At 43.3% G+C, this 72,089-nt stretch overlaps 2 protein-coding genes across 3 annotated transcripts; one reads left to right on the forward strand and one right to left on the reverse strand.

Annotated features, from left to right (window-relative positions):
- Positions 1-9,547: 9,547 nt before the first annotated feature.
- Positions 9,548-34,172, forward strand: LOC130107270 (protein phosphatase 1 regulatory subunit 12B-like). 2 transcript variants are annotated; one of them, XM_056273792.1, is made up of 8 exons: positions 9,548-10,278; positions 22,573-22,589; positions 22,734-22,866; positions 23,961-24,065; positions 24,278-24,328; positions 24,573-24,623; positions 27,637-27,725; positions 32,912-34,172. In XM_056273792.1, the coding sequence occupies exons 1-7, from the start codon at positions 10,177-10,179 to the stop codon at positions 27,676-27,678; spliced, it is 501 nt and encodes a 166-aa protein (XP_056129767.1). In that variant the 5' UTR covers positions 9,548-10,176; the 3' UTR covers positions 27,679-27,725; positions 32,912-34,172. The 2 variants fall into 2 exon arrangements, with proteins under 2 accessions (XP_056129767.1, XP_056129766.1); XM_056273791.1 differs by lacking the exon at positions 27,637-27,725 and having other exon boundaries at positions 32,912-34,171.
- A 7,083-nt stretch (positions 34,173-41,255) lies between these two features.
- On the reverse strand, positions 41,256-53,755 carry LOC130107428 (synaptotagmin-2-like). Its single transcript, XM_056274033.1, has 9 exons — positions 53,732-53,755; positions 52,701-52,869; positions 52,141-52,301; positions 46,053-46,190; positions 45,522-45,689; positions 44,048-44,215; positions 42,977-43,094; positions 42,286-42,419; positions 41,256-42,193 (listed from the first exon to the last, which is right to left on the reverse strand). Exons 1-9 carry the CDS (start codon positions 53,753-53,755, stop codon positions 41,978-41,980), a joined length of 1,296 nt encoding a protein of 431 aa, XP_056130008.1. The 3' UTR covers positions 41,256-41,977.
- Between the last annotated feature and the right edge of the window lie 18,334 nt (positions 53,756-72,089).

The following is a 72,089-nucleotide window of genomic DNA, read 5'->3' on the forward strand; positions in this document are numbered from 1 at the left end:
TGTTATATGGTTTGGAGATGGTGGCACTGATGAAAAGACAGGAGGTGGATCTGGAAGTGGCAGAGTTGAAGATGCTAAGATTTTCATGGGGAGTGACAAAGGAGGACAGGATTAGGAACAATTATATTAGAGGGACAGCTCAGGTTGCACAGTTTGGAGACAAACCAAGAGAGGCAAGACTGAGATGGTTTGGACATGTGTGGCGGAGAGCTGCTGGGTATATTGGAAGAAGGGTTCTGAATATGGAGCTGCCAGGGAAGAGGAAAAAAGGAAGGCCAAAGAGGTTTATGGACGTGGTGAGAGAAGACATGCAGGTGGCTGGTGTGACAGAGGAAGATGGAGAGGACAGGAAGAGATGGAAGATGGTCCGCTGTGGCAACTCCTAACAGGAGTAGCCGAAAGTAGTGGTAGTAGAGATGTGTATACTCAACAATGTCTTTTTTAATTTGGCAAAACATATTGTGCTGAGTTGGTGTCTACAACCATCAACATACATACAATGTTCTGCGGGACATGGGAGACACTGGGCACAAAGAGACAGACAAAGACTTTCCAGGTGGTATTTTGTTGGCAGAGAGGATGAAATTCCTGTCAAGTTGCCATCATTAGTTTTTATGTTGAGTGTGTGTTTATGGGTTATGTCTGTTGTTATGAATTGCTTTATCTTCTTTGCTCAGCAGGGGAACATCGAAACCAAACTGGAAACCCTCGCCAAGTCTCCAAAAGGTCCCGGTGCCGGTGGATTCAGTGTCCTGACACACCTCTCCATCATTGCTGACAACTCATTTGAAGGTTAGAAAACTATTATAAAAAGGATCAGCAATCATCGAACTTCATTAAACTTTAATTAATATAGCACATTTTGTACATTAAATTGCAATGCAATGTGCTTTATGTTAAATGAAAGTGCAAAAGTAATAATAAAAAGTCAAAAAGTTGAAAAATGTTATATAACTTAAAGAAGATTATACAGAATACGTTATTAATCCCTGTGGGGAAATTGGGTCCTATTACAGACACTCATGCACTAGTAAAGAAAAAATAACAAGATACAAGATAAGAAAATAGAAATAAATGGAAATAAGAAAATAGAAATAAATAGAAATAGAAGATAAAATAAGAAATAGAAATAAGAATAAAATATGTAAACATATGTGCACGATGCTGCAGCAAATAACACCCTATCTATACTGTATTACTGCAGCATGAAACAAACAGCACAAACAAACACCCGACAGGGTAAAATAAGTCGAAGGGCCAGTCTAATGACTATTGACTCACAGTGTCTGACACTCTGAGGGAGGAGTTGTAAATTTTGATGGCCACAGGCAGGAATGATCTCCAGTGGCGCTCTGTAGTGCATTTCGGTAGAATGAGTCTATCACTAAAAGTACTCCTGTGCCCGACCAGCACGTCATCAAGTGGGTGGGAGACATTGTCCATGATGGCACCTAACTTCAACAGCATCCTCCTCTCAGAAACGACAGCCAGAGTCTAGCTCCAGCCCCACAACGTCACCAGCCTTGCAGATCAATTTATTGAGCCTGTTTGCATCCGCTACCCTCAACCTGCTGCCCCAACACTCAACAGCAAACAGGAGAGCACTGGCCACTAGACTCATACCACATCCTAAGCATTGTCTGGCAGATGCTGAAAGCACCTCAGCCTCCTCAAAAAGTAGAGACGGCTCTGTCCCTTCTTGTAGAAGGCATCAGTGTTCTTAGCCCAGTCTGGTTTATTGTCTATATACACCCCCAGGTACTTGTAATATTCCGCAGTGTCCACACTGACCCCTAGAAGGAAACAGGGGTCACTAGTGTCATGTCCCTCCTCAGATCAACAACCAGCTCCTTTGTCTTAGTCACGCTGAGCTGCAGATGGTTCCACTCACACCATATGATAAAGTTACCCAACACAGCCCTGTACTCAGCCTCTTCGCCCTTGCTGATGCATCCGACTATAGCAGTCATCAGAGAACTTCTGAAGATGGCAGGACTCTGTGTGGTAGTTGAAGTCTGTGGTGTAGACAGTGCAAAGGGAGGGAGACAGGACTGTCCCCTGCGGAGCCCCAGTGTTGCTGACCACTCTGTCCAACACGCAGTGTTGCAAGCACACATACCGTGGTACAGCAATAAGGTAGTCAACAATCCAGAACACAAGGGGGGCATCTACCTGCATTGTTACCAGCTTCTCACTCAGTAGAACTGGCCAGATGGTGTTGAGGGCACTAGAGAAGTCAAAGAACATGGCCCTCACAGTGCTCGCTGGCTTTCCAGGTGAGCATAGGCATGGTTAAGCAGGTAAATGATGGCCTCCTCAAATCCCAGTCGGGGCTTGTAGGTGAACTGGAGGGGGTCTAAGTGTGGCTTGACCGTGGGCCGAAGCTGCTCGAGGGTAAGTCTTTCCAGGGTTTTCATAATGTGGGAGGTCAATGCTACCGGTCTGTAGTCCTTGGCATCATTGGGACACAGTGTTTTAGCCACAGGAATAAAGCAGGACGTCTTCCACAGCATGGGGACTCTTTGAAGTCTAAGGCTCATGTTGAAGACATGGTGAAGCACTCCACATAACTGGGAGGTCACAGGCTTTGAGCACCCTGGGGCTAACACCATCCGGGCCTGCCGCCTTGCTTGTGTGAAGTCTCGTCAACTGTCTTCTGACATGGTTAACTCTGAAGCACACTGAAGGTGTTACAGGTAGGCGGGAAGGGGGGGAATCATCAGGTTGGAAGGGGCCATTAGTCCGGAAACCCAGGGAGGGGGTGGGGTGGGGAGTAGGGCTCCCACTGGAGGATGGAGAGCTATAAGGAGGAGGAGGAGTAGGAGTGGGGGGGCAGTGAAGTTGACGGTTGATGAAGACAGGCGACAGATGAGACTGGAGGGGATGGGGAGGGGTCATTGTGTCAAATCTATTAAAGAACACATTAAGTTTGTTGGCCCTGTCCAAGCTGCCCTCAACTCCTCTGCTGCCAGTCAGCCTGAAACCAGTGATGGTCTCCATACCACTCCAGGCCCCTTTCATGTTGTTCTGCTGGAGTTTCTGCTCCAACTTCCTCCTGTAATTATCTTTAGCTTCCCTGATTCTCACTTTAAGGCCCCCTTAGATTCTTCTCACCTCCTTATTGCCAGCTCTAAAGGCCCTCTTCTTTGCATTCAGGATGGCTTTGATGTCCTTTGTTACCCATGGCTTGTTATATGAATAACAATGGACAGTCTTATCAGGGACAATGCAGTGCACACAGAAGTTTATATAATCAGTGACACACCCTGTGACCCCATCCTTGTCAGCCCCATGCTGCGCACAGAGAGCCTGCCAGTCTGTTAACGTCAAAACAGCCCTGAAGTTTCACACAGACTTCCCTCAACAATGTCCTCACTTTTTGTGGTCACAGACTGCCGTTTCACAAGAGGCACATAGTAGGGTTTCAGATATACTAGGTTGTGATCTGATCTACCCAGGAGAGGGAGGGGAGAAGAGCTGTAAGCTTCTTTCACATTAGCATACATCAAGCCCAGTGTCCTCTCCTCTCTGGTTGTACAGTTCACATATTGGGTGAGGTTGGGCAGGGTTTTCACCATGGAGACATGGTTGAAGTCACCTGAGATTATGATAAGGGCACTTGGGTGTTGTGTCTGTAGATGAGCTATGGCAGTGTGAATGACGTCACACACACGGACGAAGGGTTGGCGGGGGGGGGGGGGGGTAAACAGCAACCACAACAGCATGTGAGATTTCCCTGGGCAAATAATATGGCCTGAGTCCCACGGCTAACAGTTCAATGTCTGGGCAACAAATGCGTTCCTTGATGGTAATGTGAACAGGATTACACCTTCTGTTGTTAACAAGAATAGCAACTCCTCCATCCTTGCTCTTACCACTTCCTGAGCAAACCCTGTCAGCCCGAACAGTCTGAAAGACGTCGATGGAAACGTTGTGGTCGGGGATGTCCCAGTGCAGCCATGTTTCAGTGAAACACATGAGGCTACACTCACCAAACTCTCGCTGATTCCTGACTAGCACCGTTAGCTCGTCCATCTTATTAGCCAGCGATCTCACGTTGCCCATGACGAGAGAGGGGACATACATGGCTTATATCTCCTTTTCTCTCTCCGTGCATCTGCCTTCCGCTTTCTTGATATAATTCCTTTACCCCGTCGTCCCCAAAAAGATCGCCTAACCGTCCTCCTAAGCTCCTCGGGGATTTGGTGAGTTTGGTCCGTAAAGCCAGCCAGTCGAAGCCCCAACAACCGATCTCTGCTGTAAACAATGGAGCCGCGGTTCTGTTGAGCACTGTCGACGACGCTCGGAAAGTAGTATTCCAAACATCAGAAAAGTGATTAAAACTCCTCTGACCGCATGGCTACAGAAGGGCACAACTTAGAAAAACCTAACTAGTTACTGAGCTAAGCAATAAGAACAAGATAGAAGAGTTATTTAAAAAGAGCGAGATCGACTGCAAAAAGCGGCCATCCTGACCGATGCCTACTCACCATAAGTAAGTATTTTTACATAGCACCTTTTAAAACAAAGTTACACAGTGCTGCACAAGACACAGATACAGAAAAATATATGGGAAATGATTCAAAATAAGCTCCTTACCCTACCTCTGGGCTCAGCCTTAGAGATAGGGTCATCCAGAAGGAGCTCGGAGTAGAGCCACTGTTCCTTTGCGTCGAAAGGAGCCAGTGGAGGTGGTTAGGGCATCTGATTAGGATGCCTCCTGGGTGCCTTCCTTTGGAGGAGAGCTCATGGGAGGAGACCAAGAACTCGCTGGAGAGACTACATGTCCAATCTGGCCTGGGAATCCCCCAGGAGGAGCTGGAGGGCGTTGCTAGGGAGAGGGACGTCTGGAGTGCCCTACTTAGCTTTCTGCCACCGCGACCCGACCCTGGAGAAGCGGCTGATGATGAGATGAGATGAGATTCAGAATAAAACTGATTAAATTAAAACTCATAGAACCCTTGACTAACTAGCTGTAGATCAACAGCCAATGAATAAAAGTGGAAAAGGTCCCTCGAGGTGAAAGCACCATTAAAAAGGTATGTTTCAAGTAAAGGGTTAAAAGTCGCTATTGAAGTGTCTGTTCTGTTTTTTAAAATGTTCTCCCAAATTAGTGGCCAATCGATCCCTATTTTAATTCAAACACCCCCCCCCCTCGTACTGCATGCGTTCGCCAATTGCATCTCTCCGGCCGGCAGTCTCGAAGGAGACCGCCTCCCCACTTTCGTGACAAGGCGACTCCAGGCTGAACCACTGTTTTTTCCGACACACAGAGACGCATTCATGTGACGAACACAAGCCGACTCCGCCCCCTCCCGAAGACAGCGCTGCCAATTGTTGCTGCTTCATCGAGTCCGGCCATAGTCGAATCTGACGAGACCGGGGCGCGAACCCCAATCCCCAGTGGGCAACTGCATCGACACAAAGCCGATGCTTAGACCGCTACACCACCGCGGACTTTTGTCTGTTCTGTTTTAATGGGAAACTGATCCACATATTAGTCTGTTTAGTCTTACTTTGGCTTCCTGCAATAGGAAAAGAGTGTCTGTGGATCTGAGGGCTCTACCTCAGCATGTTTTTACAGCACATCATTAATATAGAAAGAACCAAGTCTATTTAAAGACTGGTAAATACGTAGAAGATTCCTAAAATATATTCTAGCACTGATTGACAGCCAGTGAAGAGATTTCAGAATAGGAGTGCTGTGACATATTTTCTGTGTTCCTCTTAGTAGTCTAGCTGCAGTAATGCATTGCAATAGTCACTCCTACTTGTAACAAGGGCACGGACTAATTTCTCAGTGGTCGGGTGGGGAGAGAAAGACTTAACTTTTGCAATATGTTTTTTAGATGATAAAATGTTGTTTGAATTAACAAACCGATACAAAGGCAATTTAAATGCTTCCCAGAGCTTTCTCCTTGCAATAGGAGAGAAATGGCGGAGAGATGAGAATCAGAATCCCATTGAGGAAGCAGCGCCGTTGGCCCCTGCTAAGAAACAACAGCAGGCTGGAGAGAGTTTAGACTACAAGATGACAGAGGTGTGTTGGGAGCATCCACTTGCAAAAAATTTGCTTAACAACAAACATATATCAACATCAGAAAAGGATGACTGGAATTACTAATGCATTATTTACATGTAATTTCCCTTAATCACCACTAGATGGGGCCAAGCTGTTTTCAGGATTTTTTTCCCATCTGAGGGACAATATTATATTATATTATATTAATAATAACAATAATAGTAATACTAAATTAATATAATCTATACATAGTACACTACACCTTTGTAATTCAGTCAGTGTAAGCTATTCAAATACCATGTGACAAATATTAAAAATGTGAAAATATCCATCATTGAAAGTCTTTCAGGTTTTTTTCTTTTAGAAACGTAAACAAAGGAAATTATTTACCTTACCTATACTTAATATTTGACTTACTGAAATTCAAATAATGTGTAGAATAGATACTGATATTAGTCCTTCTTTTTTCCTTTCATTTCTGTCTTTACCTGGTATCATCATAGTTCCAGGTGCTTTTCCTCAAGCCAAAAGCAATGCAGACGGGCTTCAAAGTGAGCTGCGCTGTGATGCAATGTTTACAGATGCACTGCAATCACTGTCACTGTAACTGCAAAGCATGTCGCGGGAGACATTTTTTCCCTTCACACTCACATGTACGCACACAAATACACAAACACGCACACGCACACACACACACCCACCCCTTTGTCTCCTACCCTCTACTACCACATCACATGGCTGAGGTATCGCAGCATTCCATACCATATTGGGGCAAACTGAGGGGCTCTCTTCTTTAGTCTTAGCCTTGAATTGAGAGGGTGGCTTGATTTTTCCTTTTGCTCCTCTAAACTGATACTGTGCTGCCTCCACCTGTGTTGTCAGCTAGCCACGTGCACAGCCTGTCCCTGGCACTCGTCACGAATTCCTCATAGCCCAAATGGTCTATGAGCTGGGTTATCCAATAAGAGTCCCCCCCCACACACACACACACACACACACACACACTTAATTCTCAGTTAAAACATTACTAAGCTAATGTAAAGCCAAGTTTTTTGGTTTGTTTTTAGTCTGGAGTGGCTCGGAGATGGGACAGAAATTGACCGTGGTTATGCCGAGCCTGTTGTGTGATAGAAAGAACTGATGCTGCAGGCAGTGCAAAGCAAAGGGTTTTTTTCCTGTAGCAGGGCTGGCTGTCTGCAACTGCTTCAGCTGTCCTCTGTGATGGAATCTGAGACATGGATCTGCTCGTAACATGAGAGTCTCTCAGCATTACCGAGGGCTAAATCGGTCTGTGATAAGCATCGAGAGCAGTGTGGTCTGAGACTTTTGCTCGCCGCCAACACTGACCCCTGCTTAACCCCCATAGTGATCAAAACAAATTCCCCTCATTGCTTTTCAAGAACAGAGAGGCGGGTGCAACTTCTCACTTCTCTCAAAACGGATGATTAAAATTGACAGATACTTTACTTTTGCAACTGTTATTTCTGTCTCTCGACGGTGAGATTCAGCTGTTTGACAGTGCACTCTGTTTCCCTGCTGCTCTTCCTCACGTAGACAAAAACAAGCGGGGGGGGGGCAGTCAAAGACAGCTTTGGGAGACACGGGCACCGCTGTCCAAGAGATGGTTGAGAATAATATTCCATATGGAGAGTCATAAACGGGGGAGCTGCTTCGTTACGACCGGACCGAGCTCCGGCTCAGATCCTCTCTCTTTATACGAGTCTTTACGGGCCTGTCTCCAACAGCTCTGCCAGCAGTTCACTGCCACAGAGAGAGCCAGTGGATTTCCTGATAAGGGTTATGGAACTCGAATTCTCCGAGTGGGGGGTGGTGGGGGGGTGAGGGGGTGGATTCTTGCAGGAATTAAATAGACAAGCCCACTGGAATAACCCATGTCAGAGATTGCAACCTATGTGGGACTTATCTGAACTGTATCTGAGTCATATACGTCTGAGGGTTATGTGGGACTTATGTACACTTATCTGGGTCTTATAGCCCATAAAGTGTATCAATGATGTTACAGTAGCACGAGGAAAGGAAAAAAGCCCAGCAAACACGTTATTTCTACATCATGCCTTACATACTTATTTATTTGTATTTGTATGTATCACGTACAGTCTTGTAGATTGTGTGTGTTTGCCTATATGTGTGTGTATGTCCTTATTTGTATGTATATCTGAGTATCTGTGTGTGTCTATCTGTGTGCGTGTGTGTATATATGATGGACTTGTGGGGGGGGGGGGGGCTAGAAACTCTAAAAGACTCTTCCTCCACTTGCAGATGTGTCACTTTTTATTTTGGCTTTTGACGAGTAAATTGTAAAATGCTGAAAACTGACACGTTCCCGTGTGGGCAAGTCGATATAGCATGAAACTATTCCAACTGAAAACTAGTTTTCCTTTCTCAGTCACTGCCTCCCTTAGTGAATAGCTCCAAAATGTTTGGATGAGTGGTTGCTGATCTTCCCTGGACAGGAATTGGCGTTTGGGATTTAAGTTATCCCAGATTCAGGAAGAGAGAGACGGCATTTCAGTTTTTCTTTCTTTAAATTATTTACTCTTTTGGTGAATCATGCCTACACTCTTTTTTCCTCATCTCTTTGTATATTTGTTTCTCTTTCTTGCCATCTCTCTGCCTGCCTTTCTGTCTGTTTTGTTCTTTTTGTCTTCCTTCGCTGTTTTGTTCTTTGTCTGCCTGTGTGTCTGCCTCTCTCTGCTCTCGGTAGAGGAGTGAGGATAAGGGAGCCAGAAAACAGCGACAGTGCTGCAAACCTCACTATAAAAGGAAGGCAGCAATGCGCTGGCTTATGAGGATGATGAGAAGATTGTGTGTGTGTGTGTGGGGGGGGGTTGTTGGGGGGGGGCATGGTTGTGTAAGATGAAGACTTTGGCAAGAGATAAAAAAAAAACAACGGCTTAATATCTAGACTAGCTCTAGATATTTAGATCCCCGGAGGCTGCTGGTTAAGCATGAGCAAGCGCAGTATCAGGACGGGATAATTCAGTTATCTCAATCAAATGAATTAGCGAGTGATCATTTTTGATCTTTTGAGAGAGGACAAAATGTGAAGTAGATGAGACAAATGTCCTGATGGAGAGAGATCTTGATACCCTGTGTTTGCCCTCTATCATAACGCGCGCACACACACACACACACACACACACACACACACACACACACACACACACACACACACAGCCCAGTTTCCCCCCTTCTAAGCATCTGGAGATGGGATTACTTGGCCGCTCATTGTCTATTATGGCTCCTGGAGTGGTGGAGCTGACCTTACCAAGACACGAGCTACAACCTCCTGACTCCAGTTCTCTGCTCCTCCTCCTCCACCTCTTATCCCTGTCCACATCAGTGGACAATTTTAGCCCTCGGTGCTGAGCCCGTTCATAGCAGAGCCGCTGGCCGGCTGCCAGATAGAGAACTGCCAAAGCTGGAGAGAGAAGAGGGAAAGAAAGGAGGGGGTGTGGGGGGAGTCGGGGGAGTTGGGGGGGTGAGAGAGGAGTGGACTGGCAGGGTGACCAAGCAGTGAAAGGAGAGAGAGAGGGAGGGAGATGGAGAGTTTGTGTGTATATCTTGAAGAGACATAGAAAGACAGGAGGGAGCATCTGGAGCAAACTCTCCTTCTCTCAGACGGCTTCCTTTGGACGTCAATTCCCCCCCCCCCCCCCAAGTCCCATCAAAAGGGCCGCCGTGTGGACGGGTTGGAAGCAAGGCCAACAATTTGTTTGCTTTTTTTTCTGAAAGATCTACTTCTCTTTCCTGTTTGTGTGATTTGGAAGATTTGTACTTTTTTTTTTCCTTCCTTGTATTTCTACCCCTTGTTTTATCTGATGGTCAATCCACTGGCTGAGCTTTCGGTAGCAGCGTCGACTGTCCCTGCGTGCGGTCCCCCCTCCGAAACGTAGCCCCGCATCCAGCCGATGGGACCCTGAAGCCGGACTCAAACACTCACACACCTGTTGGGTCAGCGACCGCAGCCCACCTCCTTCAATTAAACGCAGTCATGAGCATCTGCATCGCTGCTGCTGTTGTTGTCTGAGTGTGCGTGGATCGTTGCAGCTGTTGTCGGGACACTTTGCTGAATGTTATAGTAAAAAGTTTCGGAGAGAGGGCCTTTTCACTTTTCATAGAGAGAGGGAGAGATGTCATCCTACTACCCGCGCACCAAGGATCTGGCTCGCACCAGGAAGTCGGTGTCGGATTCACCACCCTCCTCACCTTCGCCCACCGCCAAAAACTTCAGAGTAAGATCACAACCTTTTCCTCTGCAGAACCAAGGCGTGAGACGGGCGCTTAGCTGTGACTCCAAACTAACTGTTTGACTGATTTTTCCAGGATGCTTTGCTTCAGATGGAGTAGTTGTTCATGTCAATTGCAATGTGTGTGTGTGTGTATACATGTTTAGCTATCCTTGTGCGGACATTGGTCCGCACAAGGATAGCAAAACCTGACAGGATATACCTTGTGCGGACTTTTCAGAGGTCTGCACAAGGAAAAGGGTCTATTTTAGGGTTACAGTTAGTTTTAGGGGTACAGTTAGAATTAGGGTTAGGTTAAGGTTAGGGATTAGGCATGTAGTTTGCATGGGTAAGGTTAGGGTTAAGGGCTAGGAAATGAATGTAGTCAATGAGGGGTCCTCATAAGGATAGAGAAACACGACTGTGTGTGTGTGTGTGTGTGTGTGTGTGTGTGTGTGTGTGTGTGTGTGCAACTGTGCAATATATCGATGTAATATCAGTATCGTGATACGAGGCCCTGTAGATATCGTCTGGGATTGTGGCTGTCATAATATCATGATGAAATGTTGTCATGCCTGGTCTTAAAGGCTGAATTACAGTAAAGTGATGCAATTTTCTGAACTTATTCGACTGTTTTAGCTGAGTGAAATGAACAACGAATGTCTCTACCTGCTTGGCCATCATATCCACCTGACTGATGATCATTTCTCAACATCTTCTCGTGTGTAAAATATCTTCTGAAAGCACCAATAGTTATCCCCAAAACGCTTTCAGATTATTAATGTTGATCAATTCAGTCAAAAACATTGTGATGTTTAATTCTGTCGGTATCGCTCAGCTGTGTGTGTGTGTGTATGTGTGTGTGTGTGTGTGTGTGCGTGTGTGTGTGTGCGCACGCGCTATCAGACTCACTCAGACGTGGTAATGTTTTGCTTGTTTACTCACCGCTGTGCGTTCACTGCCTCCCCATCCAATCTGACTCCTCATTAAACCGCCGCAAAGCGTATTATGCGGTTGTTAATGGTTGATTTATGAACTAAACTGATAAAAGTGGGGGACTTGATAAGTACATTTGGACTAAATGTCCCACTTCTGAACACACCATTGGAGATGCACGTAAAGTGAAGTTGAGTTTTTTTTTTTCTCCTCAGGACGTCCGCTGATTTGCAGCACGTTTCGTTGAAGTTGTGTCTCGATTAATTTGATTCAGCGAACTGATGGTGACCTGTCATTCAGGGGGGAGGGTCTCAATAATACATCATTTGTCGTTCCGGATTTACTAAAATAGCTTATTCAAACTGATATATAACCTGTAAATCACTTAACAACCATCTTCAAGGAAAGGGAAGGATGTGCTTCACACCTCAGGGGACTTGACCACAAAGTCTAGAAAAGACTTTCGGAGCGAAACATTATATCTGTAATTTCCTGTTTTGTTATGTTTTCCCTTCTTCCTGAGGTTATTCTCATGGGTGTTGTTGCATTTCTGCACTCTTGCTGTTTATGTCCCTACTTCAGACTGAGTCCAAATTGTGTTTTGCATGATGAACTAATGCCCAAAAAGAGAAGCAAGGGGATTCTGTCCTTTTCTAGACACCCCTACACTGTCGGCTGCTTATGTAATGCTATATGATAATGCAGACAGCCTCCCTCATAGCATAGCTACCAGCAGTAAAATGCAAAGCAGTAAATACTGTGAAATGTTTTCATTGAATGTTTTCATTTTCTATTTCCACTGTACTCCGGCCCACGCTGGAAATCAAGCATGAATTTTCCATGATGTCAACTACCCCCCCCCCCAAGCACCATTGGCAGTGTTTTCCTGTGAGAAACGAAACCAAAAAGAAAAAAAAGAAAAATGAGGAGGAGGAGGAGAACGACACAAAGGAGCACGCTGATGTGATGATTTCTGCACTCTATTTCTATCATGAGAATGTGTCCGCTTAAACAAAATTCAGACATCTGTTACCCAGCTGTGGAAGAGACACAGGCAAAACTGTAAACAGAGACACAGCTGCCTTGCTTCTTATGACACCACTGTTCATTTGGCAATCACACAGCATATTAACAATGTGGCCTGTCTGGTGTTTCATTACAAAAAATAAAAAGGGGGGGTGCCTTAAAAGTAGCTGTTGGTAGCCAGAAGAGGTCAATCAGAGAGTTCATAAAATAGAGAGGTGGCAGATGTGAAGGAAGTCATGTTGTGAGCACTTGTTGTGAGCGCTTGATTTCAAGTGATTGGGTGGGAGTTGAGGGGGGTGGTGTGTGTGTGTGTGTGTGTGTGTGTGTGTGTATTCTTGTACTTATGTGTGAAGACCAACTTGAGGTTTTTAACCACCAGAGTGAAGAATTTTTTGCCAAGTGAGGACATTTTGGCTGGGCCTCACTTATTCAGGGGTCTATTTTAGTGTTAGGACTCGGTTAAAGTTAGTGTAAGGGTTAAGGTTAGGCATGTAGTTATGACGGTTAAGGTTAAGGGCTAGAGAATGAATGTAGTCAATGAGGGGTCCTCAAAGATATAAGTAAAAAATGTGTGTGTCTATGTATAAGCGTATGTGTGGTTGTGGGGGATATGCTCAGATTTTCCTATACTGCAGGAATAAGCTCTGAAGGGGCGACGATCTGACAAGAGAAGAGGAGAAGCTAAACGTTGAGAAGAAAATGCAGAAGTAGTAATGTAATACTTTAAAGAGAAGCAAAGCTCTTTTTTGGGGGGGCGGGCTGACAACCTCTGGACTGGTTTCAAGAGATGTGATTTGTTCAGAGTGGTTTGCGGTGTTGTTGACTCTTGCAAACCGCTGTTAGCACTATTGTTTATCTACACTAGCAGTGAGCTCATGGCAAAGTGCTGTGGGTCAGCTGGCAGGCGTACGGCTGACCCCTGCCGTGGGTGCGCTTGGGTCTTGGTGGTGGTGGGGGGCAGAATATATTTACAAAGACCCCATGGTTCAAGCATGCACATGATCACCGACTGTTTCCATTGCTCTTAAACCCAATTCTCTTCTCCCCCTGGTGGATTTCCCTCCTGGTGTCTTTCATGTTGCCTGCACATTTATTGAGCCATATCTGCCACTAACGGTTCTCTTTATAGATAGCAGCCTTTTCTAGCAGGTGGACCAGTTTACAGGGTGATTGTAATTTATTGACGAGATCATTAAAAAAAGACCACTTTGTTCTCAATAGTATTATTTTGTGATTCATAGTTTGGTTCACAAAGGAGGTAAAATACAACTGCGATGCTTGCATTCGTGGTATCATAAAATACCTCTATTACAGCACGGCAGTACACAGATGTCTGTCTCACTATATAGGATTCATGCTCTATCTGGTGTAAATAACCCTAGTACTCATTTGAGATTTACTTTAAAGCAGCTAAGCGGTCTCTCCACATGACCGACATTCAAATGAGACCATAAGCGAGAGGATTAGACATTTATTTATGATTCCTAATATTTGTCTCAGGATCGGATCGAAACAAACAATTTTCGGCACACAGACGGGATACTACAAAGTCGCCATTAGAAATACATGTCCTAATCGCTGTACATCTTACAAACATCTGTGCTTTCCACAAAAAAACGACAAGAAAAAACAAAAAACACCACGTCTCTCACTTTTCTCTTTAAAACAAATGCACGGGCAAACAGAGCGTGAATGTGGCTCTTAAACCTGTTGTTAACTTCAACTTTCCCCCTAGCGTTTACAAGTGGTTTTATAGTTTGCGCCACTGTCGCAAAGACAGCCGGATCGCTTTCCGTTTAATAGCAGCTTGGCTACGGTCCAGATCAAGAAACAACCGTAAGAATCCCAATTTGAACTAGAAACCCCAATCTCAGTGCTATGGTAAAGGCAGAATAAAACATCCAGTAGTATTAATAAGTAGGCAGATTGTGTTACTTACTAATCAAGTCGAAATAATGCCAACTGAGAGTCGGCGTGAAACCCTCTCAAGTCCCGGTGTGGGTTCCATTTCTGCTCGGGTACAATAAGTCAAACGCTAGATCCAACGGGGTGTAGGCACGGAAGTAGCCGTGATTGGCTGTTGCGTCGGCCAATAGACAACGCGGAAACTCGAAGCGCACTGACTTGAAACAAACGATGCGCACTGAAACATCGTCTCGGGGTCCTTCGACTACATGTGACGTCACGGATTATGTTGCTAGCTAGCGTTGTTGCTAGCTTTATGTTATTTAGCTGTGTTTTTCACAATCCACATTGACATAGAGTTGGTTAGTAAAGGCGCGAGGGCCGAAGGCCCGAGCTGCGTCTAAGGAGCGAGGCCGCAGGTTTAGGACACCCCCACCCCCACCCCAGAACGAACCAACGCGCGCGAGGGCCGAACGTCAATCTACTGTTTCCCGCTGTTCCTAAACTGAATTAGCCCCTACCCAATCATAATGCGTGAAGCAGTGATGTCATCTGTAGTCGCAGGACCCCGAGTGTTATGTATGCACACATCGACAGTGCTGCATTTGATTTGGTGCTGTTCTATTGTGCTGGGATCGATTGGTGATGCCTGCGGGCTCTGGGTTGTTTGATCGGGTCTGCCTTTGATGCTGTGTCAGTCTAAATAAAGAATGCCACGGAGAGGTTGTGTCGAGCGACAGCGCTGTGTCCTGACGTGATTTCTAAACTTAATATTGGCGACGAGGATGGCTGATATCTCCCTCCCACCACCTGCCCCCTTCCTGGCATTACCTGGCGAGCCTCCGGTACCATGGACTCGCTGGCTACATAGTTTTGAAAATTACATCATCGCCTCAGGGCTCGACGACGTGAGCCAGGCTAGGAAGACGGCTCTGTTGATACACTGCTTGGGAGCAGAGGGTCATCGTGTGCTCGGGTCTCTGGGGAACGTCACAAGCTTTGCCGAAGCTGTGGGACTTATGAGCACCCATTTCGCTGCTCCACAGAGTGCCCTCCTTCGGCGATTTATATTCCGTCAGCGACACCAACTGCCTGGTGAGTCTGTGCAGCAGTACGTAGCTAATTTGCGAGGGCTAGCTAGCTCATGCAAGTTTGGCGCGCTTCAGGACGAGATGGTTCGCGACCAGCTAATCGAACACACCAACAACGCAAAGGTGCGTGAGACTCTCCTGCTGGAAAAAGACGGTCTGCTGCTGTCCACAGCAATTACCATCGCACTACAGGTTGAGGTAGCAGCTGAGTGTGCTGCTATGCTAAATACACAGCAAGTGGCCACCTCCAGTCAAGCTGCCAACGACTCCTCCCTCTACTCACGGCTGCCCCTCGGGACGCAACCCAGCCAGAGCGAGGCGGGCGCCGACTCCACTGGGGACGTCTTGCAACTGCAACGACGGCGTTCTCGGCTCCGCCCTCAACAGTCCTGTGGTAACTGTGGATCTCGGTCTCATGTTTCAAGGGCTCAGAACTGCCCTGCCCGTGGCCAGACATGCCGTAGCTGCGGTAAGCACAATCACTTTGCCAACGTCTGTCGATCTTCCCCGGCTGGGTCAGAGGGCCACATCCCCCAGTCTTCAACCGCCGTCATTCACAAGGTGAGCTCTGCGCCAGTGTCATTCAAATCATGCACAGTCAACATTAATGATGTGTGCATTCCCCTGCTGTTGGACACCGGTGCAAGTGTGTCTCTCCTGAATGTTGATACCTACAGTCAATTTTTCGGTTCACTGCCACTGTCCGCACCCTCAGCTGTCCTCTGTGGGTATGGTGACTCCAAAATCGATCTGGTTGGCTCTCTCCAACTGACTGTCCGCTATGGAACCAAGCTGGTGCCTAATGCAGTTTTTCATGTGGCACGCCGTGGGGCCAACCTGATGGGCCTGGACCTGTTCTCCGCTCTGGGGTTCTCCCTCTTAGACACAAGGGGGGCAGCAATCCTGACTGTCGCCACACCTTGGCAGCAGAAGTGGCCATCGCTGTTTATGGGGCTGGGCTGCCTCTCCGCCTTCACCCATCAACCTCTCCTCAACCCTGCTGTGAAATCTGTCATCCAACCACTGCGCCGCATCCCGTTGGCTCTCCGTGATGGGGTCTCCGCCGAGCTGCAACAACTGCTGGAAGCTGGCATCATTGAACCGGTGGACGCGTCACCTTGGGTCTCAAACCTCGTGGTGGCTAAGAAGAAGTCGGGGGGCCTGCGTGTCTGCGTCGATCTACGTGCAGTAAATAAGGCAGTGGTCCCTGATAAGTATCCACTGCCCACCTCAGAAGAACTCACTGCTCAGTTCTATGGCTCTGAGGTGTTCTCCAAGCTCGACCTCAGACAGGGGTACTTACAGGTGCCCCTCCACCCCAGCAGCCGAAACCTCACAGCCTTTGTGACACATGCAGGAGTGTTTCGCTACACCAGGATGCCTTTCGGTCTCAGCTCCGCCCCTAGCTGCTTCCAGAAAATCATGGTCTCCGTGCTGGTTGGCATACTGGGCGTGGCCATTTATCTGGACGATATAGTGGTACACGGGCCCACCAGTGAAATCCACGACAAGCGCCTTAACATCGTCTTCGCAGCCCTGTCCAAGCACAAGCTAACTCTCAATGCTGAGAAATGTGTCCTCTCTGTGCCAGCCATCGACTTCGTGGGGTTCCGGCTGTCAGCGAGCGGTGTAACTCCACTACAATCCAACGTGGATGCCATTCAGGCCATCCCTGAGCCCAGCTCGGCCGCCCAGGTCGCCTCCTTCCTGGGTATGACAAGTTACTACCTGAGGTTTCTTCCCCAGTACTCTGCGACCACAGCCCCCCTGCGCCAGCTGCTGCGTACGGACGAGCCATGGGTGTGGTCAAAGGCATGCAGTGACGCTGTGCGTGATCTCAAGACTCAACTGACTTCACCACCAGTGTTGGCTCACTTCGACATCTCCAGCCCCACCTTTGTGACCTGTGACGCATCAGCCACAGCGATAGGGGCCGTGCTGTCTCAAACCCAGAACGGTGTGGAGAAGCCCATTGCCTTCGCCTCCCGTGCCCTCAACCTGACCGAGCAGCGGTACTCCGTGGGTGAGCGTGAGGCGTTAGCCTGTATCTGGGCTTGTGAAAGGTGGCACCTCTACCTCTATGGCCGCTCCTTCACCCTCAGGACAGATCACCAGGCCCTGACAGCGCTGCTATCCACATCTGGGACAGGCCACAAACCCCTGAGGCTGCACCGCTGGTCTGACCGCCTCCGCCAGTACAACTTCAGCCTGCAGTTCACCCCAGGCAGAGACAATGTTGTCGCCGACCTGCTCTCTCGCTCTGTCTCCACCCCAGCTCCACAGACGGACACTGACTGTGTGGAAAAGGACATTGTCCAAATGCTACACACACCCCTCCAGGCCACTGTCTCTCTGCAGGAGCTGAGGGCAGCCTCCGAACAGGACCCTGTCCTCTCCCAGCTCCGCACCTACATCCAGAACGGCTGGCCTCACAAGGTCCCTGAGGAGCTGGCTGTGTTCGCCCGAGTCAGACAGGAGCTCTCCTGCTGGAACGACACCTGCGTGGCACGTGGGTTTTGCACAGTGGTCCCAGCTGCTCTCCGTGCACGTGTTTTGAATACGGCGCATGAAGGCCACCTGGGCATTGTGAAACTGAAACAGCACTGCCGAGACCTGGTGTGGTGGCCGGGGATAGACAGAGATATTGAGGCTCTGGTGAAGGACTGTTCTGCCTGCCTTGTGAGTGGCAAGACCGGCCACCAGGCTCCCCCACCCCTGCAACCTCTCGCCTGGCCCTCTCAGCCCTGGGAACACCTGCAGTTGGACATTTGTGGTGAGATCCATGGAGTTCCCCACCACCAACGCTTCATGGTGGTCGCCTACGATCTACACTCAAAATGGCCTGAACTCACCACTTCCGGCACTGTGACCTCACAGATCATCATCGACTTCCTGGACTCTCTTTTCTCTCGCTGGGGCCTCCCAAAGGCCATCACCACTGACAACGGCCCTCAGCTGGTCTCTGCTGAGTTCACTGCTTATCTCGAAAGCAAGGGCATCCGTCATATACGCACTGCGTACTACCACCCCCAGGCCAATGGCGGCGTTGAACGTTTTCACCAGTCACTGAAGAACGGCCTCAGAGCACACATGGCCCAAGGGTGCTCTTTCACGCAGGCCATCCGTCACACTCTGCTACACTATCGGGCCACACAGCACTCGACCACAGGCGTCTCCCCAGCCTCTCTCATGCTAGGCCGGGAACTGTGCATGCCCCTTGACAGGCTCCGCCCCTCCACACCTCAGGCACCTCCCTCTGGGGTCAGAGCCTCAGTCACTCGTCAGCAGACGCGGATGAAGCAACGGTTTGACCAGTCAAAACGAACCAGGGTGCCAGACATCAATGTGTCAGACTGGGTCAGGGTCCGCAGGCCCCACAGGGACAATAAAATGGCTTCATACTGGTCCTCTCCTCTCCAAGTCACCCGTCAGCTGGGCCCAGCCACTTACCTCCTCAGCGATGGCACTCGGTGGCACTCCAGTCGTCTACGGAAGGTGTCAGCTCCGCCACACACAGCTGGTGACACAACCATAGCCATTCCCTCAGCATGGCGAGACGCCCCGGGGCTTCATGCAGCTCCTACACGGGCCCCAGACATTTCTGGGCCTCAGCTCCCCCTGCCATCTCCCTCCCCACCTCGGCCTGCCCAGCCTCAGGCCGCCCCGCGACCTGTTCGCACACGTTTACGCCCTGGCCACCTAGAGGACTTTGTGTCAACCTTTCATGTTTGAAATCCTGCCGGGGGGGGGGGGGGGGAAATGTTATGTATGCACACATCGACAGTGCTGCATTTGATTTGGTGCTGTTCTATTGTGCTGGGATCGATTGGTGATGCCTGCGGGCTCTGGGTTGTTTGATCGGGTCTGCCTTTGATGCTGTGTCAGTCTAAATAAAGAATGCCACGGAGAGGTTGTGTCGAGCGACAGCGCTGTGTCCTGACGTGATTTCTAAACTTAATACCGAGCACATCTGGTAGGGCGAGTAGATCAAGTACTCACACCGGAGCCCTCTCCATCCAGTGTGTTAGAAGACTAGACTAATACTTTATGTCTATCTCTGCGCAGATGAAGTAGATTATTAAACCGTTATAAAGATCGTACTGACTACCGAACTTCTGCTGGAGGGAAAAATGCAGCCTCCGTTTATTCGGTCGTTTTGGGAGAAGAAGAAAAATGACCAGCGTCTCAGTGACGTAATCAATCCGCGCACGCAAGCGCAACACCGCCCACTTGTGGACAAACAAAGTCGTAAACAAAATAATAGTACACAGTAACACATAGTCATACAAATACACTGGTGTCATATCTCAACACAGTGAATCCCTGTCCGAGGTTCACTCTTGTTTTACCTGATCTATCACTCTCCCTCTTCGACCACTTTGCCTCCTCTGTCGGGGGGGTCCTTTTCCTCTTGCCGAGTAGAGTTTCCACTGTCACTTCGGTTGTTCTACCGTCCGCCATTTTCGCTACTGGGGATCGCTACCGAGGAAAACAAAATCGCCCCCCCCTCTTCTCCCCAATTGTACTTGGCCAATTACCCTACTCTTCACATCCGGCTTCCCACCCGCAGACACGGCCAATTGTGTCTGTAGGGACGCCCGACCAAGCCGGAGGTAACACGGGGATTCGACCCGCCGCATTTCGGAGATTCGCGACCCAGCGATCCCAAATCGCGATCCTCTTCCTAGTTTGGTTGCGCAATGGTTGACGCACTTCCGTTGTGCCCTATATCGAGCCTTCATTTTCCCGCGAGCTCGTACCCGGTGGCAGGTAATGCTTATAGGGAACCAATCTAAACGCCGATGGTGTCATTATTATTCTGTAGACATTTCACTGTGCAATCAACATTTACTTCATTACGATAAGTTAAAGCAAAAAAAAAAAGTTGTCTACTGTCACTTTAAATATAACAGGCAACACTTTTGCGAAATGACTTTAGCCAAACGCTACCGCTTTTGTCCACAGGGCCGTGCAAAAGTCAACAAAATCCCCAACTCCTCGTAACAGCTTTAAACCAAGGATTTAGTAAACATGTCTCACCAAATCACAGCTCCACTAGAGGGACATGGGTGTCGTGTGTGAGTTCATGGGGTCAGAGTTTTGTTATGATGCGAAGTTTTAATCCTTGGGCAGGGTTGAGGCCTTTGCACAGCAAGTTCGAACTTTTCGTGAGCTTTTTTTTTTTTTAAATCTGTCATCATGGTCCAACCACTCTCAAAAAAACCTCTTGAGTTTATGGATGGATGCGAAAAAACTGCAGAAAATCGGAACTGTTCCAAAAACATTTTTGACGGACCACAGTTTCAGAGTTTGTGTGTGAACTTAACAGACAAAAGGTGGGGTCATTTTTATTTCATATTGTACACAATTTTCAGACAAAACATTCAGATGTGGTGGGCAAAGGCCTTTCGCATTTCCAATTTCCCATTCCGCCAGGAAACTGACAACTGTAAATGAAAACACATCAGCATAAACACCAAGGCTGTCTTCCCAGATTAGTCTCAAAACCGATGAAGAGTGAGCGGGCCCACGGCCACCATTCAGAGGTCAACTTGGGTTGTGTAAGGAGAGTTGTTCGGTGAGAGCTGCCGGCTTCATCCTTGGCTCTTCTTCCTCTGAGGTCAAGGGGTCTGTTTGTCACTGGATGGTGGTTTCGCTCTAGTGTATGACCACATAAGGACAGGCAGCGCTGGCTCAGTTGTGTAAACACTGTGGGAAATGGCTCTTTTGGTGCGGCACAAAAGTCTCTCTACCTGCCAAGTGTGGCGTTGGAAATAATTGTGCACTCTGTTCTTTCTGACATAAATCATTTCCCCAAAAGCGTTTTGCTATTAACGCCGTCAACATCTGTTTCTTGTCTAAACAGTCTGGGCCGCCACACAAGGAGACTGGAGTTTATTTCAAAGCATTTCTAAACAGAACCCAAGCCCATCTTGAAATAAGCCGTTACCATGGAGTGCTTAATACCTCATTCCCAGATAACAAACCGGATAAATAAATGGAAAATAAACTCCCAATCCTCAGATTTAGGAGGACATAGGACCAGAACAGAAGATCATGAGGACATCTTACATCATCAGTCTAGCTCTGGTTTGGACTGTTATCTCAATTCTGAATTTTTTGTATATTCCCCTTTTGCTGCTCCATAAAGCACATTGTGGTGGACCAGCTGTGTTTGTACAATGACATTTTCACAAAATATGACTTGACTGTCTCTCTCTCATTACATGATAGTAAAGCACGCAATATGGCATCATCCCTTATACTCGTTTATCAGCTGTTAGCATTCAATAGATTTCAGCAAGGACTACATTGAATATTTAGCTCCTCTGCGGAGATAGTCACTATATGTCGATGAATGCAACTTTAATGGATGACACTATGGGAAAAACAACCCACCTGTACTACGTATGCAATGTCTGAATGTGTCCTGCGATACAAAGATGGATAGTTTAGAGACCAAACCCTGTGCTTTTGACAATGCAAATCTGTCATTAAGTAAATTGTAAATCTCTCATTAGAAGCTGAGTTCAGACAACACAGTACAATTGCAGAAATAAGAATGTTCGATACCTCCAGAGGTATTGAAAAAAAAACATCTGATTCGAAAACTTCAAAAAATTAAAAGAATCAAAGATTACAAATCATTGAATAAATCCTTAGTTGTGAGCATCCATATCTATACTGAGAAGATTATGAATGTGGAATGTGTATGCAATAGTGTCTTGGTATGATATTAAACGCATGTGAACGGGGCAACTTAGGAGAAATCTGTCCACGGTTTATCCGGCTGGAAATAAAACCCTGACGTGTTGAGCAGAAATGCAGACAAAACTGGTCACACAGAAATCCTGCCAAATGTCAGCAGCCCGTTCCCTGAGGTCATTAGTTGGATGCTGTCACGCAGCAAAAAGGGTCCATGGAGAAACAATGCTTTCTCCGTGACATGATGTCATCTTTAGTGCTGCAGGCATGTGCATGGCAAACATGCACTTCTGGGCCTTCCAGAGAAGTTTGAGCCATGCAAATTCTGCTATTGCAGTGTTTGAGTCACTGATATCAGACAAGCTGACTTGTTTATGTAATTCTTCCTCCTGGGTCTTTTGGCATCTGAAATAAGACTATAAGCCACTTGGAATTTTTGTTTTTGTTTTTCTGTTATGTTCACATGGAAAATATTTCACTGTCAAGCTTGATCCTATCAGAATAACAAATCTGGATCTAGTGAGTACAGAGTATTCTTTTTCTTTTTTCTTTTGTGCCAAAATGCTTTCCATGAAAAGAACTGGTACTGATTTAGTTGTGACCTCACTGGCTAACTGGTTTGTTCTTTGTTTTTCAGCATGATAGAGTGACGAGGTAAGTATCTTTTATCATCTGTGTCCCTAATATTAGATTAGCAATTTTCTTATTGTGATAAAACATTTAACATCCTGAATATTCCTTAAATACATACTTGCATAGGGGAAATATGTGGTAAATATCCGATTTATTCCCATCCAGATTGGACTCTAGTGGAGGAGACAGCATTGCAGACAAACCATTAGGTCGCACCAGCTCCTACACACGGAGGGAGACCAGGCTGGCCGCACTGAATAAGCAGGAGGAGGACTCAAGTACCAAGGACTATAAGAAAGTATACATAACTCTCAGCTCACCCCTTTAATTCAGCTTAACTGTTAGAAAAGAGAAAACCAAGACATTTGCATTGTTGACATGAAACCTGTGGGTAGCACTTTACAAGACATACTCTGTAAAGGTTTCACAAGTGGTTACTAATTACATTGTTAATGCAAGTAACTCATTTATTAATGTATTTTAAATAGGTAATAAGATGTTATAACACATAAGACTTTTTGCGTCATCAGGTTGGGAGCCTACATTTCATTAATATGAGCGAGTCTCCAGTCATTCTCTCGGAAATCACGAGATCAGATGAAGATGGCCGAACCACTACCTAAACTTAACAGGGAAATGTTGCTGATTTTAAACTTTATTTCCATGTATTAAGCATAGTAGCATTGGCATCTCTCTAATGTACACAATACTTGCCAATGTTCTCTGTATCACTGTAACCCAACATAGCAAAATGGCTTACTTCCACCATCCATTGACGTCAATGGATGGTGGAAGAACTACAAAGCAGATTGGTTGAGATTCTTGTTTTCTAATCCGTTGACAAACTCTCGTGCAATGCATTCTGGTACATGTAGGCAGTGTAGAACCGCTCTCAGGAGAACGTTGATTTCTATGTCGAAATAGATTGCACCGAGAGCAGCTATACTTTTCAGAGACTATACAGGCCACCAGCACTTACTTGGATGTACAGATCTTTAATGTCAAAATTTCCCTTAACCTTAGCCCTAAACTTAACCCCTTAACTTAGTTGCTGCTCTCCAAAAGTTGACTTTTGCACAGGCATTGCACAGGATTTTCAAGTTGTTTTACTGTGTATGCCACATGCTGAGAATGTAAATGAGCAGTCGTCTTCTGTCACGTGGTTTCCAAGAGGATGTCAAAGGAGAGTAAAGAAGGCATTGCAAAAATGTGGGCTCCCAAACTGGCAACACAAAGTCTAAAATCTTATTGCTGATTTATAACACATTGACAAATGATTAATTATTAAAGGAATGAGTAACTACTTATCAACCCTTTATAAAGGATGCCTCATCGTAAAGTGGTGTCAAAAGCGGGCTTGCTGACTTGCCGTTGCTTTGCATCGGTTTGCAGATGTATGAGAATGCCTTGCATGAGAATGAGAAGCTGAAGTCCAGACTGCAGGACAGCAAAGATGAGCTGGCCAAGATACGATCACAGCTGGAGAAAGTCACTCAGGTACAAAAAAAAAAAAAGGGGGGGGGGTCTATGTGATCGTTTCGCTAAAATAGAAAGCTGTATTAATGACAAATTTGGGTAGAATGAAGGGTGGCTGCATGAATTAAGGTGGACCAGTTGGAGTAATTTTTGCTCAAACATGTGCAAGAATACCTTTAATTTCCTCAGTTCAATGATTTTGCAACAAATAACAGCCCCATTTTAACTTTCAGAGACAAGACAGGATATCTGAGAGGTCAACTGTACTTGATTCGGAGAAAAGGGTAGGTTATCTTGTCGGTATCAGTTTTATTGTTCTAAAGCTGTCCTCTCCCAAGTTTTATCTTATTGAGATTTTCTACCGTTTCAACATTGGCTGAAGGTTCACATCATTTCCTCATCTTATCCAGTGTTATTCTCCTGTCTTATTTCCAATCTTGCTCTGATGGCCATCTCTCAAACTCAAAATGAATTTTCTTCATAGGAAAAAAAAAACCCACCTGAAGCTCTTTTCTTCTTTATTCTCAGGAAAAACAGGCTCTGGAGAAGAGAGTGTCAGACATGGAGGAGGAGTTAAAGGTTCGTCTCACCTTGCAAAAATACTAAATGTTGTGTTGTCAGCCAGGCTCTGCTGGACTGAGGCCTACCTGGGTCAAAATGGCAACCATTTGCTTTTAAGCCTATTGTAACGACCATGGATGTGTAGACTCGCTAGCCCTTGGCCAACGGGTCGGACCCTTTAGTCGGCTGGTTAACGTAGCCGGCCGGGTTCACTTCCCGGGCTGCCCCCTAAATTCACTACATTGGTGTCAGAAGTGGGATGGCGAGACCGTGAGGCCATCGGGAGCGGAGTGGTGTAACGACCATGGATGTTTAGGCTCCGAGTAAGACCCTTTAGCCCTGTGGTTTTCAAAGTGGGGGCCGTGGCCCTGTAGGGGGACGCCAGGGGACGCCAAGGGGGCCTCAGCAAATTGGAGGGAAAATGAGGGAAAAATTCTAAAAAAAAAAATTTTTTTTTAAATAAATTGAATTATTATGTATATTATGATCAAATATATTTTATAACAAAAATTGCTTATAATGGAAAACAGAACTATTCAATATAATGGAAGGATTAAAATGTGAACTATAAATGTCATTATTATTGCATTAACAAAAGTAAGGAAATATATTCAGGAGGTTTTTTTTTCTTCTTTTTAACATTTGCCTCAGTATTGTCAATGGGTTTTTAAAGACATCTTGCAAAAAGGGGGGCCCCGGCCAGAAGCTAATGCTATTTGGGGGGCCTTGGGATGGAAAAGTTTGGGAACCCCTGCTTTAGTCGACTGACTAACGTAGTCGCCCATATTGCGGGAGACCCGGGTTCGTGTCCCGGCTGCCCCCTGAAATCACTACAATATTAAGGGTTGCTTCATTTATTTCACTGTGTGTGCACATGTCTGATTTATTTATTTATTTATTTTCATTTAATCGGAACCTACTTAACACACTCATACGTCGACATTTCCCCACAGGCCGAACCATTCGCAGGAAAAATCAAGCGCGCCTAAGGCTTTTTGAGAAAACACACCTGTAATACTGTACCTGGAGTGTCTGGGTTGTCGGCTAGCCAGGTGGGTCGGACGGCAAAGAGAGGGGAGGTCAACGCATAAGGTTCATTAGCCAGTGTCCTGCGGGGTTGGCTCCTGCAGCTCCTGATTAAGGAGGAGTCTGTTTGCCGCTGCTCCCCTGCTCCACTTATCCGCTGTTGGGGTGAACACTGTGACCTAGTTCTAGCTGAATACCAAACCCCGTCCAAGAGTGAAAGACCTGCTTTTTGTGAGGCATTCCAGCGCTGGCTGTGTATACTCTGCATCACAAAGAGCGAAGCTGCAGGGAAATAGCAGGCCTGAGCAGACACGGGCTTGAACGCCGTCTTTGTTTCGCACCGCTGAGATAATTTCTTGCTCATCCGTGAAATACAGAATTAGATTATGAGATGGCACCGATGAAGTACAGCAATGCGATTCACACAGAAAACAAAGTCACAGCCGGGGTCTTCTGCAAAACGCAAGGTGCCACTAGCGGTTATGGATGACGGTGATGGCAATACTAAACACAGCAGTTTCATATAGGCCAGTGGTTGTCAATCAGGTCCTCAGGTACAGCCACTACTGCTGGTTTCCCATTCTGCCAGCTAGTAAATCACATTCACCTGCTGTCCCAGTTTTTCCAGGCTTCATGCCTCATTCACATGAGTTACAGAATGAAGGACTCGCTTGCTCATAACAACTTGGAAGAGTCCACAAAGCGACCTCAGCTGAACTCGGTTTATGCCAAGATGGAGGTTGCCAGAAATATTTGTTTATAGTGTTGTTATTTATTGACAGATTGTCTGTTATAACTTTCTACATTGTGTTAAAAGACATAGAAGGAAAGCAGAAGCGGGTGTGGTATATAAATTTTAAATTAGTTAATTAATTTTTTTGCTTGCCTAATTAAGTAATATCAGCTCAATGAATGAGTGATATAAATTAACTTACACATGATAGTACACATCTATCTATCTATCTATCTATCTATCTATCTATCTATCTATCTATCTATCTATCTATCTATCTATCTATCTATCTATCTATCTATCTATCTACATATATATAGGGCTGCAACTGACGGTTATTTTCATTATCAATTAATCAATATTGTTTTGATTAATTGATTAATTGTTTAGTCTATATAATGTCAGAAATAATGACAGATTCCCGTTACAAGTTCCCTAAGCCCAAAGTGGTGTTTTGGAGCCATAAATACCCTAAAGTTTTCACCTTATTTATGAGGAAGGCAAGCACATCTTGGCATTTCTGAGGCTGTAACCAGCAAATGTTTAGTATTTTTACTTGATACATGTCTAAAACGAATAATCGATTACCAAAGTTATAATCGATTAATGTTCTGTACTGACTAATCATTTCAGTGCCAACGTTAATTTCAGTTTTATGTCTTTTTAATCTTTAGGCTTTTTAACTTTTTTGTCCTTACACAGTCGATTTTGCAATAGTAATATTTGTATATATATAAATATATTATTCAAACCGCTTATCCTGCTCTCAGGGTCGCGGGGATACTGGAGCCTATCCTAGCAGTCATTGGGTGGCAGGCGGGGAGACACCCTGGACAGGCCATATATATATATATATATATATATATATATATATATATATATATATATATATATATATATATATATTTCAGATTATTTGTTGAAAATATGCTCCTTAGTTAAATTGGACAGCCAAAACTGTGCAAAAAAAATTGGACAGCCAAAACACGGTAATGACGTCAAATGGGAGAAATAGAGGTAAAAAAATAAAATTAAAAAAAAACTCCAAGTTCATGAGTAGTATTTATGGTGTGGACGGTATTTCCAAGTCCACAGCTCTACTTCCTATGGCGTGAATGCTAAATTAGAACTACAACAGGTGAATGTAATGAACTACCTGTCAGGACAGGAAATCAGCAGTACTGGCGGTACCTGAGGACCTGATTGAAAAGCAGTGGTTATAAAAACACGACAGCAGTGAATGTTGACCCCATGTCCTCATGGTTCCCTCAGCAGGGGGCCCCAATGCGTTTCCGCTGTGGGTACCAGCCCTGACAGCAGCCCGGCCTGGAGGGCGGGCTGTCTTAGGGAAGGGGGGGATGGTGAGTGGTCGATACAATGCGGACGAGTGATTGACACCTGCCTGCCACCTCACCTTCTCCTGCTCTTTCAGAGACTGGGGCATGCGTACACGTGTGATGACACACATTCACACACAAATCACGTTGTAGTCTTAAAGGGCCATACCAGTGGGGTTTTGTTTTTTGTGAGTTTTAACTCGTCTACAACAAATTACGTATGTTTCACATTTCTGCCCACCATTTTCCAATGTATATCGCTGTTGCTGTGTTTCTGTTTTTGTTTTTGTTCCTTTGTTTATTGTTTTTTTATATAAATTCTAGATCTTCCTATTTTCTCTAATTCGCACATTCAGGTGATAATCCCACCTTGAAGTTCTCTCTTTCTCTCAGCCAACATTTCTGTTCCCATGAGGAAGCCATAGACATTTGAATTTTGTTTGTAAAATAATCTTTCCAGGGACTACTTTCTGGCAGAGGCATACATTCTGTTGTGTGGGTGTCTTCAAACCTTGTGACACACAGTTTATGAAATCAATCCGCCCTTTCAGTTTATCCCACGGTGATGGTTTAACTTTGATAAACAAATGACGGCGACTAAATGTTCTGCGGTGGTCTCTGCAAGCTGAGTTTCATTTCAAACCAATGGCTGCATGGACGGGAGGAGTAGCACATTCAGATGGTCGGCAGAAATGTAAAGCGTAAACGATTTGTAGTAAATGGACTAAAACGTGCAAAAAAACCCACTGGCATGGCCCTTTGAATACAATACAGCCATCTGGTATGCTGTATTCGGTACATAGGCATTGTCACAAAACCCTTTTCCTTTCACACCCTTTATATGTTTTATTGTCCAGTATGTCGTGTTACATTTAGCTCATTTCACCCTGAAGTTGTATCTGGGCTGTTGCATTTGAACTGTAGCGTCTGCAGCCACTGACCTCTAAGAGAGAGAGCAACTGTTGGTAATTTCGCTCTGGGATTTGAAATGAAGACAGGCCTTGTTTAGTTTTAAGGAGCTGCCTCAATGAAGGGAAATTATGTGTTCTCCTCTTAAGTGTCTGCCTCACTCTCTCTCTTCTTTTCACCGCCTTTCCAAGAGCGCAGGCTCATGCTACGTCCTTAGTGTCTGTGCTGCTGGAGGCCTGCACCAGTGCACCAGGAGAACACAACGGCACAGGCCTCCATATGCATGAGTCATTCAATCCCAGCACAGACCGGCTTCAAATTGTTTCCATGAAAGTGTTTCGGGGTTGTTAGCAGCTGGATGTCCTCCTTACCTCATCCTTGGCCATCCTACAAACTAGTGTTTGGGTAGCCTGGAAAACCACACGCACCCTTTCTGTGTGCACTGCGGTTAACCCTCAGGAATGGTGTCAAACCACAGACCTCTCCATAGATCCACACTGAGGTTTACCATGAGACCCGGCCCGACCGAGTTGAGGCGGAAATTAATGATTTCCAATCCCTTGACGAGTCATTTACAAGGGCTCTTGTAGAAAGCCTTAAATTTAGGTTTGTGGTGAAAGTACCCACCCCCCCTCCTTCCTCTTCTCCTCTTTCCCAAACTCAGTGTTGCTGTCACATGAAAACCCTGCAAACCCTGTCACTGAAACTGGAAGTTCACATGGTTTCATTTCCCTTGGGACAATGACGATCCTTCTTTTGAAGAATTTCCTTTGTTTTTTTGTTTTTTTTGGTCAGTTTTGCCTAAATTAGATGGGATTGTGTAGCAAGACGAGGGGGAAGGGTCTCTTCGGGGCTTGATTTGAAATGCAGTCACATACAAATGGTGTGTGTTAACTGGCCGAGCCTCCAGGATGCGCCTTTGTGGTTTATATTCATTTTAAAAGTTAACATTTATGGACATGCAAGGTTTTCCTTTGACAGCAATAATGGCGTAAAACAAACACAGGCAACCATGTGCCATCTAGTGTCAAGAGTATACAGCTTTCAGCTGCAGCCAATCACTATACGTATTAGGAGATTTCACACATTTTTCTGTCCTCTTAGGTTGAAGAAGCACTAATTAGTGAAATTTTCTGTTAATCTGATTGGTTTGAAAGAAAACCTACAGACACTTTATGGCATATAGAGTTGCCTTTAAGTCTGATGTTAAAGCTTTCCACCACACTTCACCCGCGCCCCTCCACAGAGCCATGGTTAGAGCTGGCCTTTACACTTTGCTTTGCTTTTTTTTAAAAACAGCTTCTCCTCTTCCTTTTCAAATACACCTGGCGCACAGTGTTTTTCTACGTATGCTTTGTTGACAAGCCCTTCAGTCAGTCCCTGTCTGTTGTTGTTGGTTTTTTTCCATTTCCTGCATAGGGTGGTGTGCACTCACATCATTACCATCGAGCATGTGTAGATATATGTAAACACTTTATCTGTCTTCTCTCCGCACATGGCCCGCTACTCTGCACATGCTCCCTCTCTCTATCTCTGTCTGTCTGTCTCTCTCTCTCTTTTCCTTTATGTTCAGGCCTTCCCTGCTCTGGCTCAGCTCCAGGCCCTGCGGAGGGGGAACGAGCGTCTCCTGGCTGAGAACAGGGCCATGCTGCGTGTCCTCTCGCGCCTCTCTGAGACGGCTTCCCTGCCTGAAACAGAGGACCTCTGATCCTCTTGACATCATCCGCCCCCACCCACCCACCACCACCACCACTGCCGCCTTTCCACCCCCCTTTCCTCAGCTATTCACTGTTGCTGCACTCCTCTCTCCTCCTCCTCCTCTTCCTCTTCTTCCTACGGTTTCCTCCTCCTCAGCTGTATTCCTCCTCACAGGCAGGTTCCCCACAACTGACCTCCTCTCCCGCCTCTTTGCCTGCCTCTAACCCACGTTCCCCTAAGGCCATCGAAGGGCAGTCCCACTAACCCCCCACCCCTCACGCCCACCGCCTTCCTAACCTTTTCTCACGAGCCTCCATTTGGACCTATTTATAGAAACGGTCGTGCAGCATGCATAAAGAGCCTTACGTAACAGCGCTGAACAGTGCAGTGGGATGGTTTGCTGGTGGTTGCCAAATGAAACTAGCTAACAATCAGAGCTATGATAAATATTAATGTAATTACAGGGTTGGGTCTTATTTTTGTAGTTTTCTGCCCTCATGCATATCGGTTATGCTATAATTTTACCTATTGGCTTCATTTTGGAGATTTTGGACACAGGACTGCTGCTAGACTCACCTTCATGAGGCAACTGAACATCAGCATCAGACATAGTATTTCAAAGAGTCCCATTTAACCCAGTTATCTAAACCATGGAAGTATGTAGAAAATTGAATGCTATTTGAAATGTCCAATATTATCAAGGATCAAATGTGTTGCTGAGCTACGTCCTGGTTCGACTTACCTACCCCTACACCTAACTTAGGTTGTAGTAACCAATAAACTACCCAGTCAGCGCAATTGAGAAGTCCATCCATCCATCCAAGCCGCTTATCCTAGTCAGGGTCGCAGGATGCTGGAGCCTATCCCAGCAATCATTGGGCGGCAGGCGGGGAGACACCCTGGACAGACCGCCAGTCCATCACAGGGCCCTAATAATAATAATAATAATAATAATAATAATAATAACAATAATAATATGTAGCAGTTGTGCGACTTATTAAATAAATCATGCAAAATACACAGGTGCAGGAAACAGTCGATTAACTTTAAACAAGACCAGTGCAGTTCACTTTGGAGTTCGACAGCTTGAGAAGTCGTAATTGAGAAGTCATAATGGAAAATAATGTGCACAGTCTAAATGAGGCACTAGTCATATTTTTTTTCTCTCTTAAAGGTCAGGTTGTAGGATCATATTCTGTGGCACTGTAAGACACCGATGTAAAGCTGAGTCCAACAGTGGACTCATGTCCAGGATTTCCAAAATGAAGCCGCTGAGTAAAACATTATCATAGCCGATATGCACCATGGCAAAAACTACAAAAAAATAAGATCCAGGTTGTAAAAAAAAACAACAACCCAGAATTACCCTTTAAAGAGATTCATTCATTGGTCTTTCCCGAGAGTTCGAAGCTTGTCCGTTTGTTGTGCAACAGAGGCAAAATTCATTGTTTGAAAAAATTTAAAAAAAATCATTCTGATAAAATCTTCATCTTAAAGTGAAACCCGTGAGCTCATTGGCCCCTCAAATTAAATAATAAAACTATTTGGAGTGAAACATTTGCTCAGCGATATGTGCTCATATGTGTATATTCATGCACTGTGTTAGAGCAGTAGCTAACAGTATTTGTTCCTCAGATTCATACACAGTCCTGGATCTGCTCCCACCGCAGTAACCTTCTGTATGTAATATTGTTCCTTCCTGCAGGGCATTGTATGAGCGTGCCATCATCTTGATATGATTTCTTTAAGACGTTCCCATACTAAAGTGCACAGTACCATGAAGGGTGACAGGAAAATGAGATAGAAAATGGTATGAGTGGCAGGTTATGTGGGATGCACTACAGGCTGTGAGCCATCTTCATCCCCCCTCCCCCCTCCAGTGCATGTTTATGGTATGTGCCTGTGTTCGCGCTTTGTTGATGGAATTTGTAAAGCTAGCACAGAGGGGTCATTGTTGGTGCAGTTTCTTAAGCGAAGGGGTAAATATTTGGACAAAGGTTGCGGTTATTTTCGATTATTACTCATCTTGAGAGATGTGACCTAGATACAGGAAGTTGAACCCCCCCCACTCTTTGCCTCGCTCTACTCCCCCTCCCTCCCTCCCTCCCTCCCTCCCTGTCTCTCTCTCTCTCTCTCTCTCTCTCTCTCTCTCTCTCTCTCTCTCTCTCTCTCTCTCTCTCTCTCTCTCTCTCTCTCTCTCTCTCTTCCTTTCTCTATTTTCACATGCAGAGCATTCTGCCCATTCACTGCCCTTATTGCATGATTCAGCACTGTTACGCATGTACTCCTTACTTTACCTCTCCTTTTATTGAGATGACTGTCTGTGAAGGATATCCCAAGCTCATATTATGTGTCAGTGTCTTTTGGTCAGTTTGTTGCCAGTGGTGATTCAACATATTTCACCACTGCTATACTTAAAGCAAGATGGCCAATGGATGGTAAACAATTGGCTAACATTACTAATGTGGAATATCATCCTTCCATCACTAAAGCTTTAAAGTTTAGTTTCATCTCAACTAGGGATCACTTAGGTTTTCAGTGGGTCATGACTTCAACGATGTTAAAATGTTTTAATACCTTTTATTCCTCCTCTGTTTTCCCAGGTCTTAACTGAGCTCAAATCGGACAACCAGAGACTAAAGGATGAGAATGGAGCTCTGATTCGTGTCATCAGCAAACTGTCAAAGTGAAAGATACCCTTGAGTCACAATTAAGCATCAATGAATGTAACAACCCTAATATGATGGTATGACTATATATGTTATGGTTCGAAACAGTTCTTGGATTACACCAACCACCGACTCGAGAAACAGCCCCGGTTATTCCAAGTCGGGACAGAGGGATGTCAAGATTTGTGAAACACCACCAAGTGTACAAATGAGTAACATCTACCTTGTTTGTAACAAATTAGTTATTTTTCTATATCTTACACGTGTACAAAATAGGGACCAGAAGTAGATGTTTACTGGAGCTCTTAAGCTCCAGTAATTTCATCATTGACTTCCAATATTGTAGGTCCACCTCACATATTTCCATCACATGTATTTATTTGTTGCCTCATTGCACTGCAGAAAAGCTCCCCCCCCCCATTGTCTTAATTTAGAGAAAAGAGATGAGTATAATCCTTTATTTTTCAAACTACTGAAACAGTCCTGCAGTCCACAGAAGTACTTCTTTGAATGGAGCAGCGGTGTTAAAGTTGAACATTTTCTTATGTAAATTTGATTTTTACACAACACATCAATATATCAGTCTTTTTTTTTCTTTTCCCATTGCCATTTTTTATGAGATGCTGGTATGTTATATTTTTTTGTTTACCAGTGTCCTTTATAAAGGATTTTGTTTTTACATTTTTTCCTCCCAGTTGCACATCTGTGTTCCCTTTCTAAGCCTTGGCACGGCTAAAGAGAGGCCAAATGGTTAGCCAGAGAAAATGTAATAAGTCACGTTTTGTTACTGAAATATATTTTTAAATTATTTATGCATTTCTTACTTTCAGTCTTTCTACTTTGTGTGCTCAAGTTTACCTAGCAATGCAAGGGCTTTGGAGCCTAAAGAGGGCCGCACAATCAGTATTAATTATTTTGGTCACATCCGGTTTAAACAGATGCACTTTTTATTTTATTTTATTTTGATAAAATCTTATTCTCTGGTTAGGGTTACCATACAGTGTGTGGGACATGTGCCTTCTAAAAGAACCGTACAGATATGGCTACATGTAAATATACTGAAATACGTGGTAAAGTGTATTGAAACGTTAGAAATATGTATTTAAGAACAGCTTAACTGTACACACACCACGGTTTACTCACTTTGAATAATAAACCATTAAGAAGTATGTGGGACTGCTGTGGAGACTGTGTGGAACAAGGAAATCTGAGTGTATTTGCATATCAAACACACACACACCCAGGCATCTGGGTGGTGTGTGGGTCTATTCTGTTGCCTACCAACATGAGGATCGCCGGTTCAAATTCCCGTGTTACCTCCGGCTTGGTTGGGTATCCCAACAGACACAATTGGTCGTGTCTGTGGGTGGAAAGGCGGATGTGGGTATGTGTCCTGGTCACTGCGCTAGCGCCTCCTCTGTTCAGTTGGGGCGCCTGTTCGGGGAGGAGAGGAGACTGGGGGGAATGGCGTGATCCCCCACATGCTACGTCCCCCTGGTGAAACTCCTCACTGTCAGGTGAAAAGAAACGGCTGGCGACCCCACACATATCGGAGGAAGCATCTGGTAGTCCGCAGCCGTCCCCAGGTCGCCGGAGGGGGTGGGGCAGAGATCAGGACAGCTCGGAAAATAGGGAAATTGGCCAAAAGGGGGGTGGTGGTGGTGTAATAAATAAATAAATAAATAACTACAAACGAACAAAAAACACACACATTATGATAATTTAAAAGGCCTTTATTTCCTATTTGTTTCTTACAGAACTGGTAACACATATGATAAATCTTGTACTAAGTTATTTGGTTCCCTTGATAAACTTAGAAGGATCCCCAACGTTTGTCCAAATAAGGGTCAAGAGGCGTTTCTGTGAGCAACGTTTTTGTGTCCAGTCAAGGGCTAAAAGCATGCGATCCACAGTAGGCACAAGTACTGACATGAACACGCGCACCACGACACTAGACACGAAGAAACACAGCCGGAGGACACAACCTCATTGTCCTCCAATGTTTAAAAAGATAACGAGTTGAAAGAGGAAAGAAAGCGAAAGGAAACGAAGAGAAAACTAAACGAGAGCCGTTAGAGCACAGCAGCACGGGAGATGGCGAGGTGAAGGACTAAGAGCTCAAGAGGGAGGTTTGGTACAGTCCTGCATGTTTGGCAGTATACAGTATGTCCTTGTAAACATGGAGGCCGGCATTCTATACACTCAGAAACAGCAGATTCAACGGACGGGTCTGTGAGCCTGCGCTCAGTTCAGCATATTCACAATGACACCAATGGTGGGGACGGTAACTGGCCACACGCGTAGATGAGACAAAAGACAGAAACCGAAAAAAGGTGAAAGCAAAAAGGAAACTTTCAGAAATATCTTCTATTGACTCTAATGCAGTTTCTACATGTTGACAGTAGATATACACATATATATATATATAAATATACATACACAATACTTAACCAAAATGAGGACATGATTACACATATGCACAAGAATACAAAGATGTAATATAGTGAGCAATAGAGGAGACAGAGACAACATGTTTCCAAGAGGTGTCCTTACCAGCTGGGAGGCTTTCAACACATTGTGACATGATGGTAAATGATCCACTTAGCTTTGGATGGTTTCCCTTTTTAAATCCCATCATTAATTAAAAGGAAAAAAAATCACAAAAACCAACAAACAAACAAAAGAAAAACCATTGTTTGCCATGTGAGTGGTGCTTTAAAACCACCTCTGCACAGTTCCAGATGCATAAGGTACATCTACATAGCTATCAGATACTTGGAGTTAATATTATGAGAGTATAGATATAATCATCATTTTTAAAAGATAAATAAGATTGTTTATCTCAATCATACCCACACAAATGTATATTTAATAATGAGTTATGAGTGCCATGCATGCAGACATGTACAGTAAATAGTAGTTATATATAATCTTCTAGTGCTGTGTTCTTGCACCATGTCTGCTAAAGGGCCTATGCTTAATCTATTCAAAACACACACACACACACACACACACACACACACACACACACACACACACACACACACACACACACACACACACACACACACACACACACGTGCACGCATACACACACGCACACAGTTCTCAGTCTCTGTCCCCCATAGAACTGAACTGTCCAGTGGTCATGCATGATTGCAGTAACCTGGGCAGTGACAAAGCATTGAATAAAATTTTTTAAATGTGCTATATATTTTTGTAATTACATTTGTCTCATCATCTGTCCTGTTTGCTTCTGCATAAAACTTTTGTTATTTTGGCTTTGTAGATTCAAACAGAATGCTGATGATACAAGCAATTGTAATTGTTGCATGGGTACTGGCAGTATCTTTGAAACGCACTGAAATCTTTAGAGTAGAATTATTCCTCAGTGCATTGGTTGGTCAAAAACAACAGGATTGATGGGAGCACTGAGTAAAAGATCAGCGATTCTTTTGAAATATTGCATCAAACAGGTTTACTGCCTGCTCGCCTGCTGTGGCATCAGGCAGCATAGTAGTTTGAATATTGTTGCCAGCGCTAAAATGGCAGTCCAAAGTTTACCTCAGATCAAGTAAACCAAAATACATATGTGCACAGCATAATGTTGACCAATAATGTGGCAAGTGTCCAAAATTGTTATTCTGGCCACATGATTGAGAGATTAAAAAAAAAAATCTATGCATAGTTCTATGGGAGGGGTCCAGGATTCAAACATGGATGGCACTGTTAAGTTTCCATTAACCTCTTTAATATTTTCTTAACTCAACAATTTGGTCCTTGAGTCATTTGCTAAAATCACAAGAACCAACAAAAGCCATTGTAGATGCCATAAACTCTATTAAATTAAATAGTAATGATATGATATATATGTTCATATAATAGATACAAGTTTAGTAGATACTGGTACATTCTACTGCTATAGGAGTCAAGAGAAACTTAACAAGTGATCCAGTTTAGCTCATAAATTGCACTCAGCCCTGGAGTAGAACAAACTGTCTTAACAGTATACATATATATACACTACCGTTCAAAAGTTTGGGATCACCCAAACAATTTCGTGTTTTCCATGAAAAGTCACACTTATTCACCACCATATGTTGTGAAATGAATAGAAAATAGAGTCAAGACATTGACAAGGTTAGAAATAATGATTTGTATTTGAAATAAGATTTTTTTTACATCAAACTTTGCTTTCGTCAAAGAATCCTCCATTTGCAGCAATTACAGCATTGCAGACCTTTGGCATTCTAGCTGTTAATTTGTTGAGGTAATCTGGAGAAATTGCACCCCACGCTTCCAGAAGCAGCTCCCACAAGTTGGATTGGTTGGATGGGCACTTCTTTGAGCAGATTGAGTTTCTGGAGCATCACATTTGTGGGGTCAATTAAACGCTCAAAATGGCCAGAAAAAGAGAACTTTCATCTGAAACTCGACAGTCTATTCTTGTTCTTAGAAATGAAGGCTATTCCATGCGAGAAATTGCTAAGAAATTGAAGATTTCCTACACCGGTGTGTACTACTCCCTTCAGAGGACAGCACAAACAGGCTCTAACCAGAGTAGAAAAAGAAGTGGGAGGCCGCGTTGCACAACTGAGCAAGAAGATAAGTACATTAGAGTCTCTAGTTTGAGAAACAGACGCCTCACAGGTCCCCAACTGGCATCTTCATTAAATAGTACCTGTTAGAGCCTGTTTGTGCTGTCCTCTGAAGGGAGTAGTACACACCGGTGTAGGAAATCTTCAATTTCTTAGCAATTTCTCGCATGGAATAGCCTTCATTTCTAAGAACAAGAATAGACTGTCGAGTTTCAGATGAAAGTTCTCTTTTTCTGGCCATTTTGAGCGTTTAATTGACCCCACAAATGTGATGCTCCAGAAACTCAATCTGCTCAAAGAAGTGCCCATCCAACCAATCCAACTTGTGGGAGCTGCTTCTGGAAGCGTGGGGTGCAATTTCTCCAGATTACCTCAACAAATTAACAGCTAGAATGCCAAAGGTCTGCAATGCTGTAATTGCTGCAAATGGAGGATTCTTTGACGAAAGCAAAGTTTGATGTAAAAAAAATCTTATTTCAAATACAAATCATTATTTCTAACCTTGTCAATGTCTTGACTCTATTTTCTATTCATTTCACAACATATGGTGGTGAATAAGTGTGACTTTTCATGGAAAACACGAAATTGTTTGGGTGATCCCAAACTTTTGAACGGTAGTGTATATATATATATATACACACACATATATATATATATATATATATATATACACACACACACATATATATATATATATATATATATATATTGTACTATACAAAAAAGGCATATACAATACAAACCACAACACTGTAAAATCAGCTACCTCTATGAAACAAGGACATCAACGGCGTCAAAAGTAGAAAAAACACACATTCACCCCGCTAAACTCACAACTGCTCTGAGAGCTCTCACACTTTACAGAAGAATGCATTTTACCCTCTTGATGAACAAAGACCTCTGAAAGGAATGTAGAAGAGAAACACTGGTCTAGGAAAATGACGACATTTTATTTGTTCATGTATTTTTATTTATTTTTTTTATTTTCATTAATCAACTCTAGCTACTCAGCTGAGCTCTGAAGAGTTAGTGCTTGAGTTTTATGGCTTTAGTTTTATCTTACTCATCTATCTGTATACACATACACGTATCATATAATAAACCTAGTACAAGAGACACAGTTGTGAAGGGTGTTGGGTAATTCAATAGAAACCACAATTTAAAAAAAACTTCAACTAAAGAGAGAGAAATAGCAGGGATCCCAAGCCATTATTGTACATTGAAGTGAGATAATTCAGCTCTGGTCTGTTCTGGACCAACGGCATTTTATATGAAGGTATAGTCTTCATATTGTCCCCATCTCAGCATTGACATGTTCACTAATACCTCTCCTACAATCCACCAATACATACTGCATATATACTTTATATCCTAGAAGATTTTTTACCCCAGAATATTTAATTTTCTTTTGAGGGAATGCCCAGCACTATTGTATGCCAAAACAGAGAGTTGTCAGCTTACATCCTTGGCTTACCCCCAATCTAAGAAATGTTAAAAAAAAAACAAAGAAAAAGAATTGGCAATAATAACAAAACAGAATAATAATGGCAATCATGAAAGACAGATATTTGAAAAAAAAAAGAAAATATAGAAAATATTGGCAATGAGATAAAATATTAAACAAAATTTAAGGTAGAAAAAAAAGGTAAAGTTCAAACTGAAGTTTTGGATAACAAGGAGTTAGATAGCAAGCATGCGGCTACATTTTCATTCTACATGAACTCACACACAGTACTGGACGACACACTTGCTTGAGAATTTCAGGCGTGAAAGGTTTCTTATTAGTAATAGTACTCTAATGTTTTAATGACATTCTCTCCAATGACCCTCATGGAAAATAAATGCATATTTGTTTCCTTTAGAAAATATACAGTGCATCTTTTTTCTTTTGCCGTGTTATTAAAATGACAGATGACACCCATTTACATACACAAGATATTTTTGCTTTGTTGCTAAAACATGCTCTTATGTACAGTATTTTTGTATAAACATGCATTATCAACATGTATGAACTATGTATAATAGGCAAAACTACACACCAATGGGTTGCTTGATTGCTTGCATGTCGTCTTTTCTTTAGTGATGCTTTATCAATGGAAGAAAGAACAGATTATACCAAATGAAAAACACAACATGTTAAATGTTTGACGGAAAAAAATAAAAACAATAAGAGATGAAATCGCCAACAACCACAACATAAAAAAGATAAAGTAGCCAACATTCACAAAATTTAAAAAAGAACACTTCTAGAAAGTGTGAAACCGTTCAAATGTTTGACTGCACTTTGATGTACATTAACGTTGCACTTTCTTGCACACGGTCAAGTAGTAGTTTTGTTGTTAAACTCTGTGACACTATCCCATGATGCCTTTAGGGCAGGCACCAATTTTATCAATCCAATTGGCTATCTTACAGGAGCCAAAATACACAGACTTTGAGACTTTGGCCACGTGAAGAAACTGTACTTTCAGTGTCTAATTCCAAGATTAAGTTTGTCCTGAAATATCTCAGAGCCACAATTACGGGTGAATGTAAAGTTCACAAATCTGCCCTGATTCAATTACATTCTATGAAGACATTTGTGAGCAGCACTGGACTGAAACATGTCTCTGTATCACTTTTTCCCAATATGAGGCGACTTGTCCGGCATGTCACAATTTGAATCTCACATTTCATCACAAAAACTACATAGATCAAAGAAGAGTGAATTACCACAGAATAGAGTGATTGATACCCAGTAGTGCAATTAAGTTCAGCAGTTTGGTAATCTGTACAAAACACACATGGATCAGTGTCTTCTTCCAGATCATATCCTTGCAGTCAAAGGAGAAGGATATACTAATAATAATTTTAAAAAAAGCCAATAACAAAACAACAAAAAACAAACAAAAGCATCCACAAAATGCACTCTTGCGCTCTTCTCTCACTCTCTCTCCCTTGTTTTTCCACATCACCGAATATTCCGAAAATAAACGATTAAAGCTCTGTTTTATTGAGAGTAGCCAAACATAACAATTGAATTTAAAGTGCTTGAGGAATAAAAGTGTTTGAAGTTAAATAAATATAAATCAAAAATACCAAATAGAGGAGGAAAAGAAATGAAGAGAACAACACCACTAATTGGAAGGCGTCCCTGGTAGTTGAGAATTGCTTATTTTGTTACTTGGAAGGCTTGTCTCCTTTATGACTATAAGACGGTTACAGGGATTCCTTTGAAGTAATACCCTTGTTGTGAGTCCATGACTAATGGCAGTAGGACTGAACAAGTGAGATATATTATCAGAGGCATTGGAGGGGGGGGTAGATTGCAGGCAGTACACAACACTGTGTAAATATCATGTCATTGGTGGTTGGAACCAGTCTCTTTAGTATTCTCTGTGTTATACAACCTCACTGTCTTTTATGACTGTGGACCGTGATGACAGCCACAGCCTTTTTTTATACAGTTAGTATTGCCATTCCTCTCATGGACGACCATTCATTTGGAAAATGGACCGACTTCCTTCCCTTGTACAGTATGACATCTCACGGATGAACTTATACAATTCATGAACGAACATCTGATCACTGAAAACTGGTCAAGATTTTGAATCAAACATGTATTCTCTCTCTTTTTTTTTCTTGTCAAGTGGAGCATTTGAAAAACAACCCGTTTAGAAAAAAAGGCATGGAGTTTCAGTTTTCTCTCAGTTTTCCTGAGAATATGGATGGCAGATTAACTAATGAAAAGAGGCAGTGTGTTTGTGGGTGACAGGAGCTGTGCCTAGTATCTCTATGTGTCACCCAACTCTATAGGAATGTACTTCAAACTAACAGGATCATCTAGAATGACAAATTGGCAGGTGTGAAACGGGGTGCACACAATGGTGCACCCAAAGGAATGGACCTGCTTGTGTTATTTCTCTATCATATGGCAGTATAAAGCATTATATTATTAAGCGTTACTCTAAGCAAACAGTATCACTAAAGGGTTGGAGTGAGAAGAACAATGTGAGTGAACGTATGTTTCATCCCTTCTATCACCAGACGCCCACATCGTACTTCCATTCCTCATAGTCTACTCTGTATATTCTGAACAATGTAACCGCAACACCAATACAAAAATATATCTTAAAGGAAATCAACGGAGTATCTGTCCATCCTGTGACTTGTCTTCTATTATTCAATGACTTGATTGAGTACAACATGAGGCCTATTTAAACACTTTTTTTCTCTCCCATCATGTCACGTGTTATCAATGTATCTTTTGCATGGCGGTGGGGGGGAGGTGAAACAAGGAGGGAATAGAGTTGATAGATCTGTTGGCGTTTTCTTTTTAAGTATTAACATGACGTGAGGGGCCTGGGGTGATGACAGAAAATGCGTGGAAAGGTAAAGGGAAATGACTTGTACCGGTGGCAGTTTACTTTTTGGCAGTCAGGGCTGCGAGGGCGGCGTCTACCTCCTCCTCTGGCTGCAGTGGATGCCACTGGGCGATGGGGCGACGGGGGTTTGCCAGCATGTCAGACCAATGCTTCAGCCCGGCCCCCGTGGACTTGCTCCCCACCCAGATCTTCCCAATGGCATCGTTCTTGCCGATTTTGTCGTAATCCAGCACTGTGATAACTGCTTGGATTTTCTTGGAGAAGGAAAGGAAGAATTTTTAGCAATGTCACAAAGATAATTTTATAAGCTTTAATTGGAGGAGTCTAAATCTGAATGGGTCTTTACCTGCATTTGCTCAAGAGGGATTTCAAAGCTGAAGGACTCATTGTAGTAAGGATTCAAAGTGTTCTTCTTCACTGTTGTCTTCTTCTTCTTCAGCCTCTTGCCATTCTGCAGCAGGTTAATTTTCACATATGGATCTGGAAACAGGACGAAAAAGAGATGTATTATACCTACAGCACATCTTATCATCCAGGTGATGAAACGCATGTGTCATCATTTGCATGTTCCATTTAGTTGTAATGCTGACATGCACCAACAGATGGAGCCAACGCTGTAGCCAAAGGGAGTATGAGGGCGCTGCATGCTGTGTACTGCAGCGTCAACAACGTGAGTAGAGGACAGACCAAAAGGCTGTGTGTGTGTGTGTTTTCTATGTATACTGCAGTGCACTGCAGATTCATGTTGCATCCATGATGCATCCAAAATCCACATTACAATACCCTAGGTGATCAACCATTTTGCTTTTTAATGACTGACTTGTGAAATAGAGCATGATCCCACACACATGGTAAAAACTGCACATCCATATACATCCATATATAATAAGTTTATAGTGCTCCCATGTCGGGGTAGGTTCCACATGAATCAATGTAATGTAACTGTGCCAGCTAGTGCAAAGCCATATTCTGTAAGAAAGGCAAACTGGATGTTGTGATGTATGTCCTGCTTCCCTGACACTTCACTGCTTTCATACCTGACAGTCCACCCACATCCATTTTCTTCAGGTTCTTAGCTTCCAGAATACAGATGGTGAGTTTGCCAGCAGTGGGCACATAGCGTAGAGAGATGCAAATGTCTCCCAGCTTCTCTGGCTGCATGTAGGATGTTAGTGAAAAGGACGTTAAAGGGTAGTCACGTGAGATGATTTTAATAAATATACATCCATTCCCTATATAAACTAGATAGCTGGGAAAAAGCAAATAACATTATATAAGGCATGAGACCATCTAGCCAAATAAGCTAATTATTGAGTATCTCTCAAGTTGAACATGTTGGGTTCACTGGTGCAGCCTAAACCTCAACAATGGTGCAGATAAAGTCATATCATTGGCAAGAGAACAAAAGCTCGTCCTTCCTTTGTCCTTCATCCCTTTAGGCCCCATCAATTAATAACTCCAGCTGCAACCTTTTACTCATCCTGACAGATCTGGTCATGTACACTAGTTGTGTGATCAAACTATTGTGTCATTGCACTATGTCACCAAATGATCTATGGAGTCACTCTATGCGGGAGAAGGCTATCTGTAAATTATACATTTGGCAGACTTTATTCTCTAATGAGTATTAAAGAATGTCCACGATACAAAAGTATCATCCTGTTGTAACGATCACACAGGGACTGACAAGACTGAGAGTGTTCTGAAACACAGATTTTTGAGCATTCACTTGTGTGTCATGGTTATATAAATACAGATACTATCTATCTATCTATCTATCTATCTATCTATCTATCTATCTATCTATCTATCTATCTATCTATCTATCTATCTATCTATCTATCTATCTATCTATCTATCTATCTATCTATCTATCTATCTATCTATCTATCTATCTATCTATCTATCTATCTATCTATCTATCTATCTATCTATCTATCTATCTATCTATCTATCTATCTATCTATCTATCTATCTATCTATTTATCTACCTACCTAATTGAACTAAATATGACAAAGTATACGGTCAAGCCAAAAAATTTTTTTTTTAAAAATCATGTAGCACAATGGATAAATCTATCCGTCTATTTAGACAGTATGTCTCGTACCTCCTCTTGATCCGCACTGTCCAGGTCCCGCCATTCCTCGATTGGCTTTGCCAGATCAAGGGTGTTCATTGGGAATTTAATCTCCCCGATGATGTCATGTTTTGAGAAGCGATCAAAGTCATATACTGACATGACCAGCGTCTTCCCACCCATCTCTTGGAAAGGAATCTGAAAAAAAAAACACCAACCCTTCATATTATTAACACCTTTTGCTTTCACTCAACAGTATTTTTATCATTCAAACCAAACTTGGTGAAGCCAAACAAGGCTTGAAATATTCTTTACAACACACTCCAGACATTGCTATGAATAAATAATGGGGGAAAAAATGAATCATTTATCCAAATTAAAGAATATATTGCTTGCAGCACAGGCAGAGGTGGGAGTCTAGTGTCCACCTTGATGAAGTGCACTTTCAGCAAAGGCAACCTGCCTTTGAAAAGGTAACACTATTTACAAGAGGAGCAGAGGTGGCTTTCTCCTCTAACAAAATTCCCTGCGTCCGGGTAGTGTACCGGTCTATTCCGTTGCCTACCAACACAGGAATCTTTGGTTTGAATCCCCGTGTTACCTCTGGCTTGGTCGGGTGTCTCTACAGACACAATTAGCCATGTCCGCAGGAGGGAAGCCAGATGTGGGTATGTGTCCTGGTCGCTGCACTAGCACCTCCTCTGGTCAGTCGGGGCGCCTGTTCAGGGGGGAGGGGGAACTGGGGGGAATAGCGTGATCCTTCCACATGCTATGTCCCCCTGGTGAAACTCCTCACTGTCAGGTGAAAAGAAGCGGCTGGTGACTCCACATGTATCGAAGGAGGCATGTGGTAGTCTGCAGCCCTCCCTGGATCGGCAGAGGGGGTGGAGCAGCGACCGGGATGGCTTGAAAGAGTGGGGTAATTGGCCAGATACAATTGGGGAGATAAAGGGGGGGAAATCCAAAAAACCCCAAATAGAAGCATAAACACTACAGACTAGTGACTAGGTCTCTACCATTACAACCTGAAACACAATTCTTACCGAAGGGACACCTCTGTAATACCTCACCTGCACATTACAGACATTGTAAGTTTGGGAACCCTATCTCAAATTTATGGATCCTGGACTTTCATCCATCATGTGGTTGGGTTTCTGATGGATTTTTACTTAACTTTCTGCCTATTCTTTTCTCGATTTTTTTCTCACTCCATCGTGATGAGTGTGTTCGGGATTTTTTTTCTGAATGGATCTGAATTGCCGCACACATTTATCAATGTGGAATTGAGACTGTAATTTGTCTTCCTGTGACCTAGAGATAACTTCTTTCTTCTTTTTTTCTTCTGTTTTGGAGCGAGGCTTTCTCTTTCCTACCCAAATAAAAGTCCGTATAAAAGACTGGAAATGGTATTGGAAAGAAAGGAAAGGCAATTGGAGCACTGCAGTATTTTACTTCATCTTGTCAGTTCGCTCTGCGAGGAGGACGAGGACGTGTTCCCGCTTACTTTGAAGATGAAGGTCTCGTTGAAAACAGGATTGAGGGTTTTCTTGTGGACCTTTGTGTCGAATTTCTTCTTCTTGTCAGGGAGGACGAAGACCTTGACATAGGGGTCGGACGTGCCACCACTGTCCATGGAGAGGAGATCCGCTGCTTGGAGGATGCCCACGGTCAGCTAGAAAAGAGAAGGAGGTCAACATAGCTTTGTCCATTTGAGAACAGTACACCTTTTCATCTTCCCCGAGCCACCTTTCACCGTTTCACATCACAATATTTCACCCACTATTTCACAAGCTGTGATCGATTTGACTTTACGGTTATATAATACTCTTGTTACCGGAGGAGTGAAGGTGTTTGAAATCGATCATTGTGTCCCCCGATCATAAAGGTCATCGTGAACAAAACGGATATTTCTTTTCCAACACGGAAAAAAAAAGAAAAAGGAGGGCAGAGGTAACATTACATAAAGATAGAGAAAAGGAAATTCATGTGCTGCTTATGTAACCCGACAGAGGGTTGACAGTTCATCAAAGCTCGCCTTGTTTTCCTGGAAGTCGTAGTCGATGGAGTACTGGAGCTTCCCGAGTTTCTCCTTCTCCTTCACCTCTTCCTCCTTCTCATCCCCGGTCAGCCCGGTCTCAGCGTCATCTTCGTCATCGTCCTCATCCTGTTGTTTCTGTAATGACAGGAAAAGGGGGGAGGGGGCAAAGCAGCCGAAGGAGGAGTAAGAGGAATTAGTTCTGAAATGCGGGGCTGAGATGCCGAATAAAACACCAAACCTCAGCTCAGGTCATCAGCAGCAGTCGGGTTAGTTACATCACCAACCTGCCACTCACCCCCACCCACCCCACGCCCCCACTTACACTGGTATTAACTAGTGCAATCTGTTCATCGATGACCACTGTTGCAACCTGACTTGATTTCACTATTTCTTGGGTGACACCATTTGCTGTTTTGCTATGAATAGTGTTCAGTTCTTCAGTGAGGTGAAGGTCCCTTCCAATTTGACATGTGGTACCCCATTTCAAAACAATCCATCATTTATCCATTTTATTTTTTACCTTTGTGTTCCGTTTGGGTCAAAATAAGCCGTTTTATATGACAACTGTTCACCATAAACGTTGCTGACATGGGAGGCATCCAGGTAGCATAGAGGTCTACTCTGTTGCCTACCAACACGGGGATCGCTAGTTCGAATCCCCATGTTACCGCGGCTTGGTCGGGCATCCCTAATGACACAACTGGCCGTGTCTGCGGGTGGGAAGTCAGATGTGTGTATGTGTCCTGGTCGCTGCACTGGCTGTATCTCTGGTTGGTCTGGGCGCCTGTTCGGGGGAACTGGGAGGAATAGCGTGATCCTCCCACGCTCTACATCCCACTGGCAAAACTCCTCACTGTCAGGTGAAAAGAAGCGGCTGGCGACTCCACATGTATCAGAGGAGGCATGTGGTAGTCTGCAGCCCTCCCCGGATCAGCAGAGGGGGTGGAGCAGCGACTGCAACAGCTCAGAAGAGTGGGGTAATTGGCCAGATACAATTGGGAGAAAAAGGGGGAAAAAATCCAAAGGAAAAAAAAACCATTGCTGACATTATGAAGAACTGAGATGGAGATCAGATATATTGGGTATCTTTGGATGGATTTTAAAGCTGTGTTGTTGTAAAATCCAAAAGATGGCCTGGATCAATGTGACTAGTGTGTCCATTACTACTTAGTGGACAGAACATGAGGATTAAACAATGACTGGAGAGAGGAAAAGAAGGGGGGGGGGGATACAAATGACACCGGTCAATAAGGATGCACTGTAAATAAAATTCAAAGTACCACAGGTTATTCAGAGAACCGGCGCTCTGTCTCGTCTAGAGATTGACTGCACTGCTAAAACAGGGCCAGGTTCTACAAAAGATGGGGACTTTCTATCCAAACATTTCGAAGGGTTTCTCTGAATATGTTCGGTCAAATTATCTTGAAGCACTGACAGGCAATTATGCTGGTTTGAATAAATATAACTATCCACAGCGTGTAGTGTCTAAAGGTGTTTGCTTGAAACTAGGTAGAAGATAATCCCCCTAGATTCAACCAAACAAGTTCCTTGTACTCAGATCCAGCCCCTCATCGGCGGTTAACGTCTTGCAAGATCTCATAGTGACACATATTGAATCAGGTGAAAAATATTGACATTAGTAGAATTATCTGCCAGAGCACGAAGATAATTTGACAAGGAAGAAAGGCTGATGAAATCTGAATACATGAAGCATGTGTTGATGTCATCAACCTTCTGTCACAGTAACTCCCGACACCATTCTGGCTCTGAATCTTGCTAATACCCAACACAGAAATCCTCTGATAAAGACACGCTGTGCTAGCTGATAAAGTAAGCATTTCAACACACGGATTAACTTGAAGACAGACAATGTTAGTGTTTGTTCCTAATCTCTTCCTAGGATGAGTTAGAACAATGTTTGACACTATCTTTATTAATCTGTGAACAGCCGTGGTGCTGTTCACACAGATCGGCTTTAGTATTGTACTTGCATTTTGAAGGAGGTATTGTAACTAGCTGAAAGGACAAATTAATGAATGAATTCAGCAGTTTATGAACTCAATGGATTAATTGATATTGTATAGGTGCATCGATCTCAAAAAATAGCACATGTTGCGAGGAGATATAAAGATCTGCACACATTTCAACATGCATATAGACAACATCCAAAGGCGAAGTAGAAACTGCTTTTTTTTTGGGGGGGGGGGGGTTCTCAATTTTTTTTCTCCCCAATTGTATCCAGCCAATTACCCAACTCTTCCGAGCTGTCCCGATCGCTGCTCCACCCCCTTTGCCGATCCAGGGAGGGCTGCAGACCACCACATGCCTCCTCTGATACATGTGGAGTCGCCAGCCGCTTCTTTTCACCTGACAGTGAGGAGTTTCACCAGTGGGACGTAGCGCGTTGGGGGATCACGCTATTCCCCCCTGTTCCCCCTCCCCCCTGAACAGGTGGGCCGACCAACCAGAGGAGGCGCTAGTGCAGTGACCAGGACACACACCCACCTTCAGCTTCCCACCCGCAGACATGGCCAATTGTGTCTGTAGGGATGCCTGACCAAGCCGGAGGTAACACGGGGATTCGATCCAGCGATCCCTGTGTTGGTAGGCAACGGGATAGACCACTATGCTACCCAGACGCCCCTAGAAACTGCTTATTTAATTCATTTTAACATGATGCTATAGCCTGGTGCAAAATACTCAAGGGCAAAAGTGCAAAAAAAAAAAAACCCAGTCAGGACACGGATGATGGATTGATAACTGAAACGCTGGTTCTTTATCACTTTTTACACTTTAATATTTTGCACTACACTACAGCATCCTGTTAAAATAAATCAAATAGGCATTTTCTAGTTCGCCTTTGACGTTATCTGTATGAATGGTTTTACATCTCTGTGTCACAGCAGGGGCCCCAGCGGGTTGCAGGATGTCCACAATAAACACAATGTTTAATGTCGACATGCCTTGTCTGTTTCATTTGATTACTGGTATGTCATGACTGAAGACTAAAAAGTGGAATACTGTGTTGATGAACAATATAGACTGATAATTATCATACTGTTTGACAGATATTGAGAATCTATTGCTTATTTTACAGCAAAAATGATCGATCTCAGGCCAAGAAGTATTTCCAAAGGTGGGTCACGGCATGAAAAATTTTGCAAAGCCCTTTTCTATATGCATGATCAGAAGTATGCATATTTCTTATTTCCTTTCACAACATCTACTAAACATTGTAAAACCGTTGCTGGCTTTTATATCATTGACTCTTGTGAGTGTCGATCCTATGCTCAGGCTAGATTCAGGAATTAACTGGAAAAGACAGCAAAGACAGTGATGAGGCAAGCCTTGCCTCTCTTTTACATCACACCCAGTAAATTTTCATTTTTTCATCTCTTTCTGAGACAGTCATGACTAATCAAGTGAGAGTGATTTGTCCAGATAGGCAAAGTAAACTTAAAAAAGTTATAATGCTGGATAATATCTCAGCATGGCCTACTTTCCTATGGCTGTCTTCTTGAAATAACATTGATGTCTTCGTGAGATTGGAGCGGCCAGCTACTCACTGCTGGGCTGGAAGAGGAACAGGGCACACGCACACACACGCACAATCACACATAAACACACACACACACCCTCACAAACATACTGTTGCTTACATGCAGGCACTCGTGCATGCAGAAGTGCCCAATCCCTCACACTACTCACAAACACACACACACACACACACACACACACACACACATTCACAACACGCACCATATATTTATTTGTGCATTCTGTTTATGATGCGCTATATGCTTTTCATTCAAGCATGCCAGGCCACACAATGCAGGATTCAAGAAAACACTTCTTTCGGATTGCAACATGTGAATTAATTATCTTGTCATTTCAGAAGATAGGTAGATAAATAAAGTAATGATTTGATGTCCATAAAAACACAAAAAAACTTTAGGCCCCATAAAAAGTGTAATTGAGAGATGTATTGTAAGTGAAATGTAGTACACATCCACTGGATGTCATGCTATATTGGGAAAAAAAAACCCAGTTTTTACCAAACCTTTCAGTGGGGTGCAACAATAAAGCCATGATGCGTCTGTATACTAAATGCCCTTAAATCAACCCCATGGGGCGATGTGTGAGCCCAACAACAAGACGTTACTTAATAAAGTTACTATAGCCAATTATTTATGTAACCTATGTTTTTGACTTGATAAATAGGTCAGCTACAGTCGAGCACATTAGTGGGCAAACACCCTGGCCCACCATTTCTCTTCATTGACACCCGACTGACTGCTTTAGGGACAGAAGGGGGTCATTGACTATCGCCTAACGTGTCAGCAGTATGGGTCATCTGGGAAAGTTACTCTCAAGTCAAGTTGTGGCCATTCAATGGTACCTACTGCAAGGGCACATGTTGGTCTTTGTCAAGAGATACAAACAGCTTTATCTGTCATGGAACTCTGAGCATGTTTGCAGTGGACTGAAGGTAGGTACCGCAGGTTTAGGGGAAATTTCGAACAAATAGCCAGTCTATTGTAGACAAATGAAATTGTTAATAGAGTGTTATCGACATGCTTGTGTCATTGACATGACTATGATTGCTGCAGAAATATTAAGGTGGAAACATGCTCAAAGTTCTCAATTAAGGTAAAGGCTCGAATCCATGATTTGACAAATATCCAACGTCACCCTTTGCACATGCATGTTAGTGATCTCTAGTGAGTCGCTCAGTGCACTCGTCATTCAAAGGCTCAAACCATAGATGAGTTTTCACGTTCATTTCAAACCATCTGCACTTGTTCAGGTCTTTGGTTTTTTTTTTTGGCCGAAATTGCAACCTCTGTATGTTCAAGACATGGCAGTCAGTGAGGCATATCAGTTCAAGTGGATTTGCGAAGCAGCTTAGTCGCTCCCATATTGATCCTCAAGCACCCGCAGCACCTAAGCTTGCAAGACTAAGGAAGCCATAGCACTCATTGTCATCATTGCAATCCATCCCTTCAAGCCCAGCCCCGGACCACCCAGCCTCGCCCCCCTGCCCTGGTCTGTGCTTACACAGAGCGGCCAGAGGGGGGTGCCGTGTGCTATCAGACCTACCGTAGGCAGAGAAGTCCACCACAGTCAAGATACACGGAGCACACATAGAAACACAAAGCAAGAAGGAGGAGAGCAGAGAGAAAGGAAGAGATTGATCTCACAGCAGACACCAGAGTAGGGTAATCACAGCAAATGCAGTCAGCTACACTGAGGGCGTGTTGGAAAATGACACAGAAAACCTACCTTATTAACACGCTCACATCATCCCTGCAATTATGACCCAGTATTGTCACATTTAAATGTTTTGTTATGGTAAGTTTTGGAGGAGTTGCCCTCGATATACTTCACTAATTCTTATATCATGTACACATATGAACAGCAATCTTACATTGTCAATACATTTTGGGAATTTATTGGCCAAAAAGGAAGATAGAAAAAAAAAGAAATACAGGCACTGAATAAATCAGTCATTTCCATAATTGCACTTAATCATTGGGTCAACAACGGTTTTGTTGAATAGACAACACTCATGTCATTTTCCACCCAAGTCTCAGAGCAAAAGTGAGACAGCAACACAAACATTTACGACAAACACATCGAATAACAAAAATAAATAAATACAGTGGTGATCGGATGCAATTTAATTGTATTGGAAAACTTCACTGATGGGTTTAGATAGCTGACAACAAGCTAGATAATCTGTGATAATAATCTACAGCCTAACAGTTTAAAAAAAACAAGCCATGTTCTTTTTTCCCATTTGGTATTGAGATGCATTTTATATGCCTCGTCGACTAAACTGAGTGACTTGGGGATTACTACTCATCAGTATTGTACATCTCCTGAATGCATCAGCTCGTTTTATCTTTCATCTGAGTTTTGCACATCAGCAGGAGATTGCAGCTCCATTGTTTTATAATAAGTTCTTAACACAGGTTTAACTTGTTAGTGGAAAAGGGTCAACTCGTATGAAAATTATCAGCGAATACGTTTCAAGTGTGAATCAGGTCCTATAAGATGACCCGCCCGACACGATGGAACATACCTCTCCTCCTTTCATGTTCTTCATCCCCATGTCACCCTTTCCTTTCTTGCCCTTCTTGTTCTTCTTCTTTTTGCAGCAGCATTTCTTGATGATGCAGAAGCAGCACGTGAGAATGAGTAAAGCAGCTACCACAGCAATAGCAATGATGGCCCAGGATGGCACTGAGGGAAAAAGCAGGTAAAAAAAAACACACACACACACACACACACACACACACACACACACACACATCTTTAGAAGCAAATGACAAAATGGTTTGACATTTTACCAACCAATTACTCCCCCTACTCGATAGTATGGCCTGGGATAAACTTATTAAGAAAGAGGTGGTATGCTAGCAATTAGATTGGGTGAAAATTAGATTCCGCTGACATTAAGAAGGGTAGCTGGTGATCAATACAGAATTAAGACATTATGTGGTCGTCTCTACGCCTGCAGGGAGGAAGGAGATCTAATTTCTAAAAACCAGCATTAAGAGTGTCATCGGTAAAAGCTGGTGGATCTGGACATATTCGGGCGTTGTCTCGGCGGCCCTCAGGGACCGTACCCAGGACACTCACGTGGGATCTTGTCGATTTCATTCAGGAACTTGTTCTTGATCTCGTCGAAGGCGTCATTCTTGTTGACCGGCTCCGTGGCATTGTCAGCAGAGGTGGAAGCAACAGGGGCCGGCGCAATGGTCAAGGCGCTGGCCCCTGTTGGCTCTGGAGCAACCATGGCCTCCGGTTTCTTCTTCAACACGTTCCACTCTCCCGGCATTTCAGCTGTTTACACAGTCCTTGAAAACAGAAAACAATGTGGTTAACATGACTGGTTGAACCGCCCGCCCCCGAGAATCTGCACAGTCTGCACATTATATAAAGGAGTCTGGGTGCTAATATGCTGCCAGAACTTACAAATAACAGAGATCTAGACTAAAATGCAAAATGCGTCAACACAAACAATTTGCACGGTGAAACTTGCTTTTCATATCATTTGTTAATCACAAAGGGGTGGGTTACATCACATTTTATCAAGGAATCATTCATCCATTTTTTATTATGAGTTACACAAACACACTTGAATTTGTGAGACAAATTCTGAAACACTGCTTCCATTGACAATCCCAAAAGAGCAAAAAATGGTTGCACAGTGAATTTAAAGGATGGACTCATTCAGAATGAGTCGATTTTCTTATACTTGAGCAAGGTTTTGGAAGTAAAAGTATTAAATAGTATTAAATAGTGAATACAAGAAAGCCAATTAATGTAACTACACAACCAATAATAATAATAATAATAACTAGTACAGGAAGTAAATTATGGTAACTTCAAAATGGCAGCCTGTAAATAGCAATGAAATGCCCAATGTGTATCAAAATAATGAACCAGTGATTAAATTGTCCCTTGGGATAACCATAGGCATCCTTAATATTCATATACACTCATTAAAAACTTCCACCTCAACTGCAGATAAATGCCATCAAACGCATCAAAATCGCTTTCCAAAATGAGATTAATAGCACAAACTTTAAAGGGTCAGACTAACCCATTTAAAACTACTCAAAATAATGCAAAGTGGGGAGGAAATTATGGAGTAATTTCCAAGACACCGGGTATGGTAAGTTAAATTTCATTACTTTGGTGGATGGATGTGATTTTGGTGCATATGTTAAAATAGAGCTACTACAAATCTGGTACCTCAGTTACAAATGGAGAGACGGGTATTCTCAAAAGGTTTTTATAAATACAAACTTGCGCTAATTGGGGAATGCAAAATAAATATTCATTTAGCATGTATTTCCGATTGTAAAAGGCTTGTTTTTGTCTGTAATGTTTATGGAGTTAAACAAACCCAAGGATGGGTTTAAAAAGTTAGAAATGTTTGAATTTTCATTTTCCATCCACAAGTCTGAAGGCTGCTATGTGAATATGACTAAAGTCCACATGGACAAACTAAAGACAATATTTCTAATGCAGACATGAACAACTTTATGTTGTCATCATCATTCAGACAAAGCTGAATTGACACTCAAACAAAGGATCCTGCAGGATGAGTGATGAGAAGGGACACCATGATATGATATTGATGGGACAATATTCCCCAAAAGCCTTTGAGCCGTAGCAAATCTTGAAAAGAGGCGTTTATTGTGAAATGCTACATTAGATCAGGGGTCGATTTGGGGGAGAATGCAAGGAGATGCAATCCCCTTTGTAAAACTGCCATCCCCTCTTTCCATCTCCTTTAGGCTAAAGATGGTATGATAGCTACTAGATGAGATGATAGATGGATGAGGGAGAGTCAGTTACTCTGTTCCCTTCTTACCTACATCCCTCCAGTTATGACATGCAGTGTGTGGTGCTTTGGCTTGATGTTCATACGGTGCGTGGTATATAATGATTTGTGGATATCGCAATGAATGTTGTAATAAAATACATTCTTAACACTGTCAAAAATATAATGACATGTCCGGGTAGCGTAGCGGTCTATTTCATTGCTTACCAACACGGGGCTCAGTGGTTCAAATCCCCGTGTTACCTCCATCTTGGTCGAGCATCCCTACAGTCACAATTGGCCGTGTCTGCAGGTGGGAAGCCAGATGTGGGTATGTGTCCTGGTCACTGCACTAGCGCCTCCTCTGGTCAGTCGGGGCGCCTGCTCAGAGGGGAGGGGGAACTGGGGAAATAGTGTGATCCTCCAACATGCTATGTCCCCTTGGTGAAACTCCTCACTGTCAGGTGAAAAGCAGCAGCTGGCGACTCCACATGTATCGGAGGAGGCATGTGGTAGTCTACAGTCCTCTCCGGCTCAGCATAGGGGGTGGAGCAGTGACCGGGACGGCTTGGAGAGCTGAGTGAGTGGCCAGGTACAATTGTGGAGAAAAAAGGGGGGGTATATATATATAATCTTAAAATTACGCTCCTCATTTGTTGAGCACTTTTATCAACACCATTGACGGTTTCTGAAAAACCCCTGCTAAAAACGAGAAAAAAATTCTTTATGAGACAGTACAAGCTGATGATTGCTTATGGCATGAAACAAGCTTGTACTGTCTCATAAAGAATTTACTTGACTCACTGGATATATATATGTAATGACATTGAGCAGAATTGAGCAGACATTGAGCAGAATATACATATATATATATATATATATATATATATATATATATACACAAAGAAATTTAGCTGTTATGATATAACAAAAAGGGGAGTTTAATCTCAAAGCTAAACCAAATACCAGCCTTTTTTCTGAACTCTCAAACAGTTTGTTTAAAAGGAAAATAATTCATAATTAAAACAATGAAGGCCTATAGGTACAGTTGAAAAGGCTGTTTTGATTTTTGAAGCCCCCCCCCCCCGTTCACCATGCATCAGGATAGTTATCCCCACCATACCAACATAAAATTTTTTTACAAATGGAACACAATATTGGATGCGTTAGATAAGGTGACCCACTGTGCTGCAATGTCTATTTTCAACATTTTTAGCCTATTACTTATATCTGTTATATGAGATAAATAACGACAGCGATTTGATGATTTTTTCCAACCAAAATTGTGGACATAATGTCATAACATAAGAATCAGAATCCAACCAGATATAAAAATGGTTTCTTTCCACGGGCTATCATTCAAATGAACACTTAACACTGTCAATTAAATCCAACTATTTTTGTATATACTGTACTGTACATTGTATGTATACTGGTATGCTCTGTCATGTCCATCTACCTCAGGCATGTATGTAAGTAACCTGCTAACATCTATTTCAGCATCTCTGATAGATTCTCTGCACCATTGCACTTTATCACCTCTTATTTCACCTTTATATGGTCAATCCTTGTGTATAAATCTGAAGATTGTTGTGTTGTCGTGTTGTTATTCTATGTTAAGTACACTGAGAGAGCCACGAAACCGGAGTCAAATTCCATGTAGTGCAAACCTACATGGCCAATAAACCTGACTCTAATTCTTCTGAACATAAGACTAACATTTCTCTGTTCCAGTCTTATTTTTAGTTGTATTTCCAGCATGAACGAAATGAAGAATGACATAATTTGTTCCTAAAGTAAAAATCCACGGCATGACTCAGCCCAGGGTTGGATTCGAGCCGCTGCTAAAGCACTTAAACACAAGAATTCCCATGAAAGGGCCCAACTTTTGATTTCAAATGCAGTTTATATTTTACCAAGCTTGTCACGCGGTAGTGTAAACACACATTTTATCATTTTGTCAAGAAGCTGGGTCATGCTTTATAATGAGTAGCTGTAAATAGTCATGAATGATTGAGTATTAGGGCATGTATAAGCTCTTATAACACACTTGATAACATTGGCGGACAACTTAAAAAATATATCTAATAACCATCTTAATAATTGTTGAAAAAAATTTAATAGTCTCATAACAAGCCCAAAGTTTCAGTTTAGGCCCAGTGTAGATTTGACAGTCTGGTCTGGTGAGTGCCATTAAGAAGAGGTTAAGTTTAGATAAAAATGCAAGAAGATACTAGATACAATCTGATAGTAGATACAGCCACCCTCTTATTAACTGGACGGTTATTAATATATGCAAGGCGTCTGCACTGCAAATAAAAGACAAGCTCATCAACGTATTTTAGTCTCATGATGCTAATTTCAAGATATTGCTAGTAAAACTTTCTTACCCCATTGCCAAAATATTATTGCTTTTTTTAAGTGTACTTGGTAAATGATAAAAGGACTTGTTTCAAGGCATTTACACTAAAAAAAGAAAGCTAATCTCAAATCCAGTGTCTAATTTCAAGAGTTATTTTCTTTTCTTATTCAGTGAAACTTAACAAGTCTTGTAATCATGAAACAAGTACACTTTCTTGAAACAAGCATTATTACCTGCCAGTTGGGTATGAAAATTTTACTAGTAATATATTTGGATAAGATTTATGAAACACATTAAAATCCCTTAATAAGATAAGTCTATTTGCAGTGGGCAACTGTTAACAAGTATATTTATTAAAAGAGCGCAGATCCCCGCTTGGCGTACCTCCTCTTCTCCGGTGCTCAGACAAACCAGCTGAGGAGTTAGCACTCAATTGCAGTATGAAACAGGTTTTTCAAAGGTTTTTAATCACCACAACCATGAGAGGTCCTAGATCATAACTGTGCACAAAAAATATTATTATTACATAATAAAAACGTTTTGCCTGTCAGTCTGTGGATGTGCAGCCACCTAGGCAGACCCTCGAACAAATGCGACCAAGTCTAATATGAACCTGTACTTCCCAAAAAGAAAAAGTTTGCTATGCAACCATTTCTGTCTAATCCTAATCCTGTATTTATTTTCATAATATTGTAATGATCATGAATGAGTAGACTTGCTAGCCAGTTGGCTAACGGGTTGGACACTTTAGTCGACTGGTTAACGTAGTCACCCATGGTGCGGGAGACCCGGGTTCATGTCCGGTCTGCAGCAGTTCCCAGCTGCCCCCTGAATTCGCTACATTGGTGTCAGAAGTGGGATGGTGAGGCCACTTGTTTGGAACATTCCACAGGTGATCAGGCTCATTGGAAACAGGTGAGTGTCATGATTGGGTATAAAAGGCGCATCCCCGAAAGGCTCAGTCGTTCACAAGCAAGGATGGGGTGAGGTTCACCACTTTGTGAACAACTGCATCAGCAAAAATAGTCCAACAGTTTAAGAACAACGTTTCTCAATGTACAATTGCAAGGAATTTAGGGATTTCACCATGTACAGTTCATAATATCATCAAAAGATTCAGAGAATCCAGAGAAATCTTTGCACATAAGCGGCAAGGCCCTAAACCAACATTGAATGCCTGTGACCTTCGATCCCTCAGGCGGCGGCACTGCATTAAAAACCGACATCATTCTGTAAAGGATATTACCACGTGGGCTCAGGAACACTTCGGAAAACCATTGTCAGTTAACACAGTTCGTCGCTACATCTACAAGTGCAAGTTAAAACTCTACCATGCAAAGCGAAAGCCATATATAAACAACACCCAGAAACGCCGCTGGTTTCTCTGGGCCCGAGCTCATCTGAGATGGACTGACGTAAAGTGGAAAAGTGTGCTGTGGTCTGACGAGTCCACATTTCAAATTGTTTTTGGAAATCATGGACGTCGTGTCCTCTAGGCTAAAGAGGAAAAGGACCATCCAGATTGTTATCAGCCCAAAGTTCAAAACCCAGCATCTGTGATGGTATGGGGGTGTGTTAGTGCCCATGGCATGGGTAACTTGCACATCTGTGAAGGCACCATTAATGCTAAAAGCTACATACAGGTTTTGGAGCAACATATGCTGCCATCCAAGCGACGTCTTTTTCAGGGATGTCCCTGCTTATTTCAGCAAGACAATGCCAAGCCACATTCTGCACGTGTTGCAACAGCGTGGCTTCGTAGTAATAGAGTGCGGGTACTAGACTGGCCTGCCTGCAGCCCAGACCTGTCTCCCATTGAAAATGTGTGGTGCATTATGAAGCGCAAAATATGACAACAGAGACCCCGGACTGTTGACCAACTGAAGCCATACATCAAGCAAGAATGGGAAAGAATTCCACCTACAAAGCTTCAACAATTAGTGTCCTCAGTTCCCAAACGCTTATTGAGTGTTGTTAAAAGGAAAGGTGATGTAACAGAGGTAAACATGCCCCTGTCCCAGCTTCTTTGGAACATGTTGCAGGCATCAAATTCAAAATGATTGAATATTTGCAAAAAAACAATAAAGTTTATCAGTTTGAACATTAAATATCTTGTCTTTGTATTGTATTCAATTGACTATAGATCGAAAAGGATTTGCAAATAATTGTATTCTGTTTTTATTTACGTTTTACACAACATCCCAAGCTCATCGGAATTGGGGTTTGTAATAAAGCTGGGTAACCGTTTAAGCTCGCGTATGCACGAGTCACATCTACGGTTGACTCAGATCAGGCAGTGACAAGAACACTTCCCGTTTTGACTGCAACTGAGAGGAAGTTGTTCCTTTATAATTTATGCATTTTTTTTATTATCGAAATTCTTTTAATAACTTCTGGTCACATCGCAGCCTGATCTGAGTCAATCAACCCTGAGTCACATATATGTGCGAGTGTAAATGGTTTACCAAACTTTATTATGAAAATAAAGTCAAGAGGTTATTTTTGGTTCATCCAGTATTCTTCCAGTTCTCCTGTGCTGAGATCAGCAATGAATGATTTGTTGACTTGTCATTTACATTCAAGACTCATACCCGGCTACATGTTTTGACACTGTCGCTGATCGATCCGAGTCAACCATAGGTTTGAGATCAGGCAGTGACAGAGAGCAGCATTGGTCTAGCGAGCTAGAGAGCGAATGGAGAGAAGGAGCGGCGGTGGCAAGAAAAAATGTTTTTCAAAGGTTTTGAATCACCGAAACCATAAGAGGTTCTTCATCATACAATCATCTACTACTACTATTACTACTACTACTACTTTCGGCTGCTCCCATTAGGGGTCACCACAGCGGATCATCCGTTTCCATTTCTTCCTGTCTTCTGCATCTTCCTCTGTAACACCAGCCACCTGCATGTCTTCCCTCACCACATCTGTAAACCTCCTCTTTGGCCTTCCTCTTTTCCTCTTCACTGGCAGCTCCATATTCAGCATCCTTCTCCCAATATACCAGCATCTCTCCTCCACACGTCCAAGCCATCTCAGTCTTGCCTCTCTTGCTTTGTCTCCAAACCGTCCAACTTGAGCTGTCCCTCTAATATAATCGTTCCTAATCCTGTCCTTCTTCATCACTCCCAGTGAAAATCATACAATCATGATCATCATACAATCATAACTGTGCAAAAAAAAAATCAGGCTGAAAAGCCCCATAGTATGCGAGATTAGCCGAGGACAGATAAACAAACACACAAACAGACACGCAACCAAACGAAACATCCCATCCACCTAGCAGGGATAAAATGGGCTTTAAGAACCATATTAATAATTTATTAATCACTATTTACAGCTACTCATTACAAAGCATCGCCAGAGGTTGAATCTCGTTGTAACAATTCTTATGGGCAGTAAACAACTCTATCACCATTGACCATGAAGGTTTTGTTCTTTGTTTTTTAAACTGTAAAGCCCTGGAGTCAAGCCAAACGACTCTGACGAGGACAAGAGCGTGCAACCGCAGCAAAAACAAAATGAGAGACTATACTGCCGTCCTACAGTTGTGTTTCCACAGGCCAAACAATTGTTCAATCAGAGCCCTTATCGGTTCCAGAGATCAGACTGTGACAACCATAGCTGAGAACAGGCCACTGTCAGAGCCACGTGTGTTTGAACCACAACAGCATCCAGAAAGCAAAGAGGGCGAGAGAAAGAGAGATGACAAACGTAACAAGAGGAGACTTTTCTTACTGATTTCATCAAAGCCAAGGCGATGAGGGCAAACAAAAAGAATTTCTAATTTATCAAGTGCCAGTTCCTCCATTGCGCTGCCGGAGACCCTCTATTTTTTGCCACATATGAATTATTCAAATTGAGGCTGGCATCAGGAAGGATGAGTGTACATTATTCATGGAGCAGAACCTGGTACAAATGTATGCCTCTGAAATAACTTGTGCTGCTGTGATGTGGGCTGATATTGCAAATGATCAGTGTCTTGTGATAATACGCTCAGATGGCTCAAGGTGTTCCATGCTCATCTGTATTGTTATTGACAAAATGTCATTTGATCACTTGCTTTCATCTTCACGTACTTAGCGTCTGTTAAAAGTGCACTAAACTGACTCTAAAGAGTTTAATAGCATTGCCATCTCTATGCGGTAATTGCATTGATAATATATATTACAAACAAATGTGCATATTTATCTATGGCTACAAACCACATGCATCAAAATGACAACAGAAAGCGTTTGGGGGGGCGCAACATAATCAACAGAATTGGCAGCTCACGGGGTGTCTTGGTAGTATAGCGGTCTATTCCGTTGCCTACCAACACAGGGATCACCGGTTTGAATCCCCATGTTACCTCCGGCTTGGTCGGGCATCCCTACAGACACAATTGGTCGTGTCTGCGGGTGGGTATGTGTCCTGGTCGCTGCAGTCTGCAGCCCTCCCCAGATCGGCAGAGGGGGTGGAACCGTGACTGGGATGGCATGGAGAGTGGGGTGATTGGCCAGCTACAATTGGGGAAAAAAAGGGGGGGGCGAAAATCAAACAAAAAAAAAAGAAAAAGAAGAATTGGCAGCTCATAAAAATCACAGCACAATGTCAGTTCACGTCGTAGGTTTACATACATGTACAGGTTAGTCCCTCACATTGGGCCATGCCAGACAGAATTAAATTAACATTCATGGATATGTGGTCCAGCACTTTATCTCTTCCACGCTACGGTGACTGTGAGAACGGACTTTGAGGACAGGGAGTAACTCTCTTGTTTTATGATGGCCATTAGTCCCACTTCACGGCCAGCTCTCCCCACTCGTTCCTGGCAAATTAATTGTTAAGGCTGTTGTTCTTTTACAGAGGGCAACTTTAAACCTTTTGAAAATACCTCTTTAACTCAGGGGGACCATCAGAAAAGAAGACACATACTGAGTACATACTGTGCTTGAAGCTCCAATACAGCTAGAGATATACGTATATTTGCTTTGAGGCATAAGTACATACATATGCAGACAGTAAGGATGCACAGATATCAATATTGGTATCAGATATCGAGGCTGGGGTATCGTTATTGGAGATTTTACCCAAGACTGAAATCTGATATCAAAAGAAATGAGCAATGTGTCATAAATAAAAGAGAAAATAGTGTAGCGGTGTATTCCATTGCCTACCAACATGGGGATCGCCGGTTCGAATCTCCGGCTTGGTCGGGCGTCTCTACAGACACAATTAGCTGTGTCTGCGAGTGGGAAGCCGAATGTGGGTATGTGTCCTAGTCACTGCACTAGCGCCTCCTCTGGTTGGTCGGGGACTGATACTCTTCCCAAGTTTTTTGCCCAGTGACCCAATAATGGTCTAAAACTGCACCAGTCAGCAAAAGTAACAGATCGGATCAGTACTCGGTATTGAAATCGGTATCAGCAGTGAAAAAAGTGATGTCTGTGCGAGAGAGAGAGAGGGTTTTCTTGTATGAAGAGTAAAATACATCTAATTCTACATTGGTGAGAACTACTGAGAACTGTGGGAGTAATCCATTTCAGCCTTTGATCCCCATTTCCCAATGTGCATCTCATTTCATTAGTGAGAGTTTGAGTCATCAGTATAAGTTAATACAAAATGGCTCAGCTCCGTAGCCCTGAGCAGGCTGGCTATGGCCATGATCTGGCCCTTATCACTAAACACACTGCTCAGAGTTGGATGGGGATCAAGGACTTTTATCTCTCGTGCACAAACAAACCGGGTTCAGCACCGCTATGCACAAACACCGCAGTCGTACCAAAATCATCCACGGTAAACAAAGCTTACGCGTGTCATTTTTATTCCACAGGCAAGAGTCATAAAAAATGAAGACAGATGCAGGAATAGTGCTGTCTTTTTTTCATTATTAAACATACATATACTGACAGTAAGCTGGAGGGGGAAGCTAATTGAAAACATAAAATGCTATATTTTCTAAGGGGAAAGGATGTGCTGCTACAATAATTAATCTTAGACACATTTCAAGCTGATAGATCAAACCCATATAAGACCATCCAGATGTATTGTACATATATATTGCACAATATATGTAATTTGATATGTAATTTAGTTGAATTCAAAGACAATTTTGTGCTTACTCTATTTCAATTTCGATTAGGTTATTTTTTTCATGGAGTATATTAAGAAATAAATCAAACCGTAACAATGATTCACTGCTTCGATTAAACTTCATTTGTTTGCAAGCTCAGCGGCATGGTTGTTTATAGGTGTGTATGGAGTAAACAGCATAGGTATACAAGCACATTGGTGGGTAATTAGGCGACGTCAGATGTTATCGACCTAATGATTCCATATCCTCCATCATTAGAGGAAAGTGTAATTTGGAAATGCCTCAATATGCCCCGAGGCTAAGCCCTCCCATCTAATTACTCAGCTCCTGTCAAACAGGAATACATGGAGAGTGTATGTAATAGGGCTCAGTAAGAGTAAACATACACATAAAACAACTCTATTGTTATATTAGCAGTCATGCATGGGGTCTAGGCGCATAGTGGTGCAGTGGTTAGTGCAGTCGACTCACAGCAAGAACGTCCTGGGTTCAACCCCGGGGATTGTCCAACCTTGGGGGTCGTCCCCGGTCGTCTTCTGTGTGGAGTTTGCCCCGTGTCTGCGTGGGTTTCCTCCTGGTGCTCCAGTTTCCTCCCACAGTCCAAAGACACGTAGGTCAGGTGAATCGGCCGTATTAAATTGTCCCTAACTGTGAATGTGCGTGTGTGTGTGTGTGTGTGTGTGTGTGTGTGTGTGTGTGTGTGTGTGTGTGTGTGTGTGTGTGTGTGTGTGTGTGTGTGTGTGTGTGTGTGTGTGTGTTTTGGGCCTGAGATGGCCTGGCAGCAAGGTGTCTCCCCGACTGCTGCCCAATGACTGCTGGGATAGGCTCCAGCATCCCGCAACCTGAATTCGGATAAGCGGCTTGGATAATGGATGGATGCATGGTGTCTAATGTCTGTGTAGTGTGGTCCACTCCCTACTGGTGGAATACCTCGGCCTGCAGGGGAGCCGGCTCCGTGTCGAGGCAATACCGGGTCTACTGATGGCTTATTAATACCCAGTTCAGTTACGGCTAAAAACAACCAAAGGAGGTGCTGCAGCCGTGCAGCTATTTCGTTGCACAACAACAAGTACCCTGAACAAAAACTAATTAAACAACTACAGCTAAGCCCTCTGTTTCACCGCGGCCCTGATAATTTGCCTGAATTCTGCTTCACACAGCTGTCCGCCAGTGCCCGTTCTACAATCAATTGTGTGCATGTTTGCGTTGACGCATGTCCATCCATGAACATGTGGCATGCACGAGAGAGAGAGAGAGAGAGAGAGAGAGAGAGAGAGAGAGAGAGAGAGAGAGAGAGAGAGAGAGAGAGAGAGAGAGAGAGAGAGAGAGAGAGAGTGTTTAAATATGAACTTTCTGATTCATTTTTATGAATATAAACAGTAGAAAGAGCTCAATGCTCTCTCTCAAAATGGAAACTTCATACGATCAGAAAATTGGTCACGGGAACATGTGGCTGCAGCTTAAGCTTGAGCAATTGTTGGGAGCACTGTGGTGGTAAATTAAATATTGAATACTGGCCATTGTGAAAAGTTTGTAATCACAGACACTGCATGGGGGTACCCTATAGCGACGGCGACTTGTTTTTGTAGTTTTTTTTTCTGATGACCATGCATCAACCAGGGTCTTGAAGGAGCCAAAATTACGTAAATGTGACCCCAGCGGAAGCATTCAACCCCTACCAGGGCCCCTTGCCATCTGTGGCTTTATTGGTTATGTGTGGGTGGTTGATGCACATGGCCTCCAGCTGAACTAGCTTGCGTCTTACATGTGCATCTTCATTTCCCTTTGAATGTCACAAGCTTTGCCAAACAGTTGCAAAAAAATATCAACCATTTCAAGGTTTAATTTACTGAGGAAAATGTTCATTTTGTAAACTATAATTTAGTCCTGGACACCCTACTGGAAATGCAAGTCAGTATTTTTTTCATTGCAGGGTGTGTTGTTTTTTTTTTTATTGAAAAACTATGGAAATGAGCAGCCCCCCCTTTTTTTTCTCCCCAATTATATCCGGCCAATTACCCCACTATTCTGCGCTATCCGATCTCTGCTCCACCCCCTCTGCCGATCTGGGGAGGGCTGCAGACTATTACATGCTTCTTCCGATACCTGTGGAGTGTCCAGCTGCTTCTTTTCACCTGAAAGTGAGGAGTTTCGCCAGGGTTAGCAACAGCCACCATTGGTGCTGTGCCCTCGCAGGGTACCGATTGAAACTATAAAATCCGCTACGTCCCCCTGAGAAACAGGGGATAAGCCGACAGAAAAAAAGTGAGGAGTTTCGAAAGGGGGACGTAGTGTGTAGGAGGATCATGCTATTCCCCCCAGTTCACCCCCCCCGAACAGGCACCCCGACCGACCAGAGGAGGTGCTAGTGCAGCGACCAGAACACATACCCACATCCAGCTTCCCAACCGCAGACACGGCCAATTGTGTCTGTAAGGACAGCTGACCAAGCCAGAGGTAACACAGGGATTTGAACCGCCGAGCTCTGTGTTGATAGGCAACGGAATACACCGCCATGCCACCCGGACGCCTGAGCAGCTATTTACAATCAAAAATTGCACTGAAAGACCAATTCCTCCATGACATGACAATGCATTTCCATTGAGGATGAATGAACTCGATGGGATTGTTCACAGAAATGGAAAGTGACTATTGGCTCAACTGGCAGAGTCAAGGCTGACCGGTGACCTTACCGGAGTCCATTTCAGCAGAAAATGATATATTAGAGCCTGACCCAGTCTTCCAATACAATTTGGTACTATTAGACAACATAGAACATTGTTTTCTTTCACATTGTGAAAAAGAGAGAATTTGACAGGTTTGAAAAAAAAAATTTTGTTGCTGCTGTTGTTTCATTATTCTTGTATCATGGCTGAGGTTGTCTTTGAGATAACAGGTTTAGTCTCTCCCGGTCTCTTTATAGTACCTTATATAGCATGAATTCACCTGAGGCTTCTCACATGGAACTGTGTGGCCATGTAAAGTACAATATCAAAGCAATGAAGTATAAAACACACTACTACTTCCAAACATTTGAGACCTAATTTTGTGAGAAATTTTAGGTAATAGCATCCTATCATCATTCATTTAGAGGGCGAATACGGGGGAAAAAAAGAAAAAGAAAATTGTGTACCACGACCATAATGACATCCAGGTTTCATCCCGATACAACAGCGTTGAAAAGTGATATTGGCTTATCGCCCGGCTCAATCTCTTGAGACCCTTAATGGAAGTTGGGGAAACTTTATTTTGCCGGTCTTTTTATCGACGTATAATGGCCGAGGAGTGTGTCGGTGTGTCAGGGTTCAGACAGCTGAGTGGAGATGGCGGGGTTGTTTCAATTAGAGATAATGTGCAGCTTTGCTCCTGAACTCTTAGCTTCCCTCGCTAAAGTAATTCACTCCTGCTGAAATGGATTTGGGGCTCCCACGGCCATAATGGTCTCATTTTAGACAAGTTTTAACAGGATTACAGTGGGTATGCGATAATGGCATCATTGTGGACTTTTTTCTTCTATTTTTTATCAACTAGGGAAGAGATTCAGCAGGTACAAGCTGAATCTGGGAAAGAACCAAGGTGTAAATGCTGTTATTACGATTATGTTCAATGTTAGCAGCAGATAAATTCTTGTTTTGTTTATCAAATCGGCTCGTAGTCTGAAAAAGTTTTGGAAAATGTGCCGCTCTCCTTATCTCCACCTGAACTTTTTAACAAGCACTGTTTACTACGTTTTTTGCAGTAGATATCATTAAATAGTCATGAGGGGGAAAACAGTCTACAGCGATGATCCTCTCACATTTCCTAAGCCTGAGAGCTGAGTGAAAACCACCTTTCACTTTCTTTCTTTGCTTTTATCTTCTATTTTTAAACTTTGCTGCATAGTCATGCTAACTATACTGCACCGCGTCCCGCCTGCATGCTTTGTGTGCTCACATCATTTCAGCTGGCAGTGGCAGCACAAAAATGTCGAGTGTTTGATGGAGAAAAATAGACCCCGTTTTGCCACTTCACGCTTGAGAACCAATACATTGGTAAATCACATTTTAGCACAGGGCAGGGCAGTACTGAGAGGCAAATGGACTGACAGAGCCAGAATCTGAGACTTCTGCTCTTTCACCATACAACAAACACAGAATTGGGCCAAGTATCTCAGTCAGGGTACTGTACTTTCCCTTAACTAAAGATTGAAACTGAACAAATAAGGCAATGAGTTTCTGCATCGAGCCAAATCCCTTCGCCCCTTTCCCCTTTAAACCGATTCACATAACGACCTCCTTGGGTTTGACTTGGACCTCCGCCTCAATAAAGACAAGTAGTGGACAGTTAAGGACAGAATCCACCGTTCAAGCACACTGTATTTGCCTACGTACTGTGAAACTGCTACAACTGTTCCACCTCCTCTGCCGATCCAGGGAGGGCTGCAAGGCTACCACATGCCTCCTCCGATACACGTGGAGTCACCAGCCACGTAGCACATGGGAGGATCATGCTATTCCCCCCAGTTCCCCCTCCCCCCCGAACACGTGCCCTGACTGACCAGAGGAGGCGCTAGTGCAGTGACCAAGACACATACCCACATCCGGCTTCCCGACCGCAGACACAGCCAATTGTGTCTGTAGGGACGCCTGACCAAGCCAGAGGTAACATGGGGATTCGAACCAGCAATCCCTGTTTGGTTTTTTTTTTTTTGCACGTGTGAAATTGTAGAATAAATTATTTCCCAAGTTTTATTTCATGAAAATGTCGGTGAGCACATTATCCGGAACAGTAATCTTTTGGCGGACACACAAGCGACATTCACATATTCAGTGAGCAACTGATCCGCAACACTTTAATCAGCTGTACTCTTTAAGCAGTCCTCCAGGACAGAACGTTAGTTTGCAAGTTAAAGCCTTGGGTTTTAACACATGGAAATACACAATGGCTCAGAAATCATGCACAAAACAGAAATAATCACAAGATAGGCCTGTGATAAGCCAGTCTCTCTCTCACGCATCAGATTGCATGACAACAACTTTCACTTTTTGTCAACGAAATTCAAAACAGCATTATGAAAAATCCTGCCTGTGAACCTATTACTGGACCAGTAAAGGGCACAGGACAAGATAACGAGGTTAAAACGGGGTGCTTTGTAAAGCATCCCACTGAAAAGAGACCTAGAGAATGGCCTCTCCCTTGCATTATCCATTGTGTGCTGACCTACAGGACCGTCCCAAAGGGGTCATTTACAAATCTGCTGGTGCGGGCAAAACAATGGCCATTCCCACCTGCAGTTGATTGTGCCTCAGCTATTATCTGGAGGGATCCTTGAAAAGGCTGTGGGAGGAGCGGCAGTCTGAGTCCTGAGGAGGTACAGGGAATCATTTACAGCCAGTTGCTATACATCCTTCCTCTCCCTGCCCCACTCCGCACCGCCCCTCTCCCTGTCCCACGATAGGACAATTAATCATTCTGTCACTGAGATAGTGACCCAATCTGCATGTAAAGCTGTGTGGAGAAAAAAATCTGAAAGAAGAGAGGGCCTCTGCAGTGGTGCAGATAGGCCATTTTGGTTGAGATTTCAGTCTCTCGCTTTAAAGACTGACAAAATTAACTAAAACCAGTTCAAATGAAATTGGCTCAAATAAGTTATTTTGCAAAAAAAAAAAAAATCTTATATGAGTCAATTCAATTTTATTTGTATAGCCCAATATCACAAACTGTCCAGAGAAATTTCACGTAACATGATAACTTACCCATAACATCAGAGATATGATGAAACAGGCTAAACACGGCCTGTCAATAGTCAGCAGACAGTCAAATGAACCGTCTTTTGCTTGTAGTTTACTCTTTGCATCGCTACCATCTCCAATCCTTCAAACCTTATCTCTTAGATGAGACCAGAGAGAGAGAGAGTGAGTGAGTATGTGTGTGTGTGTGTGTGTGTGTGTGTGTGTGTGAGAGAGAGAGAGAGAGAGAGAGAGAGAGAGAGAGAGAGAGAGAGAGAGAGAGAGAGAGAGAGAGAGAGAGAGAGAGAGAGAGAGAGAGAGAGAGAGAGAGAGAGAGAGAGAGAGAGTGTCTTGCAATAAAAAATAGCATATTTATCTGCTTCCTCATAAGATTGAAGAGTGGTGAAAATGTCCTGTCAACACAGTGGGAGGTTGTGGATAGTGAAAGCATTTAACACTCTCTCTCTCTCTCTCTCTCTCTCTCTCTCTCTCTCTCTCTCTCTCTCTCTCTCTCAATTCAATTCAATAATGCTTTACTGGCATGACCATTAATTACAATGTTGCCAAAGCACGTGACAGTGAAACAGGTTAATAGAGTATTAAACAAAAAAATATTTAAAATAAATGGAAAAAGGAATAAGTAGAACTGATAGAAATATAGAATAGTATTTGAGCAGTAATTGGAACAGTAATTGACAGTGTTTTGGTCACTCACTGGCTCTTAGGCTATGGCATTCTAACACATATTGTGCCACAAGGTGTGCCCTTTGGCCCTCTCCTAAAATAAGTGGCCATTGCTCTTTCTTATCCAGGAGTAGAACATTTCGAATCTGGTTTTCAAATCTCTCCTGGTATTTTTCTCTATATTTTGGATTTTCGCACAATTTAGCAGGAAGTGCATCTCTGTCTCGACCTCACCTGCTGTACAGTGACCACATATTCTTTGTTCTTTTAGTAGCCTAGACTTTTTGTGTCTGCTCTTTTCAGTGGCTAGACTGTGGTCACTGAGCCTGTACTTGGTAAGGATCTGTCTCTGCTTACTATCTCTGAAAGTGGAGAGATAGTCAGCCAATTTGTATTCTCTTTTTAGGGCCTAATAACATTCTAATTTGTGTTGTAATTTGGTTTCTATGTCCCAATGATCAAATATGAGTTTTTGCATTGTTTGATGATTTCGTTTACTCTAATCTGTGGTTGGTTAGCAATGCTAATCTGAAACTCATCTATGTTAGTGGATCTGGGGTTAGTTAGTTTAAGAACCAGCTGACTGAGGGGACTCTTTTTGGGGCTTAGCTCTTGGATTTGGAATGCTTTAAATTGCAATGTGTCCTCGGGACTTGATTTAAGGTGCATCCAGAATTTAAGTGATTTTAAAAAAAATATGTATTATTAATGGAAAACGGCCTAATTCTGCCCTGCATGTGTTTGTTGATGTTTTTTTTTTTTTTGTACATTTAGCAATTTCTGACAGACTTCTGCATGCAGGGCTTCTATTGGATGTTTGTCCCATCTAGTGTAGTCTTGCTGACTGAGTGGACCCCATACTTTACTTCCATATACTGCCATGGGCAGGATGACACTGTTAAAGATTTCGGATCAGATTGTAATTGGGATGTCTATTTTATAGAATGTTCTTTTTATAGAAATCTCTTTCTTTGCATAGAAAGCTCTTCAGGCTTTCTTTTTAAGTGCATTCACTGCCAAACCAAAGTTGCCTGAGGCACTGATTTTCAGTCCCAACTAATCATAATTTAACATGTGCTCTAGGGCAGTGTTACCTAGAGTAAATAGGTGTCTACTTTCCTGACACCTGGGCTTCTTCTGGAAGATCATAATTTTTGTCTTTTTTAAATTTACTGCCAGGGCCCATTTCTGACAGCATTTCTCTAGCAGATCCAAATGCTGCTGTAGATCCTGTTCTGCGGGTGACAGCAGCACCAGGTCATCTTCAATTTAACTTCTGTGTTGTTTAGGGTGAGGCCAGGAGCTGCAGCTTGATCCAGTAACACCGCTAACTCATTGATGTAGATATTGAACAGGGTTGGACTCAAACTACAGCCTTATCTCACCCCTCGCCCTTGAGTGAAGTATTCTGTTCTTTTGTCGCCAAGTTTTACTCCGCACTTATTTTCCAAATATATAGATTTGATTATGTCAAACACTTCACCCCCTACACCTCTTTGGATGATTTTATAGTATAAGTCATCATGCCAGATAGAATAAAATGCTTTCTTAAAATCAATGAAGCATGCAAATATTTTTCCTTTATTTTTTTGGTGGAAATGTTGATTAATTAGGGCGTGTAGGGTGTAAATGTGATCTGTAGTGTGGTGATTTGGTAGAAAGCCAATCTGACTCTTGCTCAAGACATTGTGTTCGGTAAGGAAGGCCTGTATTCGGGTGTTGAGAATACAGCAGAAAACCTTCTCCAGGTTACTGCTCACACAGATGCCTCAGTAGTTATTGGGGTCAAATTTATCTCCACTCTTGTATATTGGGGAAACATGCCCCCTAATCCAGGTGTCAGGAAAGCACCCAGCTTGTAGAACCAGGTTGAAAAGTTTAAGCAGGGCTTTCTGCAGCTCAAGAGAACTGTCTTTGAGCATTTCAGTTCTGATGCTGTCAGGGCCACGGGCTATTTTGGTTTGAGACTTTGGAGTTTGTCTGTTCGTTCTTCTAGTGAAATTTGGTAGTCAATTGGGTTCTGATTGTTTTTTATAGTTGATTCCAGTATTTTCAGCTTTTCTTTTATGTTTTTGTTCAGATGAGAGGTCTTCTGGCAGTATTTCTTTGTATAGGTTTTCAAAATATTTTTTCCAAATGTCTCTATTTGGAATGTCTAGTTCCTGGGATTGTTTAGAATTCAAATTCTCTTTCTCTGTGTCTGTGTCTCTCTCTCCCCCTCTTTCTCTGCCACTGTCTGCCAACAACCAACCAACACATGGATCGAGGCCAGAGAGCTCGACAGGCTCCTCTCTCTCACCTGGACTGAGAAGCAGACAGCCGCTGAGTAATCACAGGTTTAGTGGTAACGTGACAAAGTGTCAACGAGGGAAATCGCTGGACCGATTTTATGAGTCCGAGATAGATTCTCTCAGTGCTGGGGGAAACAGAAAGTATCATTATCACAATAATTATGAGGAATTTTGCACGGTATTGATATCTATCACAAAATCCATTTACACATGCATATTTAAGAGTCCGGATGAGGTTCATCACATTGGGCTGTCTGTAATGTACAGTAATACAATGTCCTTATCATTAATTTGGAGAAAAAAATGTTTGTAACCCTTTGATATACAGGCTATTCATTACTCAGAAATAACCATGTAACATTTGAGTTGAACAAAATATAATGTAACTAAGATGACTGGTAATTACTGAGTAACGTATATATATGAGTCACATATAGGCTTCTTTATATACCCAGTTTGCTTTCTTGTCATTATAATGTGGTGTTAAATATAATCTACATTAAACATTGCATGGATAAAGTCACAGATCACATGAGAAATGTCACATTATAACAGACACAAGTATTCTGAATCAT

The sequence above is a fragment of the Lampris incognitus genome, chromosome 2, assembly GCF_029633865.1.
Source record: "Lampris incognitus isolate fLamInc1 chromosome 2, fLamInc1.hap2, whole genome shotgun sequence".
Taxonomy (NCBI): domain Eukaryota; kingdom Metazoa; phylum Chordata; class Actinopteri; order Lampriformes; family Lampridae; genus Lampris; species Lampris incognitus.

Coding starts and splice junctions, on each gene's coding strand:
- LOC130107428 (XM_056274033.1), bottom strand. CDS start 53,755: ATGAAATTTAACTTACCATACCCG. Junction 42,420..42,976: donor GGATGTGGGTGGACTGTCAG/GTATGAAAGCAG, acceptor TCCTGTTTCCAG/ATCCATATGTGAAAATTAAC. Junction 42,194..42,285: donor TCCCTCTTGAGCAAATGCAG/GTAAAGACCCAT, acceptor TCCTTCTCCAAG/AAAATCCAAGCAGTTATCAC.
- LOC130107270 (XM_056273791.1), top strand. CDS start 10,177: ATGTCATCCTACTACCCGCGCACCAAGGATCTGGCTCGCACCAGGAAG. Junction 24,066..24,277: donor AGCTGGAGAAAGTCACTCAG/GTACAAAAAAAA, acceptor TTTAACTTTCAG/AGACAAGACAGGATATCTGA. Junction 24,624..32,911: donor ACATGGAGGAGGAGTTAAAG/GTTCGTCTCACC, acceptor CTGTTTTCCCAG/GTCTTAACTGAGCTCAAATC.